Here is a 72,089-nt window from a genome sequence, read left to right as displayed (position 1 = left end):
GCATAAAAAGAAGAGGAAAAAATAGTAGAACAGCAAAACTATAAATCAAACAGCATCCAAAAATAATAATTAAAGTAACTAAAATTTAACTACATTTTAAAAAACAGATTTCTGAAAGTTAACACCTAGATAATTTTATTTTAAAATTAAATAGTTTAAATGAAATCAAGAATGTGCACTATTGAGAATCCAACTAGTAACTTCAAATACTTTATTGCTCATCTACTCTGAAGGTCCTCTAAACATGTAGAGCAGACAGTTATAGCACATTCAGGAATGGAAAGCAGCAAGAAATGAATCTCCTACAGCCTCCAGAGGGAGTATGCCTCTGCCAACACCTTGATTTTGATTCTCTGATGCTGACTTCAGACTTCCTACCTCTGGTATCAAGAGAAAGTAAATTTCCTTTATATAAGCCACCCAGTTTGTGGTAATTTGTTATAGCAACCCCAGGAAGCTAATATGCAACTATAAAGAGAAAATTGCACATTTTCATACAGAAGTAACAAGTTACTGAAAATTGGCAGTAAAGAATGAAAAGATAAAATTCCCCCCCAAAAAACAAATAAAACAGGAGAGAGAGAAAAGCAAACAAGAGATATCAACGAAACATTGCAAAAGATATAAAACACAATCGTAATATAATGTGCTTGCAGTTCAGCAGGCAAAATATTTTAAGTATTGATAGTAAAAACCAAATATAGTGATAAAACTATATTGAGAAGCAGCAGGAAGGGGATGTCTTATGTAAGTAAAACACATACTTAACTAGAGTAACAGAAGGCACGAGATGGCTAAAATGAGTACAGCAAAGCCAGCAATAGAAGCCACTCCTTTAGAACTATGAAGGAAATTACACAAAGATGGATCTAAAGACACGTATGTGACAGGCTCTGTGCTAACAAGGAGGGGGAAAGGCTGGGGTTTGTCATAAGACTTCAAGCTGTTCGACTTTTTACTATGTCCACGTATGGGACTGAATATAAGAGATGAAGAAAATGGAGGTGTCAAAGATTATTTCTAAGTTTCTGTCTTTTACAAGTAGATCGAATATGTGGAAGGAAGGCCATACTCTTCTCTTTCAGACTGTTAAAGAGTTGAGGCCTCTAGTGTTTGCCTGGGTTCTAAAGAGAAATAAGCCAATGGGGCAAGTTTATATAGTCAGCCTTGAGAGACAGGACCTTGTAAGACCCTGATGCTGCTCCAGCAGAGAGAAGTTCCGGAGAAAACACTCTAAAAGGTGAGGCTCTGCTCACCAACAGGGCTGCTACACTTGGTGTTACCCATCCATCACAATGGGCCCTTTCCCAGCCCTGCCAGGACTGGAAAGATGGGAATCCAGGCCACTCAGCCCTGACAGTCCAGGAGGTCACTGCACACTGGAACTGCCTTAGCTCATCTATCCTCAGGGATTAAAGATTTACTGAGCGTTTTCTTCTCTGGAGCCAGGAGTAGGTCAGTCAATCCTGGAAAAGTGTTCATACTTATCTCTTCTCATTGTGTTTGTTTAAGTGTCCAGTGTTAAAGGGGTAATGATTTATTTGAACTAGGCAAGTAGACTAGAGTGAAGTGGAATAAAGTGATGGCTAATCAATAAAGTCAGCTTCAGAAGCCATTCTGCCACACTCCAAGGGAACTCTGTTTGCAGTTCACAGAGTCTCACTTGAAAGTCCTCTTGGCTTCTGACCATCACCTCTTGCCTGGCATCTTCCCAGATCTCTCTTAGAGCAAATAGTTCTTTCAGTCCTCTGAACATGACCGCTCAAGCCCAGCCTGTAGCCCTGATTAAAAACAAGTATCAGACCACTGACTTCACTCCGCTCCATCTCTTTCAAATGCAACACACACACACACACACACACACACACACACACACACACACACACACACGCACACGAAAGCATATCAATTTGAACAAATAAATACTGTATTGGTGAAGGACATTCTCAGCATTATCCCTTTTGGGATTCAACATAATGAATCCAAAATGTATATAGCATGGAGAAATAAAAATTGAAAAGACAAAGAAGTGTGTGGCCAATTTTAATAGCAAATATACCTAATGCTTGCTATGTGCTAGTCACTTTGTACCTATATTTTACCTATATTGACCCATTGTATCCCCACAATTACTTGAGAGAGTGATTTCCATAAATCTTACTTAAGACATATGAAAATGGAAAGATAGGAAAGTTAAGTAACTTTTCCAAGGCTGCACATGTAATAATTAACTGGAAAACTGACTCAGGTAACCTGACCCTAGAGTAGGTTTCTAACCACAATGCAATACTACCTCTCAAGCAATCTATACATCTTTAAAATAAGAGACCATGCTTGGTTTCTGTCTAGCAATTCCTCACACAGTGTGATTATTCCATTGGCTCACAGACGGAAATGTTTAAATGAGAACTACTCAGGGGTGCAGATAACGTCTATAACCTCAAGCTACCTTGAATATTTTCAGTGTGGTATCATTACCAAGAGCAAGATGATTGCTTCTATTAGCTGGTGTTACAGCTTCTCCCATTCTAGAAAAACACAACTAATCTGAGGACCAACAGGCCTTTATCCAGCTTCCCATTGTGATAATACAATTCTGACTCAAGGACATGGAGGTTTTGGTTAGAGAATACAGTTATAGCTTTGTGGGAAAAAAAGAAATGATAACTTTTCTTGATTTGCTGACTACTAAAATGTGAGATGAGAAAAAGGAAAGGTGAATCTGAAATTACATACTCAGCGGAGATGGCATCGTGTTTATGACTAAGGATGACATAAAACTGGGGAAGAGAAGAAAATATGTAAACAATGGCGAGTGAGTCTGCTTTTGCTGTATTGAGACTGTCAACAAAGACATCTGTTAGCTTAGTAGCTGAGTGTCCTGTCAGTCAAGTATTTATCGGCTGCTTCCCAGGAAGATGCTTAGCAGCAAACATTCTATGAAGACAAGCACATTGTTATATAAATGCCATCAAACATGTTGGAGAGATTTCCAACTCCTGCTCACCCAGTCTGAGTAAATCTGAACAGTTCATTAACATCCAGAGAAACACCTAGGTCTGAAACTCCAGTCACTTTAAATCCTTCAAAATTGTGACATTCAATAAAAAATAACCCCGAATAAAATATGTTTTTTACTATTTTGATAAATAAATTGTGTGATTTTTTTCACAAACATATGATTCTAGCCAGGATTTTAATATAGTGGATTTAAACAAACTTGGGAGCAAAAATGTATTTCATTTACTTGAAGATACTCATTGATTTCCTACTTAGAAGTTTCCTAGTTTAATTATTTCTAAGCAATCAGGAATACCTTTTTTTTGGTGTTTAAATAGTACTGTATTATCTGGAATAATAACAAACAGAAGTCTAACATATGTTACAGGCATAACACGCTGTGGATAATTGGATGTATTATAACATTTATAACCCAATAAAGGTCAGATTAGTATCAAAAGATCTAGAATTTTTTTTGAGTAAACAAATTTATTTTAGTGGGATGAACCTAACTATTGATGCACTCAATAACACAGATGAATCTCAAAATAATAATGCTGAGTGAAAGAAGCCAGTCCAAAAGTGGGGGGGGGCAGACTACACACTGTATAATTACATTTATAATTAATTCTTTTTTTCCTCTTCTTTTTTTTTTTTTTTTTAGGAATACCATTTTAACAAGTCTACCTTTCCTCCATATGCCTCTTTGCTTGAGTCATAAGAATTTAATATCTATTAGTAAGGAAATAATTATTTGGATATATATATATATAAACATTTTTAATAAATAATACCTTTCTCAAACGTTATTCATGTGAGATGAGAAAAAGGAAAGGTGAATCTGAAAGGTGAATCTGAACCATCATGGCTGAGTAGCTTGGATTCCCAGCTTTCCAGTCCTGGCAGGGTTGCTATTTATATATAAATATGAACTTACTTTAAGTTATTAGGTATTGATTCTCAAGCTACTATTTAAAGGCTCAGAATTCTGGAATATAAAAGGCTTATTGGGTAAAAGAAAGAGAGAACTAAGAGGCCAAGAGAATTGGGCTCAGGACTGTGATCATCAACTTTTTGTTGCTATGACTAAATACATGAGAAAATTAATTTAGAAAGACAAAAAAGATTCATTTTGTCTCAAGGTTTCAGAAGTTTTGGTCCAATGTCAGTCAGGTTTATTGTTTTGGGGCCTATCTCAATGCAGAACATTGTGGTGAGGAGCTCATCATGGAGCAAAGATGCTTCTCTTATGTCTCTGCAAAGCAAAGAGAAAGAGGGAAAGGGACCGAGATCACAATATCCCCTGAAAGGGCAGGCCCCCAATGACATAATTTCCTTTCACTAGACCACACCTCCTAAAAGGTTCCACCACCTCCCAATAGCCTCAAGGCTGGCAACCAAGTCGTTACGCAGGAGACATTGAGGGACACCTCTGACCCAAGCTATATCAGGGCCCACCAGGACAATTCTAACCAATTTTTAAATGTATTGACAAATTACAACTTTCTTCACAACATTGTTTGGAGAAAAAGTTCCTGGCTAAAAGTATATAAATCGCTACTGGTGTAATTCTGTTCTGCAAAATAAAAGTATTGCAAAATAATTTCGAGTCCTTACCCTTTAAAACAGATCAGTATGTTTAGTGGTTTGCAAAATCATATACTTCTCCTATTGCAAATTACTTGCTTATATAATATAATATTAAACAAAAATCTCAAATGTAATTAGGTGCCACAAAATACTTATCACAATTTAAGATAATACACTCAATCTGGCTATAGTTTAAATATTGAGATGCCTTTTTCTAAAACATGTATATTATCTTTCACAAAAATTAACAAACTGAGATATGTATTTCTTTTCTTTTTTATATATGTCACTTGTCACTTCATTCTTACTTCCTTGCACTTAAATTGAAAATTTGTCCCCAAGTATACTGCTATCTTTACAGGTTTTTAAAAATTTTCCACATGAATACAAATGAAGCATCTGTATTGTACAGCAAAATTAAATTATGCCTTATGCCTGGAGTTCAAGGATAATTTAATTTCACATTTGTTCATTTTTGCTACTTTGAAATTTTGTTTTAAGTGTTATTATTGTAGAGAATTTTTTTCATCATTATAATGAAAACCACTTCAATAATTTTATCAAGATTCTTCAAAATCCACTTGAAGTTATATAGATAAAAAACCGTTAAAACCTCCTAATGCAATCTCCTCATAAATGTCAGCGTGTAACCAAATAGAAAGTATAGAACAGAGGATGGACTAGGGAGAGTCATTTTGTTCAAAATGAATCTATAGGTTCTTTATTGCTCTTCATTGCCCCCTTAAATTAAAAGAATTTAATAATGTCATAATGCCAGACAGAAACTGAGAAATTAATTGTATCTAACACATCTTTTTTTTAAGCATAGTTGGACACAATATCTTTGTTTTATTTATTTATTTTTATGTGGTGCTGAGCATTGAACCCAAACCCTTACATGTGTTAGGTGAGCGCTCTACCGCTGAGCTACAACCCCAGCCTCTCTAACATATCATTTTATGGTTTATTATGAGGAACCTAAAGAACCAGAAAAGAGAAATAGCTTCCTACTTAAGAGTAAAATTGTGTCTAAAACAGTCTTATCTCTAAAGCCCTTTCCAATATATCTTCTTGAAACATAATAAGTAATTATGTGTGCATATAAAATAAGAAAATGTGCTTTTTCTTTTTAAATCTTAATTACCTAGTAATTTTATATGTTTACAAGCTATTGTGTGATATTTTAATATATGTATACAACATAAAATTATTAAATCAGGGTCATTAGCAATTCCATATCCTTAAATATTTATCATTTCTTTGTCTGGGAAACTTTGAACTCTTAATGTTCTTTACAAAATCCATAATAAATTGTTATAAACTATAGTCACCCTCCTATATCATAGTACATTAGAACTATTCCTTTCATATAATTGAATTTTGATGCCAATTACTCAATCTCACTCTATCTCCCCTACTTTCTAATCACTAGTGACCTCTAGTCTAACCTTTATTATATAAAATCAACTTTTTTAGCTTCCACACATGAGCAAGAACATGCCATTTGTCCCTCCAAGTCTGGCTTATTTCACTTAACATAATGCTCTCCAGTTCCATACATTTTGCCCCAAATGATAGGGTTTTATTCTATTTTATGCTGAATAATAATCTACTATGTTAATATACCACATTTTTTTATCCATTCATCTATCGACGGACATTTCAGTCAGTTCCATGTCTTGGCTATCATGAACAGTGCTACAATAAACATGAGAGAATAGGTATCTCTTTGATATACCAGTCTCGTTTCTTTTAGCTATTACCTAGTAAGGGGACAGCTGGATCATATGGAAGCTCTATTTTTCATTTTTTGAGGAACTTACTGTTTTCCTTAAAAGTTATACTAATTCTCATTCCAACCAAACACATATAAGAATTCCTCTTTCTCCACATCCTTCTTTAATATTTAATATTTTTTGTCTTTTTTATTATAGCATTTAATATTTTTGTCTTTTTTATTATAGCTCTTCTAACTGGGGTGAGATTGTAGCAGCATGTAGAGATTACCTTCCTTGAATTCTTGCCTTCTTTTGAAACTATAAAAATAACTAAAAAACACAAGACACATGCAAGATTATTTGAATAAAGGCTCATTTGTATTAAAATCACAGTTGTAAAGTCAGTAAATAGCATATAGAAAGTAAGGTTGCACATGCTGTTTAAAATCCCTCCTCTTTGGACTGTTTCTCAGCTCAGATAAAATGAAGAGAGAGGCAGACGGCTACTTAACACTGTGATGTGATCAGATTCTTCTACATACATCTGGATGTTCCTACTACATATGCTGGATTCTGTCCTAAGAAGGTGAAGAGGAGGACCTGGAAATCTATTCTTTATACCAAATCTACTTCTTTCTTCTACTTCTCCATGTACACAAGTTCAGGAAAGGAGAGAATCTCCCTTGTGCTTCCTCTGCAATGAAGACGTCACCATGATATCTTCTTTCATCCCACGGATATTTAGGCTCATAGGTCCGCCTGGATAGAAGAGGTATTCTCTCCATATTGGAAAATAAGTAGTATAGTTTTAGGTATGATTCATGACTTTTCATATGAAAGCCATAAAATTTCTAAGACAAAATCCACATTGGCTTAGTACTTTGAAAATCATGTTCCTGTAATACTAAGAAATATCACAAGTTTTCAATACTTAAATGAAAAAATGAGTCAAAATTGCTTCTTTTACTATTGATTGGTTTATCACACACTTCTGTACTTCATGGAAATACAGCTAGCTATAATTTATTGAAATTATATCATAAAGAACAATATTAAGTTTTCAAATTTTGAAGCTGATTCTTTTAATATAATCAGTGTCTGAGAGTAGAAACATCTCTTATATTAAAAATCCATGCTTAGCAAATAAAAGATTAAAATAATTTATAATACAGATTCAAAATAATCTTCCAATGAATGTCTTTATATCATTCTTATTATTCCCCAAAACCTCCATAGGTTTACATAGGATTCACTATGACAGTAGATATTTGCTTATTTCTTTTTCCTTGCTACTCATCACCCAATATTCATTTTAAAAGAGGGGTAGATAATTCATATATTGTTGAATGAATTGTCCCCTCATCACAATATTGAGAGCTATAGAGAAACTCCCTCTTTCCATTACCAAATCATATACAAGGTCATAGACAATAATGTCAATACAGAATTGAATAAGAATCAGTGTGTAAAGTGAAATTTCTATAAGGGTTCTGCTTTGGAATTAAAGTGCATATATCTGACTAAACCTTAGTCTATATGTGGTCAATACATTGACTAATTTTCAAAACCTTGTTTAAGGCTCAAAAAGAATTAATTACTACACAAAATAGTGGCAATATATTTATCACACGACAATCATAAAACTTGTCTGCCAATAAAAATTTTTATCAAATAAACTTAATAATGTATGCTTTTGAATACATTCAAAAACAAAAATGAATAACATTTTATTTTCATCTCATTTCATTTGTAGTGTCATGTCAGCCTTATGAAATCCTCGAGGGAAAAATAATTTAAAATTCTTATCTTATAAGTCATTAGAAGACATGGACTCCATATATCTGTCTCACCTTTTTATTTTAAGCATTAGAATCTAACATAGGAGCATTTCTTGAATAAATTAATAAACCTACATCAACTCTCCTATTTCACAGATGAGAAAATTGAGACCCAGAAAGGTTTAATATCTTCTTCTCTCTTTCAGTAAGAAAGAACAACTAAAAAGTTACTAAAATAAATCTGTACTCAGCATAAATGATTCATTAACGCTGTATGGTTTATCAGCTGTATTTACACTTTGAATATTTTCTTTATTAAATTAGTTCAAAATTGACAGGTACACTCAACTCATTTAGGGAACAATGAGATATAAACTGTTATGATGTGGATATGGAACTTCGCCTCAAGGCTCATGAGTTGAAGGCTTGGTTCCTAATGCAACAATGTTCAAGGTGGGGCTTTTCAGAAATGATTGGCTCATGAGGGCTCTAATCCCATTAATCTATCTATGGGTAAATGATCTATTACAAGGCAGTAAAAACTGTAGACAGCAGGACCTCATTGGAGGAAGTAGGTCACGAGAAGCTTGCCCTGGAAAGGTATAACTTGTCTCTGGTCTGTATCCCCAGGCCTGCTCCTTCCTAACTACCATGAGGTCAGCATCTTTAGTCTACCAAACCTTCCATCATGATATACTGCTTCACCACAGGCCCAGAAACAATGGAACCATCTGACCATGTTCTGAGACCTCTGAAATTATAAGCCTAAAGAAATCTTCCTTCCTTTGAGTTGATTTTTATCAAGTATTTTGTCACAGTGACAAAAAGCTCACCAATACATGATCCATATAAAATATTCAATCATTTTTAGACTTATGACCTTGCTGTACCCTAAACTCAAACTTTTCATAGGGGTTATAATAACAAGATACATGGGGGTATAATCATATAATTGAAGTAATTCTACATATTACTGGTCTTTGAATAAAGGATAAATGCTCAAAATTTCTTCATATTGAAAATTAGGTTGTGGAAGTTTACTGTTTATTGAACAAAATATATAAGTAAAGGACGCAATACATTTCTATTGTTTAAATATTCTATTTTCAATCCAGGGTCTCACTAAGTTGCTGTTGCTGGCTTCAAACCTGCTATCCTCCTGCCTCAGCCTCCGAACTATCTGGGATTACATGTATACACCATCACACCTCATGGAAGCAATACATTCAATGATTATTTCTATTTTTTTTTTATTGTTGTATTCTGCTACCTTTCCTATCCCCTGCTATCCCCCCTCCCCTCCCCTCCCATCTTCTCTCTCTACCCCATCTACTGTAATTCATTTCTCTCCTTGATTATTTCTAAACTCTTTTTCTACTAAATCTTTATTTTCGCCTCAATTATCATGTGCCAAGCAAAATTACCTACCTGTATTGGCACTCAAAATCAAAAGGGACAGAGACATATGGAAAAAAATAAGTAAAATTGAAGGGTACTACAATAGATCTCTATATATAATATTTTAAAAGCCAATAGTATAAATGATTAATTCTGCCTAGGAAAATCTTGGAAGTTCTTTGAGAGAGGGAAATTTAGATCCAGGGCTTAAAGTATGTGAGGGATGTCATAAAAGAAGGAAAGTGAGAGAAAGAGATGAGATTCATAGCCAACAGAAAAGATTGGCAATTAATACAGAGAAGTGAAATAATCCGAAGATCATCCCATAATTTCACATATGCCTAAGAGAGGCAACATAGAGAAAGGGAAGTCTATTGATAATGATTCTCAGAAGAAATATTGGGGTCAGTTTGTGAAGGACATTTTGCATCATGATAAAGAGTTTCAAGTTCACTTTATAGGTAGGTAATGGGAAGTAATTTCTAAGCAAGGGAGTAATATAATTTGATTTATACATTAGAAAAGGAATCAGTTGGAGTAATGAAGAAACAGAAGGCAGAGAAGCTGTAATAAGGCTATTTAAATAGGTCAAAGGAGATGACGAGAGCAGTACCAGAAAGAATGAAATGAAGGAAATAGATCCTGGATATCTTTGAAGAGTACATTCTAAAGGACTTGATGCCTGATTAACTATAGACCTTGAAGGAAAGGGATGACTCAGGATTTCTAGGTTGGGTAAATTATTGGAGCCTGATAATTTTAATCAAGTTGGTATAATTGCACTAAAAGAAAGAATCAGGAGGATATCCTGTTTATAAGATGCAGCAGCAATCATTTGAAGTTTGAAATTTTAAAAACTCAACAATTGACTTCTTGATCCAATGGTCTAAATTAATCGGAAGTACTTTCTCATGACTAAGAAAAGTTACACGAGGACTTATTAAAGGCCTGATCATTAATTCTGTTCCTGGAAATGCCATCAAGACATCTTCTGTTATAAACATATTTGAAGCAAAGGAAAGATCAGATATATACTCCACCCATACTTCACCTAATGAAATCATAGAGGATAGCTTATTTACCAATTCTGATGTCATTATCCATCATAAAAGAATATATATTAGCTTCAGACTCTTGGTTTTCTTCTTCTCCTTAGTCCTAGGAAAAATGGACAGAATTACCTAACATTCCGATGAGTCTGAAAATTCTGTTCAGGTCCTCTGAGAAGCAGATGCAAGAGGGACTAGACTTGGCAGAGATTTGTCAGGGTAAATGCCTATGAAGGTTAAAGGGAAGGGAGCCAGAGAAAGGAACAGAAAAGCCCCATAACGTGAGACAGGTCCAACGCTTGTTAAAGGAGGGCTAGGTAAGGAGAGTCTCAGATGGTGGTGCCATTCCAAAAGAAGACTGGCAAAACCAAGAAGGGACCTCAAGCCCAAGTTGCCTGATAGAGGAGTCTGGGTCAGCACCAGTTCTCTAGCAGTGCTGTCACTAACTGGAAGCATCTCACAGGTAACATGACTGTAGATCAGCTGCAGAGTTGGATCCAGAGGAGCAGAAATGAGGCAGTAAGTCAGTTACGCTCCCTACTGCTGATGTAAGCAGTGCTTGCTCATAGCTGCTAAAGAAGGACAAACTAGATGTTACCTATATCCTTCCTCTCCCCTTTCATTTGAAAAAGTGAAAGATTATGGTTTTTACTGCTTCAGGTCAGAACATGAGATTTACCTCGTGGTAGGAAAGGAGGCCGAGTCTATTTTTGAGGGAAGAAATACTTGGGGCATGTCCAGGGTCCTTGTAACAGAAATGAGAATTAAAAGTTGGGAGACTGACAGACATGGGCAGTGACTGAAGCTTCTGAGGCAGCTATGATATCTGGCTTCAGTTTTGATCTTGTCCATGTGTGGAAATTTATAACAGGCTTCCTAGAAATTTGATATTGTGCAATTATTTTTGGTTATTGTTGTTTTCTTCCCTCTGCACCACCTTGACAGGCTTTAAGCTTCATGCTTTTTATATTTTAACTTGATGGTAACCAGAGCTTGTGGCAGTTTTCTTTGTGGACAGTGTCACACACACCGGGACAAAATCAGATACTAGCCATAAGGAATGTAGGGTATGAGTTTCACCAAAGGATTGACTAAGGCAAATTTAGGATACAGGATTCTGGCATCTTGACCTTGGTCCACACAAGTACAGCTTCCTAAACAGGATTGGCTAGGGCAACCGTTCAAGTATAATTAACAAGTCTTTTTATACATAGGCCTATTGGGCATCAAAGGACAGAATAGCATTTGCTGCCGTCATCTTAAGAGGATCAGCATGTGCTGCACCTTAGTTTTTCACATGATATAACTGCAATTGTAAGGTTCTGGTTTTACATTATCAGTGTCAGGCATAGACAAAAACAACTAAAGAAAAATGCAAAAACTAAAAGACTTTCAATATGGGATGGGGAAGAGTCTCCTCAAAGAAGATCTGCTGTCTGAAACCTTCATCTACCACTAAGAATTTCTAAACAGCAGCAATATTTCATATGCCACAATCTGAGAGAAGAGACAACTCACAGGTGAATTCCCCACCCCTCCACCCCTCCCATGCATCATGCCAAAATTACCCTTTTGTAGATTTCTCCCAATTGAGTTTAGGAATTCCAGACGACAGGCACAAACTGACTAGCATTATAGCAATGCTAAACCAAGACAATTTTCTCAGTCTGAACTCCTTCACTCAGATACCATGGAGCCTATTCTGTTGTCTTTGGCAACAATATTTGATTTGACTAGATCTTGGATTCTGGATTCTGGGAACATTATTGTACCGTCTGTAACTGTTCTAGACACTTGATATTGGCTCAATACAAAATTTGCCAGGTGTGGCCTCTAGAGCTGCAGTCATCTGGTGTGTCTTATTTATTATTTGAACTCTTTAAAAGTGTAGCTCACAAATCATCTGGCCTTAGGTTAGTACACCTTCTGAGATCCTGATGGATCTGCACCTGTTTCTGTAAGAGACAGCCCATGCTGCCATTTTCATAAGAAACCCAACTCTACAAAGCACTTACGTCCCCTCTAGCTGAGATTGAGCAGAATATTAAGTTAGAAAGAATGGATTTCTTTAACATTTTACAACACAAGGGCAAGAGAATTTGATTTTGAGCTTTATTCCCTTCATGCTCTCCTTAAACTTGAATTTATGGGCTAGCTCTTCTCTGCCTATTCCTCCAGATCTGCTCTCCCCTTGCTTTGTGTCCTGGATGCTGCTGCACTGGCTTTCCTCTGACCTAACATTGGACTCAGCCAGTGGAAAACAACAATTGGATAGAAGGAAAAATAGGCAGAGCAATTTTCTTCTTGGTTCCTGCTCTGATGGGTTACCATGAGTTGATGGCATCCCTCCATTTAACTCATTTTGACCAAATGTGGAACATCTATAGAAACTCAAATATTGTATATAATATATGATTACATAAAACAATAATTATATCATAATATGATGATAAAATAATATTAATTGGTATAGTAATATATGTAAGCTCTAGATTATAACCTCCACCTTACTTTAATGTACCTGTGTCAATTGCATTGAAATATCCCCAAAATGAGAAATTGTGATTTAATAGGCTAAGTCATACCTCTCCATACAATTTCATTGTTCATACCAGGGACTGTTCCCTCCCCAGGCCACTTCAGAGCTAATATGGTGACAGGCCCCTCTGATGATAACACGAGTACTGTCCATCCTTGTTGGCTTCCTAAACCAAGTCCACACAAGAGTAAACAGTCCTTTTATATAAATCCTTCTCAATTGATCAGTTTGAATATGCCATCTGCTTCCTGCTCAAAAGTGGTGTACACAACTTAAAAGGAAAACTGAGTTTGGAATTTTAATTTCTCTCTGGGAATTTGATAATAGAAAGGGGATTATATCATACAACTTGGTATTTGCTCTTATACAAACTTCTGATAAGCCATTTTAGATGCATGGCTGGACATATTAGGGACATAAAGTAGCACGTAAGTGAACGTCTGGTTGGGTAGAGTTGCCTAGAAGGAGTTAATTGAGTTAATTTAATCGCTTATTTTATGACCTATATTAGAATCTTCTACGTATAAAATCCATTAGATCACCAAGGGTACTAGTGGGTACTCAAAGGGGTAATGATCAGTATTTGCAGAGCAGCCTCACAAAAGTAGAGAAGTGTCATCCTGAAGGTTATACCACTTCCCTAGATGTGTGGCCACATCTCTAGTTGGCCAAAGATTTTACAATTTTGCCCAATGAATTAAGAGAACAAAAGCCAGGAAATTTTAGTGAAGCTGCTTCTTGCCCATTTCTTAATGTTTCCTTTGATGCAGGAGGAACCCCATTGGCAAAGTATCCCTAGCCTGTTTCCACCTCTTTTTCATTGATTTCCTAAATTACTTATGTGGCAAGTGAGCCTAGAAGGAGAAACTGGGTATGCCCTGTAGTCTGTTCTTTTCCTTCTCCTGGGCAAACACTACCTACAGCAAGTAGAAAATCAGCTCAGCCCTAGCTACAGATTCCTTCTCCTTGGGATATGACATAGGGGAGGACAAGGAGCTATAACTTGCTGGGGAAAAAAAAAATCTGCCTACTTCCAGAATTCAGTAGTAAGAAACACATTTGTCTGCAAATGTGGCCATGTTCTTAAATAGCATCTTCATGTTACATAAAGTCTGGACTTCCACCTGCCTTGCTCTTTGGAAAAAAAGAGAACATGTTTATTTAATGATCCCCCCCAAATACTGATTTGAGTCTTTCAAATCAAATTCTATTTTTTCCCAATATAAATAAAGTATAAGATAAGTAATGTTAACCTATTGCCCAAGTTTGTTGTGATTTAATTACTTGTTTCAAAACCAGGAATAAAATATAATGCCCAGCACAAATGCAAAGAACTAAAATTACATAGTAAGAGGGTAAATAATAAAAATAATAGATTGCTATTGTTGTGGAATATTTCAAAATATTTAGCAACAATGGGTGTGGCCATTTTAAAAAGTACTAAATTATAACAAATGATAGGATATTTCTTTATAGTTACCCTTCCTGACTCTCCCATCATTTGTTTCCTCTCTTTTGTCCTCAGTGTGTAAAAGGTCAAAATCTGAGAACGTCTTCTGTGGTTAACGTTAAGTGCTGATGATGATATCTAATAAAATAGCTGCTGACATCAGGCTAGCATGAATGATAGAAACATCACACTCATAAATTGATAAGACCTTCCTTGCTTTGTGTCATGTCTGATATCTAACAGTGGAATTGCACACACAAAAAATAGAACTCTGTGAAATTATTAGAGTTGAAAGAGGAAAATTTATACTTGATAGAAATGTTTTTGTATTAAACCATTAGAGAGTTGCCAGAACAGTCCACCGAAATTGTACTGACAGAAAAATGATGTTGGGATGGGGGAGAGATTCCTAATACACATCACCACAGTGAACCTAGCGCCAGTCTTAGTGCTTTTGTGACACTTATATCTTGTGGATATCACTTTCTGTGTTAGTTGGCTTCTGCATTGCTGTGATCAAAATGCTCAACAAGAATAACTTAGAATAAGAAAAGCTTACTTGGGGTTCATGGTTAAAGAGGCTTAGTCCATGGCTGGCTGACACATTACTCTTGGCTCAAAGTCAGGCAGAAGAACATCATGATGGAAGGGAATGGAAGAGTCAATTGAATGAACTGATAAGATTGTGGCTCTCACAATCCAACCATTTCACCTCCAAATATTCCTACATTAATACAGGAGCCTTTGAGAGACACCTCATATTCAAACTATAACACTTCCCTGTAAATCCTCCTTTCACCAAAGTTTACACTAACCTACACATTAGGCCAAGAATATAAAGCCAACTAGTCCAGGAGGAAAGCTATATAAATAGCTTGGCCAAAAGGAAAAGTATTGAGTAGATCCATAAGCTGAAGGTTTCTGCCAAGGAAACCCAATGATCTATGGCAAGTTCCACAGAGGATTACTGTTTTAAAATGAGGAAATAACACTTGAGGAAGGAATTGGTATTTTGCAAACCCAGAGTATTTGGTATTACCTTACCCTCACACTCATCAAGCACAGAAACTTTTATTAAGCACATTCTCCATATCAGGAAACTTCCTAGGAAAAGAAAGCAGCTGCTCTCAAGGAAAACATGCTCCAATTGTGGATACATGACACAGGTATGAAAAGACAAATAGCATAATGGTGTAGCTGATACGATGCAATAGATGATGCAGAATAAAAATTTAGTTTTATTCTGTGTTAGTTGGCTTCTGCATTGCTGTGATCAAAATGCTCAAGTTTTAGAGAAATGTAATGATGTCCAGGCTCTTGTGATTATGCTGTCAAGGACACAGAAACAGACCCCAGAAATGAGCAGCTTTCCTATTGTCAATTATCATTAAAAAGCTTAAACTGGAAGGTAAGGGTGGGAACTTCAATACTAGGCACACTTGTTTTTTTTTTTTTTTTTTTTTTTTTGTGAGCAAGAGGCATATGATGCATGAAGAGGTCTAAGATTTGTGGAGTGATTCAAATGGTAGGCTTGAGCTGTCTGTGGTGAGAGGAGTTAGACTGAGAGCAAGACAAAGAATGAGCTTACGAGTAACCACAGATTTGGACTGGTTTTAGGTAGTGGTTGTTAAGAATTGTCTGACACAAACCTCTCTCCTTTTAGCCATGATGCTTCAGTAATGCCTGAGCAAGAATTATCATGGCCTTAGCAGTGCTATGGATAATTTTAAAAGGCCTGCCACACGCATTTGGGGGAAAAAAAGAAGTAAATAAAGGCTATTTCTCTTCCTAGAACCCAGAGGAAGATGTGAGTAGAAGGTAATGAGGGGAAAAGTGGAGCCAAGAAAGCTTAACAATGCAGCAACGCCGGGTGGGGTGGCTATCTTATAAGGACCAGTGGTCAGAAAGTCAGACCATGAACAATAAATGAAGAAGCCTGAAAAGAAGAAACTGAGTGGTTTGTGCCTGAATAGATGAGAACGAACACTCAGAGAAAAGCCAGATTTCCTGACAGTTAAGTTGATAGGATATTTGCCATGATAATGTATGTGCTTACAATGTAATTGTGCTTACAATGGAATTTTACTCAGCCTTAAAGAACAATGAAATGATGGCATTTGCCAGTAAATGGATGGAGCTGAACTATATCATGCTAAGTGAAATAAGCCAATCACAAAGACCCAAAAGCTGAATATTTTCTCTGATATGCAGATGCTAACTCACAATAAAGTGGGTGGCTAGGGAAGAATAGAGATACTTTGGTTTATGCAGAGGGGAGTGAAGGGAGGGGAGATGGTTTAGAAGTAGGAAGGATAACAATATGAATTGCACATTATGACCCTATTTGCATATATAATTATACAACCAGTGTAATCCTACATTATGTACAAACAGAAGAATGAGAAGTTATACACCATTTATGTATGATATGTTAAAATGAATTCTGTTGTCATATATAACTAATTAGAACAAATTTTTTAAAATTTTAAAATCTAAAAGGATTTTACAATGACAGATTTGATAACTTCAGGCTCCATTCTACATAGGGTAATTATCTGTCCCCTTAGCCAAGTCAGTCCCAATTTATGCCTCTTGTCCCCTTGCAATTATCAAACGTACTCACTTTTATATCTAACAGTCCCCACTTGAATGATAAATAATGTGGCCGCCCTACCTAAGCACTGTATCAATGACACAGAAAAGAAGCACACAGAAGGGGAGATGCTGTTAAAGATTAGATTTTAAATGTATTTGAGGAAAGGAAAGGTAAAAATAACAAGAGAAAAAAGTGACTCTTTTACAGGAAAAAGGAATGACATATGAAAATAATCTGAATGAGGCATGCCTGCCATTTTTTGCTGACAAATACTCAAATTTTACCATGCAAAATTGCGTTGTGCACAGTTCTCTGTGTCTTTACATGGATTAACTTTTAATTCTCTAAGTATGCAGATAATAATACTAGTCCATTTTTAGTGAGGTGCATTTTTTTAGTTAAATCAGGTCAATTTAATAATTTACCCAAGGTACACAGTAGGAAGTGACAGAGCACAGATTAAACACAGGCAGCTAGGTCCCTTTCCAATGTCCTGCCTATCAGAAAATACTGAGCAGATTAATTGTGTTAAAGTTTTTGATGAGAAAATAGAGGTAGATAAAGTTGGCAAGATGGATTAAAGGGTCTATAATGCCTTGTTATGGCATTTGTACTTTATGTACTTTATTCTTTAATGTGAACTAGTGAAAGGTTTTGAAGAATTGATTCAAGCAGTGCTTTTTTTCTATAAATTATAAATTTGAGAGTATACACAGAAGGAATCAGAATTAGACTGATGAGCTTGTGTTAATCACACTGGTTTATCATCTCAAATTGATTTTGTTACCCCTGCTCCACAGTGGGATGAACATATGTGAAAGCTTTAGAAACTGTTTACAACTGAGACTTTTGAAGAATAAGATTAACAATCAGGATACAGGAGAAAACTGTAACCCGAGAGTGGAGTATATGTGTATATGTGTACAGTTATGCACAGAAATATTTTTGGTTTAGAGCTGTATCTTAAACAAAGCCCCAAAGCAGAAAGTAAAAGCCCATAGGAGAGGATTTAGTTTGAAGATGAAGGAGAAAGAAGAACTAAGGCTCTGAAGGGAGATCGATGTCATAGGAAACTTTAGATCTGCAACTTGTTTGGAGATTGGGGCCCCAAGAAGTAGAATTTGAAGTTTGGGTTGGAAACAAGAACCCCCAAACAATTACAACTATCCAAGGGTATATTTGATGATGTGAAACTATCCAAGTTTAAATTGTTTTAAGTGTTTAATTCCAAATGCTTCTGTACTAAAAGTTCAATCTATTGAATTTTATACAAAAATGGGAAAGAAGCATAACTGATACACATATATACAGAAAGAGTGTGTATTCTGTAGAAGGAAGAGTAGCATGCACAATATATGTGCTATGGGTGGATTGGTGAGAGATGAATGGATAGATTGGCAGAAAAGATAGATAGATAGATACTTTAACTAGATAGATGGATAAACAGGTAGATTCGTATTAGTAAATCATTTCAGAAAATTTTCCAGTTTCCAACCTGTCTAGGTCATGATCAAAATAAAACTGCAAGAGTATTGAATAATGATTTACATAGTCCACTAGCAGTAAATGGGAAAAGAAAAATGAAGTCTTTGGTAATTATTTCTAACATCTGGATTTGGACAATGAGTATTTGTTCTCAAAGTTGAAATTGTGTACTATTTTACTTTATTAGAGTATTAAATCATGTACTATTTTATTATATTAGAGAGTATTAGAATTTGGAGAGATAATTTTGTCTAAAAGTTAAAAAAAAAGTAATTGAAAGTTTTCCTTCTTCCAGATAGCACATCATGGCATGTTCTTCCTTCACAAGAGTCAGTATGTGGAACATCTGCATACAATGTAGTAGTCTTTTTTATTGTCGCTTCTTCATGTACTGGGATTGTGTTTGTATTAATATGTGTGCGTTCATCAGATTTTCATTTCTGTGACCAAAATACCTGACAAAAACAGAATTTTATTTCCACTCATAGTTTTGGAGGTTCACCCACAGTCAGAAAACTTCACTGGTCTGGGCCTGATGTGAGGCAGAACCTCTTGGAGGAAGGACATGGCAGAGGAAAGCTGTTTAGCTCACTGCAACCAGGAAGCAGAGAGAAAGTAAGAAGCCAGGGACAGATGCAGCCCCAAGACACAACAAAGTGACCTACTCCCTCCAGCCACTCCCCACCCATCTACAGTTATCACCCAATCAGCCAATCAAACTGATGGGGTTTCTAATCTTATCATTTCACTTCTCAATGTTCTTGCTTTTCTAACACATGAGATTTCAGGGGACAGTAAAGAATACCATAGCAGCGTGCATAATTTAAAATGCACATATAATATAAAAATGCACATTATATTCCTAAAAATTAAACCATATCATTTTTTTAAGAGAGAGAGAGAGAGAGAGAGAGAGAGAGAGAGAGAGAGAGAGAGAATTTTAATATTTATTTTTTAGTTTTCGGCGGACACAACCTCTTTGTTTGTATGTGGTGCTGAGGATCGAACCAGGAGGCACACATGCCAGGCGAGAGCCTACCGCTTGAGCCACATCCCTAGCCCCATATCATTACCATTTAAAAAATAATTCCTGTGCTTGGGTTGTAGCTCAGTGGTAGAGTGCTGCCCAGCATGTGTGAGGCACTGGGTTTGATTTTAGCACCACATAAAAATAAACAAATAAAATAAAAGTATTTTAAAAAGAAGGGTCACGCTGCCATTTAAATAATAATAATTCCTTAAAATTTCTATGAAAATAAATCAAAATTAAAATAGTAAATATTATATATGTTCATATATATAAAATGTATTATATATATGGTAGCTTCACTTCCCTTGCTCAGATAGTTGATTCTCATGATAGCCTCAAATGATAATTCCAGTAAGAATAAAATATCTTTCTTCTAATGCTTAGATATTATTTTTGAGAAAAAAAATAATACTTGCAGATGAACATTATGTATATTTTCACTTTTATATCATTTATTTCAGCAGAAAGACAATGAAAGGGTTTTTCTAGGTTATATTTTTTAGGTTGTATAATAAGGTCATTATTTCCAGAGAATAATTCCTTTACCAATTGCCTTAAACCACTGCCATAATAATTTGATTTAGATTGGAAAAAAAAACAATCATAGTCTTTTCAATTAAAAGACATATTTCATTTTCCAATACCTCCATTCTCATCATTTCTTCTAAAACTCATTACAAACTAAAAAATTGTATTCATCCCAAGCAACTTCCATAAAAACAATCAAGTTTTAATGTTGTCCACCTTTCTCTCGAGAAAATTTTATATTAATAGGTAGAAACTTCAGCTTTCTGGAGTATTTCTTTAAACAGCATACATTCTATGAAAATAAGAAAACTGTGGCTTGAATCTATGATTAGTAGGATATAGCACTATTAAAACATATTTAAGAACCAAGTATCGAAAAGCATATGATTTTTTTACATGATCAGAGAGTAATCCAAAGAGGATTTTTTAAAAATTACTATAAAGCCTGATGTGTGGATTTTGTCAGAAAAATCAAAATGCATTTTTCCAAATACATACTTTTAAATTCCAACCATTATTTCAGGAGAAAATGTACAAATCAAGCAGGATTTTTTTAAGAAGGTATATAAGGACCCAAATAGGGCTTGTACTTTGAAGTTATAGATTTAAATAAAAATTTGATAAAGGAAAGGAAAAAATAATTTAACTGTAATTCTTTAAGTGTTCCTTCAAGCACTTTACATGTGTAGCTATCTTGTTTATTCTTTTCAACAAATCAGGAAAGTTGTTCCCACTGCCTATATTTTATGAATGAAGAATGTGAGGCAGAGAAATGGATAGAAATTTTTCCCAAGATTACTTCCTTTGTTACAGTCAGAGTAAGAATTTTTAAACCAGATGTGAATCCAAAATCTTTCCTCTATTTACATGAAAACTTTAACCTACCACGTTATAATATCCTCAAGTCAATCACATCAAAGTCAACCTTGACAAGATATGGGGAAATATCAGAAGAAATATAACCATATACCCATTTAGGAGAGTAATTTGCCAATATCTATCAAACTTTTAACCAAGCATATGTTTTTACCCAGTAGGAATTTATTCAATAAAAATTATTGCTTTGTGTAATTATATTGCTATGTGTAATTATTACTATGTGTAATTAAATTTCAGCACTACTTATAATTGCAACAAAAATAAAAGGAACAACCTAATGTTCATATATAGAAATATTTCTATATAATGCAGTGAAGTGACACATTCACTGAATTTTTGTGACATATAATTTTTATATGTTAAATCATATATAGTTATATGGAAAGACATGGAATATATATTTTAAGATTAAAAGCAAACAAGACTAAAAAACATATGATCTTATTTATGTAATTATGTTAAAATTACAAATATATAACAAATGATAGATGATAGAAGATAGACTGAGGAGACCTTCCTATCATCTAACACTACATTTCTTTTGATCTTCTGACCATGATCTATTTTTTGGTTTCTAGAAGGTCAGCTAATGCCACAAGTCAAAACCAAAAATCAAACATCTTCACATCTTCCTCAGAGGTCTACAAAAGCTTCTGGATTAAATTCACCCCTGCCATATATTAATTACAACTCATATTTGACATTTACCATTTTGAAGCACTTCAACTCTAATTATCTAATGTGACCCTTACAGTATCTACAACTTGGGTTACTCAGAGGAGTTCAACAACAGCATAGTTTCCACCATCTCATATCAGTGTAAATTAATGTATTCATCTGACAGGTATTTACTAAAGGTATTCTATAAGCCAGGCTCTCGTAACATCATCGTGGCAGATAAATAAACCAAATTAGACCAAGATCCTTCTCTGAATAAAATAAGCAGACAGAATGTATGTGTTGAGGGTGGTGACTATTAAGATAACATGGTAAATAACATTATCAAAGTAAAAAGTGAAGAGGTGCCATCAGGAAGGTACAAGAAAAAGAGAGAAGTATTCAGTGATCTATAAAATCTTCAACTCTGGGAGTCTTCTGTAATACATAAACTTTAAATTTAGGTTGTTCACATAACTTTGTCCTTGCTTATTTTTATTTACTTATTTATATTTATTTGTTTATCTGCAGTTCTAGGAATCAATCTCCAGGATCTCACACCCCTACTTATTTCTCAGTAGTTCTTTTGAAATTGTATTGATTGTACAACATTCTACTGTGCAGTGCTATCAAGTGCCAAGAGACAAGTAACTCTGATTTCTGCCCAGAGCTACTCCACTTAATATCTCTTTGACTGGGAGAGTCATTTAGCTCTCTGAGACTCTGTTGTAAACTGTAATTTCTAAAAGTGACCACATCTGTGTTCCTCCTCCATCCTTGCCTGTATTTCATGGAGAGATATCAATTTCTCCTCCCCTTGAAATTGGACATTCCTCATAATCATTCAATGAATAGGATGTGGCAGAAGGTACTGCCCCCATGATGTTCAAGGACAGTCCTCAAAATTGATGCCTCTCCCTCTCCCTTCTTCTCTCTCATTCCCTTCTCTTTATCTCCATCAACATTCATTTACTTATTATTTACAGTCCATCTGCTATGCCCTTGGAGAATGCAAACTAACCCATGTGCAAATATCAAAAAGACCCTCAGCATCCAACTGTCAGCAGTGACTGCTAGACTTGTAAGATGAAGAGTTTCAGATGAAGGCTGACCCTGCCTTCAAGTCTTCCAGCCAAGGCATCACAGATTGTGAAGTAGAGAGAGACAAGCCAGGTCTGTCTGAATTTCTGATCCATAAAATTCATGAGCCTTAAAAAAAATGGTACCATTTGTTAAAAAAAAAAAAAGAGTAACTGGAGCACTCATTTTCCTCATCTGTAAAAACAGAATCAAAGCAGTGTTGGGAGGCTTGTTTGAAGGAGTAAATGAGACAATACAAAGTACATAAGCACCATGCAGCTATTAAATTAATAGAAATCATGAGTATCAAATTATCCCTTCACAAAAACTGTCCCCTTTGCTTCATTTTCTCATTATTTAGCTTCCTTTCCACATATCTCTGGTAGTAAAGTGTAGCCCTATTCTAAAACTATACCCCTAGAGACATTCCAACACTAAATCAGCCCTTGTTTTATTAGGAGTTACCTTGGATTTAGCAAGCAATTTGCACAACCCTAACATTTTCCAGTAACCTAATTCTGAAGACAGGAATTAACAGAGATGAAGGGAATAGACAAGAGCCAAGAGTGGACAAAGTAGATAAAAACTCTCCCTTGTGATGAACCTGCTAATTCTTTCTACTGTCACTTGAGCTAATATGTACATGTATAATCATACACACACACACACACACACACACACACACACACACACACACATGCACAGGGACATACATGCACACACACATTCAGCATTTGAGATGAGCACTTGTGTGATAAGAAATAATAATGGTTGGTATTCACAGCATGTGTGTAAGCATGTTCCTCTTCTGTCCATTGATGGATTCATTCATTGGACAGAGTTTACTTAGCACCTTGTGTGTGCCAGGTTCTGTATAAATACTAACAATTAAATTAAATACTACAACAAGAAAAATATAACTGAATATTCTTTTAAATTTTAATTTAAGGCCCAAATTAATAGTTTGAGAATATATGGGAGATACCTAAGGACTTTAAATGAGCATTTTAAATATAAATTCATTACCAAATATATCATCTTTTGCAGGTTTTAATGTGGGGGTTTTTGAATTCTCAATGAATAATTTTGAATAATATTTTTGAATGTTAAAATAAACTCTGTGTATCTCACAAAAAGAATTATGTGATGTTTAGACATTATTAAAATATTCTATTTTGCTATCCAAAGGATTTTTTTTTAAATATATAAGTGTGAAATACTAAGTTCTGCCACAAGGTGGCTCTTTCTAGACTATCATGTGAGTGATTTTTCTATAGAGAAAATACAATCTCTTTATTTTCTAAGTGAATATTATGGAAATTAACCCAGTTTGGGGGGCAAAAGAATAAAATTTAAGATATATATATGTATATATATACATATATGTGCAAATATGTATATTTATTCTCAATGATCTGTTTGTATGTGGACAAGAAAGAGATTTATCCTTTTCAATAAGTCATCTATTTAGATAGTGTCCAAGTTTCCTGAGTAAGGATAGTAGAATATAGTACCAAAGATAGCTCCAAAAGCAGAGCCACCTTGAATAGGTTCTTTCATCACTCACTTGGAAGCCCATGATTGCTCCTTTACTTGTGCAATGACATGTCTTCCATTCAATATGTGATGCATGGTGACACATAATCATTCACCTGAATGATGACTTGACTAGTATTTAAGGGAAACCAAGATACAAAATATTAATTCATGCAACAAATATGTATATATTTGTCCAGCCTGTATTCTAGGCATCACAGTAGACAATATAGTATAGTGATTAGGAACACAGACCCTGGACACAGAAAGTCTGGGCTGCAGTAGTAGTTCTATATCTATTACCATCTGTGTGATCTTTCGTAAAATATTTAACTTATTGGGACTACTTCTCTTCATATGTAAAGTTTGTATAATAATATAACATTGTCATGAGAATTAAATAAGTAAAAGTCATAGAAGAATGTTTGATGTATTTAAGTACTTTATAAGTATTAGCTCTTCTGACTAGTCACTGTTGGGAATTTAAATCATGTCAGCCATTTCCTTGACTTTGCTCCCACCAAGAGTCTCATTCTCTTTTTGTCAGATCTGGGTCCACCTTAGTGAAGCACTCTTTTTTTTTAACATCAGATTATTTATTTTGCTTACACAAAATAAGGACAAGGGAACTTCACTATTTCGCCAGTTGAGAATGCTGTTCTCCCTCCAATCCAGATTTCTCTTGGAGGACCAGATGTGTCAGCTTGGTTTGATTGACTCCATGTTTTGTCCCCCCCCCCCCCCGGAATATTGTCTATATTGAAAAACTGGCTTCACAAAGAAGGTGGCAGCAGGAAAATTTCAGAATCCAAAGCTTAAAAATAAGGGCAGTGTGGGGTTATTTTCTGTCTCTAGGGGGGATCATCCAGTGTCTAAGGCCTGGAGACAGAGGCAAAGTCCCAGCCACCCATCCAGGAGATGTCACTCTCAGTAGCATCTGGTGTCCTAACCTGTGCTCGCCCAGGATGACAGTGGGTAAGGAGCAGCAGGTCACAGGGGCCCCCTGATCCTCTGGGAGACAGAGCTCTCCCTGGGCAGACCCCATGACTGAGGGTCAGTGGCCAGGGGAGAATCAACAACTGTCCCCACCTGTGGTCCCTGAGGTCCTGGGGCAGGGATGCAGGAGGCAGCCAGTGTCACAAGACGTCCCTGTCCCCAGCCAGGCCGGGCGCCTGGCTAAGCGAGGAGAAAAACGGTGTCCCTCCTCAGGGCCTGAGCCCTGCGCCTGGTCTCACTTCCTCCCCAGCACCGCCTGGAAGGGGAGGAAGTGACACACAGGGGAAGGCCGGGAAGTGAGGCCACCATAACATTCAAGTTCAGGGTGTGACAGCTCAGTCTGCCCCCCAACAGGCCCCATACTCCGCTCCCCTTCATGGGTCATGTCCCTTCTGAGAGTCACGCCTTGCCCTTTATAGGCACAAGGACCCAGAAGTTCCAGAGACACGTCCATGTTTACGCCCTCGGATCTGGAAGTGCCTCAAGCATCCATGTTTAGTCCCCCGGATCCGGAAGTTCCCCAGAGATCCATGTTTAGGCCCCCCGGATCCGGAAGTTCCAAAGGTACACGTCCATGTTTAGGTGCCCGGATCCAGAAGTTCCTCAGGCGCACATCCATATTTGGGCCATAGCATCTGGAAGTTCCTCAGGCGCATGTCCATGTTTAGGCTCTAGGACTGGAAGTTCCTCAGGCATCCATATTTAGGCCTTAGCACACGTCCATGTTTAGGCTCTAGGATCTGGAAGTTTCTTTGGTGCACGTCCATTGAGACTCTAGGATCCAGAAGTTCCTCGAGCATCCATGTTTAGGCCCCTGGATGCGGAAGTTCCTCAGGTGCACGTCCATCTTTGGGCCCTCGGATCTGGAAGTGCCTCAGGCATCCATGTTTAGACCGTAGCATCCAGAAGTTCATCAGGCGCACATCCATGTTTAGGCCCCCGGAACCAGAAGTTCATCAGGCGCACATCCATGTTTAGGCTCTGGGATCCGGAAGTTCCTTTGATGCATGTCCATGTTGAGACTCTAGGATCCGGAAGTGCCTTAGGCATCCATGTTTGGCTCTAGAATCCAGAAACACCTCAGGCATCCATGTTTAGGCCCCAGGATCCAGAATGCCTTAGGCATCCATGTTTAGGCCCTCTGATCTGGAAGTTCCTCAGGCCCACATCCATCGTGAAGCACTCTTAAAGGACAGAGTGCAGTGATTTCTCAGGCCAATTTTAAAAAGTAATATAAATTTAGCATGCTATTTTTTAAAACTCTTTCTTAAGTTGCTCACCCTGGGAACCCAGCTATCATGTTATAAGGAAACAAGAGACAAGATGCAAGGAAAAGCTATTTGAAGGTGTTCTGGCCAGAAGTCTGAGCAAAGGTTGCAAGCAATATGAGCATCAACTGGCAAACATGCCTGTAAATGCCCCTAGGTGATCCCAGTCCCTATCCTCCAAACTGAGGAGAACCTGGCTGAACTATGCCTGCCCAGCCCTGCTCACGTGGCAGACACAGGGGCAAAATCACTGTTCTTATTGGTTTAAGTCAGTAACTTTTGTCATGATTATTTATGCATCAATGGATAACCAGAACAAAAATAGAAAGACCTGGCTTCTACCTTTAAAGAATAATTCGGCATAGTCCAAAAGAAGCATTAACTACTAAGAAAATGATGGACTTTGGAACTAGATAGTCCAGGGTCCTAATCCTCTTTGTTTATTGCCAAACACACCACTGAGCTTTTGCTTCTGAACGTGGAAAATCAGCATACAGTTATCCTTCAGTATTTGTGAGGAACAAGTTCCAGGAGCACTCAACTGATACCCATACCCATGCATGCATGCTCAAGTCCCTCATGTAAAATGGCATAGTAGTGCTGGGAGTATCGCTTAGTAGTAAAGCATTTGCCTAGCATGCACAAGGCCCTGGGCTCCATCCCCAGTACCATAAAAAAAAATTGTACATTTGCTTATAACCTACACAATTCTCCCACAGACTAAATCATTTCTAAATTACTTAACACAACTTAACTGCTGTATAAATAGTTGTTATGCTGTATTTTTAGGGCATAATGACAAGGGGGAAAGTCTGTTCATGTTCAGTATAGAAGCATTTTTTTTCAAATATGAATTTGCAGATATAAAACATAAATATAGAAAAATACAACCTACAGATACAAAGGGCCAACTATAATAATACTTGATGTCAATGACTGCTACATAACCTCACAAGTCATCTCTCTGCCTTCAGACTTGCCTCCCTCCTATTTGTTTTGGACACCAGAGACAGAATAATCCATTAAAACATCAGTCTGATGCTGGGTTCCTTTCCTCGTGTTCCCATTGCTCATCCCACCAGTTAATTTCTAAGCTCTTCATCCTTGTTTTCAAAGACTTTGATTACCTGCCCTCCTTTACCTCTCATCCATCCTGAAACTCCCCACTCTATACTCTGTGAAGTGAGCTCTGTAAACTCTATTTCTCTGCTTACATTTTCTTTCAAAATACAAATAATTCCCAGGGCCCCCTGATCTCTACGTGGCATTCCAGTCACAAACACAGGAGCCTTCCCTCTGAAAATTTGAAGGATAGGGCAGATCTTAACAACAGAATTCTTAGAAGGGTTATACAGGAATTATGTACAAAGCCCATAGAAAGCTACCTAAATACTTCCTTTACCTAACTCCTTTTCCTAAAGGTTTCCCATTCTGAAAAGCCAGAAAAAAAAAATCTTTTCCTCCCTGTCTTGATAGAAGTAGTTCCTTCTTCATGCTACCACTTCTCATCATGCATGACACCTGGTCCTCAGACTTCCACTCAAGCCCAACAACCAAATTAACCCACTCTGAAGTGGTCTAGAAGAGACAGAACCAGCAGCTGCAAGCCCTAGAATTTCCTGATTTTCTCAGAAGAATGGCACATATGAACTTCCTGGAAAAGACAGTCTTTACTCTCTCTATTGTTTCTCTTGTTTAAAATAAAATGAGCCCATTACTAGGTTGTATAAAATACTTAATAAATAAAATTAACCTTCTACCTTAAAGGACAAGGTTATATATAAAATTACATATGTTCATATATAGATAATTGTTTGTCATAATACATTTTATTGACCGTGCTATTTATTCATGTTCAGACTTTGAGAAATACTATCCTGAACAGAACAACTTAACCTACACACACACACACACACACACACACACACACACACTAGCCCCTTCACCTGCCTAACTTCTCTTTATCCTTCAGGTAGAGCTTTAATATTATTTCCTCCTGGAAATTTTCACTGCCTTCTCACCCCACAGCCTAGGTTGACATAACACTTTGTATGAGCCCCTTCCTCTTTACCCAGTTGTGGTGCTTGCTCTGTCTCCTCCAAGCTGTACTATAAATGCCAAGAGGATGATAACTAATTCTGTTTCGGTCACTACTTGGTATGTAGTAGCCACAAATGTTCAATAAATATATGTTGATCACAAAAATAATGAATGCAACAACATGTGTAGTGATTAATATTAAACCTGATGTGTAATCCCCAACTCCAACTAAAATTGCCCTTCTCTTGCTTATGCTTATTGGGTAGCTTTTTTTTTTTTTTTTGGTACAGGGGATTGAACCCAGGGCACTTAACCACTGAGTCACATTTCCACATATGTGTGTATGTGTGTATGTTGTATGTATATTATATGTTTATATATTATATATGTGTGTATATTTATATATTATATATATGTATATATATTTTTTTTTTTTTAAATTTTGAGACAGGGTCTCACCAAGTTGCTGAGGCTGGCTTTGAACTCATGATCCTCCTGACTCTAGGCCTCCTGAGTTGCTTGGATTACAGGCATTCCCCACCATGCCCAACTTAAATACCTTCTTGAGAGACCTATTTAGTCAAAATACTTTTGTGTGTATTGATCTCAATGCCTATCTCTACTTAACTTCAGACTGAAATCAGTAAACAAGTATTTACTTTAATATGACCAGAACCTGGGATTATTCTTCACCCATACAAGATGCTCAAGAACTGGGAGATGACTAAATGAATGGAGAGACAAATGCCGAAACAATTTTGATAAAATGTGATAAAGGTCAAAAGCTACACAAAGGACAAACAGAAGCTACACAAAGGACAAATAGAAGCATTGAAGGAGAAATGCCAAATAAACTTGAGATATTTATGAAAAAAAATGTATGGGGAATTTAAATTGTGAGCTTTATGAATGAGGTTTTTTCAGGAGAAGGAAGAAGCAACATGACCAAGAAAAGGATCTAGAACAAGGGATTCACCCAGGACCTGAATTAAGAGGAAAGAAAAAGAAAATTAGGAGCCAGGAGGCTAGATTAGTAAGCAGGACCACTTCATAAATGTCCCTGGATACCTGATACCTGCAACCTTATCTCAAAAGTTACTGAAATGATAAATAATTTGGACCATTGGATGCATGTAGCTTCGTGTTTCAGAATTTTTGCTAAAAGTGGATAATGCATGTCCAGTGTGAAGGAGAGCAATCTGACAGTGTGGATGCCTAAGGAATGTATTCACTGTGATGATAGAAGAGAGAGCAGTTTCAGAAAATATTTAGAAAACAACAGACAGGGATTGCTTCTGCCAAGGAGTGCCAGGAAAGAGGGAAAATTTGGGACAAATGGGGCCTGAGGTGACCTGATAGGTAGCAATATCATCACCAACCAAAGCAGAGAGGGAAAAGAATATCTAGGTAGAGAGGAAGGAGATACTAGGAAATGATGACTTCAAAGTGCTAATGGTGCGTGAAGCAGAGACATCCAAGCAGCTTTTGGAATCTGAAGTAGGACAAGTGCTTCTCTTTTTCTGTTTCACAGAATGTACCTCTTCACTTGTAGGAAAGGGAAAATGAGAGTGGTGTTAATGTTATCGTTTTCCAACTAGCCACAGGCTCCTCACTAAGCAGCCATGATGAAGCCAACAGCCTCTCTACCAATGGATCACAGAGGGAGGTACCCTTCCTCAACCTGCTCTAGACACCATCTAACCTAACTTTCTACAAAGGAATACAGATCCCAAAGTATAAGCGGGTCTTTATGGAGAGCAAATTCTTCAAAGCCATTGAAGCTCTAAAATCTGCACATCCTTACCTATCAACTGGGACACTGTCCAAGTTCTTCTGCCTCTTCTCTAGGATTCAAATATATCCCTATTATTGATCATCTCTCATCAGGTCATTAACTCTCCTTGGGGAGAACATTATTGATTGTTTCTCAGCATCCATGCTGCTTTTCCTTCCTAATGGCTTTCATATTTTAATTCAGATGTTCATCTCCATGCCCCAGGCAACCTTAGGTAAAGCTGATTCAAAGTCCCCAAACTCAGGAGTAGACATTGGTTGACCTAAAAAAAGCAAACATATTCTATCTCCTTGACTATAGTCATTAGTGTATTTGAACTTAAACACTTAAATCAGGATAAATATCAGGACTCTTGGTTGGAACATTCATACAGAAGTTCTCTCTAGAATAAACAGAGAAAAATTGGAGTACTACTAGAAGTCATCCTACAGCTATGAGGCTAATTTAACTTAATGGCACAGAAATCAGAACAGAACCATTAAGTCTAGCAATCACCCAAACCTAAAATCTGTCCTGCTTCTGCATTTTCAGGTAATTAATGCAATAAATTTTCTTATATTTCGGCAAGTATGAGCCAAAATTTCTATTACCTATGCCCCAAAGCATATTTATTCTGATTCAGAGTTGATATTAAGATATGAAATGGACTGAGTGAGAGAAGCATGGTACCAAGCAACATTTCAAGCTAGGTTATTGGCAATCCTGATTATGAGGTCAAAAAATGTAGTTAAGCCAGGTGCAGTGGCACAAGCCTGTAATCCCAGTGGCTTGGGAGGCTGAGGCAGAGGATTGTGAATTCAAAGCCAGACTCAGCAACTTAGTGAGGCCCTCAACACCTCAGCCAGATTCTGTCTCTAAATAAAATGTAAAAAAGCTAGAGATGGGGCTCACTATTCAATTAGTTGTGATGGGGGAAAAATAGTCTCTTTTCACAGACATGGCATTCTCCAAAAGGGCATGCCACCCTCTCTCAGGCATCTTCTAATAATACCTGGTGAAACTGATGATTGGGCCAGTTCTCTGAACTAGCACCCTTCAAATAAGAATTTTAGAGAATATCAAGGTCTCCAGCTACTTATGCACTATTCCCACTAAGACATGTAGCATTTACCAATTTATAGCCTCAGCTTTGAGTTTTAGCTGCCATTTTCAGAGCATATAAATCTCATTTATCACCTAGATGCACATCTTTATGTCTATATCTATACCAATAGCCTTAATTATAACTACACCAGTACCTACATCTATATCCATTTACATGCCCATATCTGTTTAGATGTATGTCTATATCTAAGTATATATCTATGTATAAGTGCATATATCCAGCAGCACAATAAAGTATTATTACTTTATTGCCAAAATGAGTATCATTAAAATGATTAAATGATTTAATATATGTAGGTGCTCAATATTTTGAATGAATAAAAAGTTCTTGCAACATTGAAAGTAAGTTCTGAATAAAGGCTAGGCACTATTATTCGTATTTATTGTGGTAAAGCCAGTATCAACAGAAAATCTCAACTTAAGCTTGCTTATTGATAGGAAATTGATTTTCTCAGGGGATTTCACATCCAGAGGCAGAGTAGACTTGAAAGACTCGATAGCATCATCCAGCTGTTGTACCCCTCCCTCTTCACCCTGCTAGCCTCCTATTGGCTTTGGTACAAAGTGACTCACGTGACTGCCAATGGCAATAAGAACTCTTTACCATGTTTATATGCAATTGAAGAGAATACTTCCCCTCAAATACAAGAAATAAGATCTTCCCTTCTCTTGGTCTTTCTCTTGACATTTCTCTTCACATATATGTATGTTAAGTTGTGTCCAATTTAAAAAGAATGATATTTTTTTTAAGATATTAACAAACTCACAGAAATCCTAGGAAGCCTGGGGACAATGCAACCAAGAACAAAGCTTAAAATCAAACCACAAAACTTGTCTTATGAGGATACTGCCATGATCCAGCATTATACCCTGTTTCTGAGACATCAGTGTGCATGTGTTGGAAATGGTTCGTCAGATTAGCAACACCTTGAGCATTTATCCATATGTTAGCTGCAAGGGAGGCTGATAAAGCAAATATATGGCACTCTAAAATTTTAGTAGGAAGTGGGCTCTGACCTCTTATCAAGATTCATACTAGGTAGGAATGCCCTAGACACACAAAGATTCAGAATTGACAGCCAATAAGATCTACTACAGAGTTGTGATAGGAGTTTCTATCAAATGAGCCACCCACGTGGCGAAGAGTTCCCTGGGGAAAAGAAGACTGCGAACAAAAGTGAAAGGGTTGGCTCACCAAACTGTGTAATACTCCAGAATTCAAGCAAAAGTGAAAGCTTTTTCATTTCAGCCAGCAGCAGACCACTGTGGGTCTCCGGTTCAGCAGAGTCAGGTAGCATTACTGGAAGATCTCCAGCCTGCAGCAGTGGTTGTCAGGGTTTAAGTCAAGAGGCACTGCACGTGTAATCTAGATTAGGGCAAAGGCTAGTGTAGAGCTGTCAAGGCAAGCATGACTCAGCCAGCAGCAAAGGCAATGACAGCAGCTCATCCAGCAACTCAGAGAGCAATAACCAGAACAGGTTCCCTGGAGCATTGAACGTACCCTTGGGGACATCAAGAATACTTAGGGAAAATTTATAAAAGACTAGAATCCTTTAACAAAGAAGTTGGAATTTGAAACCAGCAGGACTTGAGTATTAATGTTAAAAATCCAAAGTCTCAGGGACATATGTACCACATCTGTGATTAGGGAAACATCTGGCATCTTATTTCCTGAAATTGGAGCTGTTAGAGAAGGGAAGGGAGCACTTTTACTAACTCATCTTTTTCCTTTTTTTCTCCTATGGTCTATGTGAAGTAGCTTTCCTGCAAAGCTTAGCCATCAGGTTTTTGCAAACTTTTTTTTTTTTTTTGGTAGATGTAAAAATCTCAACAATTGAAAACATATGCTGAGAGACCCTTGATTTCATGCCCCAATCTATAATTGCTTCATTTCTTCCTGCCCCAGCCACTCTTATTACATTACTCTATTTTATAATAAATATTTAGAATATAGAGAATGTAAAATTGCCTAAATTCTTAAAACATGTGTTATGTTCACTGATTATTTCTGCAAAAACATTTACCAGAATGTGAATTCCATGATAATAGTGACCTTGCATATCTTGTTACGAGTAAATTCCTGTAAGCTTAGAACAATAACTGGCACATATGGTAGGCACTCAACGAATGTTTGCTGAATGAGGATTAAGATCTGATTCTTCAAAGTGCTGAAGCCATTTGATACAATTATATAATAATTCAAATTCTATGTCTACAAGGTTTATTTCAATTCAGACAACATTATCTCACATTTTAAGGAATTTCTCCATAATATCTTTTACACCCTTCTGCCTGAGATATTCTTCTATCCAACTACATCCCTATTTCTGTTTTGGAAACATGCTTCACCTGGTCAACTCCTTCCCAATCTTTCCAGTTCATCCAGTCTTTCAACAAGGAAAATTTAAAAGGTAACATCAGATCCAATACCAGAGAGCAAGTCAGGATAACAATAGTAAAGCCGGGGACAGAATAGGCACATGATAAGATTAGCTCATCAAAACAATTTTAGAAACCATTGCTAAAATGCCTATATAGAACTAGCTAATAATCCATGAAAAAGAAAAACAAAATTAAATCATTTGGCCTAGATATTATGTTTATTAAATGATTTGAAGAACCTCAAAATTCCTGGAACTAAATCCTGCGAGAGTTTGTTTTCAACAAATGTCTTGCCTGTGTGGCTCTTTGAAGAACCAGTCTCCACCTGCTACAGAGACGGAGAAAGTAAAATGGAGTGGGAATATGAACACAAGTTTTAAATGAGGTGTGAGTTCCAACCATGAAAACAAGATAATCTTGTAGAATAACTTTCCATTTAAAAAAAGAACAAGAGATTCAATATGTAAAATATCAGTTATAATAATATAATTATAACATCAATTATAATAATCCCATGATATTATTATAATTGATGTTATAATTATATTATTATAACTGATGTTTATTATATTATTATTATGAGGATTCAGTAAATAAATGTAATGTAATGTGTTGATAATCATTTCACAATACATATGAATATATAATCATTGCATTGTATACCTTAAATTCATATAATTTTACTTACCAATTGTTTCTCAATAAATCAGGAAAAATAAATATGTAAATAAAAGTCAGTAGGAAAAAAACTCACAGAAATATAGGTCCAAAATACTGGTTGATTAATTCACATGTAGTCAATACAGCAATTCTCTGTACGGTTAATTACTATTCATTCATTTAGCATATATCTAAGTACATTATTATTAATGTCATTCATGTCTTTTTAAAGCAGCTGAGCTGACTAGTTGACTCAGGAGATAATGACAATAGCTATTGTTCCTTTTACCAGTCACCATAATAAACACTTAACAAGCATCCTTTTCCTTTTTATAACAATCCCATGGGAAAGGACTATTGTTACCCCATACAGATGAAAAAAATTAGAGGTAACCCAAACAAAAGACTTAGGTGTAGAACAATGTTTTAAGTCCCCCTTGAGAAGGTATCAGGCTTGCCTAGGACAAGCAGGAATCATGGTGTTGACTGAAGATTTATTGTCCCTCAAGGCTCTGCTTTTACCTTGAAACTTTCTTGCATCTTTGCAAAGGTCTCTTGCAAATCCAGATGCTGTAAAACCTGGCACTAGGAATTCAGATGACAGATTTCATTCTTTATTCACATACCAGGAGTTCAGCATGTCTCAAACTTATTTAAGACAAAGACTTAAATACACAATAATGTCTGATTCACTGGTTTGTATAATTTCAGGAGTTTAGCTCTTTGTTGTTTTAATTTTGTTTTTGCTTTGCCTAATGCCTTTTATGGATTTTTGTGCTGCTAACTAGACTATGGTATTTGTTTTGGTTTCTACTTCAGGTCTCAAGTAATAGATATAAACTCATAAAGTGTTACATTTGAACTGGACATTAGAAATAATTTATTTAGTCCAATGGTTTACAAATCACTCAGTAATTAAAGAAATCCTTTCTTCCCAACCACAGCTGCTTCACTTTCATTTGTTTTATACAGTAAGCTTCCATTTAACATTTCTTCAAAGCATACCTCCACAAAGAATGTGTGTGTTTATATTTACTTGTAGTAAACCACCATGTTGAACAAATGAAAAAATTTTATTTATTCATTTACTCATGCAATTTAGCCACACTCTGTGCCAGAGACTCTTTCAGCCAGCATAGAAAAAGAAAAAGAACCTGTCTCAGCCCCAAGAAGCTCTTGTTCTTGTCAAGGAAGCAGACATGGAAGTGATGATATACAATGGGAGTAAGTTGGTAGCAGAGGCTTGCGGAGAGGTCTCTGAGGACATGGTGGAGGGAGAGAGGACACTGTTTTGGAAAGCACATCGCCTACACCTAAGCCTGTTAAGTAGAATGAGGGAGAATTACAGGCAAAAGTATCAAATGCTGGAAAGAGGGAAAAAAGACTCAGAATGAGAAATAACTGGTACAGCTGGACTTTGACATTTATTGCATACGGCACGTCCTTAATAAACGGCTAGTTAATTGATTAACTAGCTGACTAATTATTCTGAAGAGAATAAGGCCATAGAAGTCAGTTCATGAAGGAGCATACAGGCCTACTCAAAGCATTTGGATTTTATTCTCTAAACTAGGAGTTGAAAATGCAATGCCTAAGGGATCTTGCAGTGAACGTGAATAAGTACAGGGAGCTATTTGTAAAACAATAATAATTGTGGGGACTATACCTCATTCAGATAGCAAAACAAGTTACTATCAGCATATAGATGTCTAATACATGATCTTGCCCCTTAGGTTGTACAGATAAATAAGTACTTATTATATAAAGTAATAATTTTCTCCATTCATGAATTAAGTACAGTAGTGTCATAGAGAACAGGTTTATTTAATACCATCTGAGAGAAACAGAAAGGTACTGCTGAGGTGATTATATTTGAGATGGACTTTTGACATAAGGAGAAGCTCATGTTTATTTCTAGCAATTTCCTAACATCCCTTTTTTCTGTACAATCAGACTGTCTCTTAATGGTCCCACAACACCCCACCTCTACTGTTTTTTCTCTCTCAAGTCTTCAACTTTGACTGATGTGCTCCACCTTCCTTCTTTACTTATCCAATTCATACTGACCTCCAAAGGCCTAGTGCAGGCATTTTCTCATACATAAAATCCAGGAAGATTTCCCAGGTAGCAAACACCAACTGAAAATATACCAGAAGCTATATATTGGAAAGTTGAAAGACACATAGGACTTGACAGAGTATAAAAGTGCTTAGGGAATGGTGTCTTACTGTGTATGCTAAGAGGGTAACTAGTTTACTAACAAGGATTCACTGGCTCTATGACCTCAGGCAGATGCCCTAGCCTCCGTTTTCCTCAGTATCCTTAGCTATAAAATGGAGGCTTATCCTTATGGTCATGACACTTCCTTTCAGTTCTGAGATTATGACTGTGATCTCCAGGAATAATTCTGATCACATTTTTTATGTATCCAGGATTTCCAAACATGCTGTCAAAACTTTCTTTATGTAATATATGAGTCAAAGATCACTAATCAATGGCAGCAGTATTGAAGAGTGTCATTTCTGTACCATTACAAATGCCATATATTCCTACCCTAGATTTTGGAAATATATAGGTCACAGGTTCATTGACATAAATTCAGCTGTCATGTTATCATGTTACTACTTTGGTTACCTCCCTTAACTCTAAAAATAGATCATTAGTGGGTCTTTCTCTGCACTCTTACTTTCATGGCAGTGAGGAATTAGAGGGAAGGTGGAATACAGATACTAAATATTAAGATTAAAGAAACACTACCTATGGGAAACAAAATGCATGAATTAGGGAATATATAAAGTGAAACCAAAATAATCAATGAAGTTATACCTACATCATTGTAGTTGTAATCATTGAGGAATTTTTAAAAGGTATAAACAGACATCAGATTATGAAACGCCATACTTTATTTTAAAACCTTAGACTACAAATTGTTGACAGCTATTTGCAAAAGCCAGAAAGGCTTTTTGTAGATATCTACTATTCATTTTCAGTTTCCTTATTGTGTATTAGTTGTATTTTTGGTTTCAGTCAAAAGAACCAACTCTGGCTACATTGAAGCAAAAAGCTAATATATTGAAAGAACACTAGTTTATCTCATAGAGTCCAAGGAATGTAAAGCATGCAGAGAGACCAGATTAATTCCAGAGAATTTAGCAGTAGAACTCCATGTACCTTCTCATCACAAAATTTCCTTTATTCTGACTTTACTTCCTGTGCCTTCCAACTTCCCTCCTGAACCGCCCAATTTTCACTCCTAGGAAACAGCACCTATTGGACACAACTTGGGTCAAATGTTCCACTTTGGCACAATGAACTATAATGAAAAACTTTTTTCCAAGAGTGACATATTATGAACATAGCAACCAGAGGCCCAGCCTTACAAAATAAATACCAATTCCTGAGAAGGGGAAATGTTTGGATCTAGGAAGTCACTTCATCTACTGCATATGATTTTTTTCCTGCTGTAATTTTTACCTCTTCCTTCCTGTAACCCCATTTCAGTTATCAAAAACTACATATCATTGTATAAAATGATATCTTGGGTGAGCTCAAAATGGCTTTCCAGGGATATATAATTTATGTAAAATTAAACAGTGAAGGCAGAAAAATAATCTTTTGTTATTCCATAAGTCAAAATATAAGCAATTCAATTTGATTGTGGATACTATGTAGAAGTATCCATAAGCTTAACTAAAAAATTTCAAATATAGGGAGTAGCCATCAATATGGTCTGTGATAATGCAGGAACTTTCACTTTGACCAACCACAGGATATTCTTCATTGATTACTACAGCTACTTAGTTATTTCTTGAAAGTAAAATGTAGACATTTGTCAATAACAGATATTCTAGAAGATAAAGCATGTAGTATGATAGTCTGTTATGCTTCACTCAATAATCTGTGAAGAAAGTTCTTCTTGATGAATGAAGTGGCCCATGCCAGTAATCCTAGCAGTTCCAGGGGCTGAAGCAGGAGGATCACAATTTTGAGTCCAGCCTTAGCAACTTAGCAAGGCCCTAAGCCTGTCTTAAGATAAAAAATAAAAATGGCTAGGGATGTAGTTTGGTGGTTAAGTCCTTTTGGGTGCAATCCCCAGTACTAAAAAATAAAAGTTCTTCTTGAACAATTTCAATGATCTTTTCCAGATCTTTATACTACTTTTAACTGTGGTATCTATATGCTCTTACTTCCAAGAAGTTTAATTTTCCTTGGCTTCCTACATACTGAACTATATCTCATTACAGGAATTTTTTTGCTACCACCTGCAGCCCCATCCATAACTAAGAAAAATATTACAAGGTTTTTTCCTTCCTTTGTTTTTCTCTTACCTTACTAACTTAAGTAAGTGAAAGATATAATTGCCATCTGAGGTCAAGACTGCCAAGTGTATCCTGAAAACTACAAAAACTTAGTACCCTGTTTCTATAGAATTCTATTTTTATGTTTCTTCATACTGAAAGTAAAATATCTCTCAAACCAAAACCATCATTATGCTATAGGTTATCCTTCTACATTCATTTTGAAGTTACCACTATCAATTTTTCCCACTCTTGGTACTACTCCAAAGACCGAGAAATCATGGAATAATCTTTAAATCCAATTGTACATCTCTAGTGATGAACAGTCCTGTACAGCCGTCTGAATCTTGCGATTTAATTATCAAAGAATGGCTTTCCTGATAACCTTAGTTTTCACATTAACAATTCTAGCAGGCCTAATATATTGTATCATTTGTGATAAACTGTTCCCAGATGGGGGAAAAACACGTTAAAGAATTTAGGGGTTTCTACCATCAAGGATTTCTGAATTAAGTAGGACAGATAGATAAAAGTTCAGTGTTCTATCTTTCCACTCTTCAAATCAATTGTCATCCCTTAAAGCTCTGCTAATTCTGGAAACAATCAATAACCCATTAGAACTAGCCCAAGCTGGTGAGGACTACATGTCCCATGATGCAAAGCAGTAGTGCGGTGCTACGTTGTCCATAGTTCCTCCTGGGTCTTGAAATCTAATCACCTGCGGGGCAAACTAGGTATCGTAGCTCCTTTTCTCAGAAGTTTACTTCGGAAAATTAAAGATAGGGTTGAGAGTGTGGATGTACTGTCACAAGATTAGATTTAACCCATCTACTAGAGAACCAGCAGCAGACAGCTCCACCCGCGCCTCCGGGGGCGGTGCCTGTGGTGACGTCACTTCCGGGATCGGCGTCCCAGGCCAACCCCTCCCTCCACCTCTCCTGGGTCCTGGGCCCAGTGGCCCGGCCGAGGCTGGAGCGGCTAGGAGCCACTACTTTCAGAGCGGACGGTCACGTGAGGCAGCTCAGTGCTGTGGGAGGAGGCGAGAAGCTGAAGTTAGGAAGAGTCCAGTTTAACCGTCACCGGGAAGCACGCTCGAGCAAGATCACTGAGTGCGCTGAGGTAGGGAGTGGGCGGCGGGCGCTGTCCTGGTCTCTCTTGCGAGTGACACCTGCACCCTGGATGACTGGCGGGTGGCGCCCGAGGGTGGAGAGACGCCTTAGAACCCCCTTCCCCCGCGCTCCAACCCCTTATTGGTCAGTACAACCCTGACTCCTCGGCGTCCCTGGGAGGCTCTGGTCGCGCGCGCACCAGGCGGCAGAGGCGGGAGGGTCTGGTGTCGCCAGGTACCTCCAAGAGCTGCAAGTCTTCCTACCCACGGAGCCAAAAGCCCTAAGACCCGCGCACACCCGGTGCTAGAGTAGATCGTCCCCAGGTTCTTCCCTCCGCCCACTCCTCTCACATACCAGGTTGCCCCGACCACCTCACCTGCCCGAGGTGAGACTGAGATGAACCTTCTAGGGAGCATCTCCAAGCAAGAACAAAAGTGAAGACGCTCTTAATGAGCACAAGAAGTCTTCCTAACGCTTGGGCAGTTCTCAGTTCTTTAGACATCAGTGATTGTGTTGATATCTTTCTTTTCCCCAGCCTGGTGGCCTCAGGTAGCTCCCGCAAAAGGCAGGGCGATCCCACAGGCCTTGAGAAGGTTGAGATATCACACTTATTTACTTCTTTTTGGGTAGGTCATCAAGCGGAACCAAGGACCTGTGAATCAGCAGCTCAAATTTCGAAATTCTTATAGTAGGGATGGTTGCCCAGAACCACGTGCTGAGTTAAAAAAATCTTGTTTCAGCATCTTTACAAGTCTAGGGGACTCTTCCTACCTTTTTCACTAGTGGATTTGCTTAGATGAAGTTGGGCAGGCAGATCCATTGTTGTTACGCATAGTCATTTTGTTGGTCTATAGTTATTAAATTTCTTATGAGTTTGTTATTTAATAATGATAAAGCATTAAGTAGTGTTAGGATATTATTCTGATAAAAGAAATACTGGTTCTTTGGATGAAACACATTACAGAGTATGAGTTTTAAAGATTTGTTAAGTACTCTAATTTTATTACAAAGCAAGATTATAGGTGACCTGAAAAAATGTGAAACAAACTTTAATCTTGTTGAATATAAGTTTAATATTCTTTGGGTTTTATTAAATTTATTTGATCGAGTTTATTCTTAAAATACATTATATCCTGGGTTTTATAAAATATTATTTTAAGAGTTGTAGTTACGACACAGCATCTAAGCTTCTGACTCAGTATTATTACTCTGTAAGTTCTTAGGATTTCACTAATTAAATCAAAAGGTAATGTGTCTAAACACCCCCCTTCTTTCCTTTTTTCCTATACTATATAAAGTACTTAAAGTATTATTAGGATGAAAAGCCTACAATACAGCTTCAGGAAGGTCTTTACTGTTCTTTCTCCTTTAATTCTTATTGGGGTGGGGGGTGCTGGGGATCAAGTCAGAGTAAAATGAACATTATAGAAATACTTCACCAGAAAATAAATAAGAAAAATGGATGAAATGTAGCTGAGGGTTAAGAAAGGGGATATGGAGTGGTTTTGCTCTCTTTACCTTGAGAACAAGAGTCCTTAGAGAATTGAGATCAAAGGAAATGTTTTGAGGTGTGCTTTCAATTCAGTTAAAATGAAAGTGTCACAAAATTGAAAAGAACATTTTGCTTTCTTTGGGATTATGCTCCAGTTAAGACTAAACTATCAATATTTCCTTCTCATTTTTTAGATAGTGAATTCCTAAGAAGAAAATAATGGATTGCATATTAGTTGTTCTCTGAGTGTTTGGACTCAACAGTGTACAAGTTTATTGCAAAGGCCAAAAGAGGATGGCAACTCCTTATGTCCCAGTTCCTATGCCCATAGGAACCTCTGCTTCCAGTTTTACAACCAACAGAAATCAAAGGAGTTCTTCATTTGGCAGTATCTCAACAAGCTCAAACTCTTCCAAAGGCCAATTAGAAGATTCAAATATGGGTAATTGTAAACAGACAAGTGTGCCTGATCATATGGATAGTACTTCGTCTGTCTGTAACAGTCCTCTCGTTAGGACTAAATTTACAGGTACAGATTCATCCATTGAGTATTCTACTAGACCAAGAGAAATTGAAGAACAAAGTCGTGAAACAGTGAATTGGGAAGATAGACCATCTACACCTACTATACTGGGTTATGAAGTAATGGAAGAAAGAGCCAAATTTACTGTAAGTATTGATCTCTACTACACACCAGTAGAAAGTAAAAAATTGATTAATCTGTGTATTTAAACTACTGTTAATTAGTCTAAATTATTATACTTATAATTTCTTGAATATAAAATTTTTTATGATTTTTATACCACTAAGTTTTATCATGTTATAGTAAACTTTTGTTTTACTCTAATGAATTTTCACAAACCTGACACACCTGTGTAACTGGCATATCAATCAAGAAATAGAACATTATTAGCATCTGAAAAGCCTCTCATGGTCTCTGTTAGTAACCATAGGCCCAACACTTTTCTGGTAGCCTAGATTAACTTTGCCTGTTTTTGAACTTTACGTAAATGGAATTGTTGAGTATGTACCCTGTTGGGTCTGGTCTCTTCAGCATTATGTTTGTGATTTTTGTCCTTGATCTTGCAACAAATGTTGGTAGCTCCTTTTTATTACACATAGTGTTCCTTTATGTGAATATGCCACAATTTTTTTTTTTTTTAGGTTCTTTCAAACACTTCCGATGTAAACAGTTTAGTACTGTTTTACATGTCACTTGATAAGAGCATACATTTTTGTTTAACATCTATCTAGGACTAAATTGCTTGTTCATGTGCCCAACTTTAGAAGATATTAATGGACAGTGTTGTAGAGTAGTTGTACATATCTGTACTATAAGCAGTGTATCTGATTTCTAATTGTTCTACACCTTCCCACATGTGCTTTTCCCATCATTTTCTTTTTACCTATTCTGGTTTGTGTAGAATAAAACATTGTAGTTTGAATGTTTTTAATGACTAATTTAAAGATTGTTAAAAATTTTCTTGGCCATTTGAATATTATTTTATTCCTTTTTCTCTGGGGAAGTCTTCTCCATTTTTATAACTGAAAGATCTTAATTTGAGTCTAATTTATTAATATTTTCTTTTATGGCTAGCACTTTTTGAAACTTTACCTACTGCAAAGTTATAAGTATATTGTTGCATGTATTTTTCTGTAAGCTGTTTTTACTGGGCCTTTAACATTTAGGTTTGCAAACTGTTTGGAATTGATTTTTGTCTGGTCATTTTTGTTTTTTCCTATATAGAATCAATTAATCAGGCTTATGTTAAGAAGACCACTCTTGCTCTCTGCCTCTACAGTTTTGCTTGCATCATAAATCACGTGACCATGAATGTACGGGTTGGCTTCCGTATTCTGTTTTCCTATTTTTACTAATTCCACAAATTAGTGATTCTTTATAATAGTTCTTGATACTCAATAGTTTTAAGTACTCTAGTTTTATTATTATCATCATTATGGATCACCTTGGACATTCTTGGCTCTTTGCATTGAGATTTTGTTAAGTCTATAAATAAACCTGGGGGATAACAGACAACTTTACAATAGGGAGTCCTCAGATCTATGAACATATCCATTGACTTTCATTTCTTCTAATAACATTTTGTAGATTCAGTGCAGAAGTGTTTCTTCTTTTGGTTAGATTCAGTGCAGAAGTGTTTCTTCTTTTGGTTAGATTGATGCTCTTGTAAGAGATATTTTTTTTATTTGTTCATTACTGATTTGTATATTTTGACCTTTTATGTTTATGTATTTGAACCTATATATGTTTATGTATATCCATCAACCTTGCTAAACTCACTTATGAGGTCAAAATTTGTTTCTTTGGATTTTCTTGCAGTAAAATTTTATGTAAATTTATGCCAGGATAAGAGGGCATCTAGGAAAATGTATTGACATTATTTACAAAGAGAGAGCTTTAGAATTATAAAACTGGTGATATGATGGGGAATCTGCCTGGAACTATCTCTTTTGGAAGGCAGTTTTAGAAATTATAATAAACTGATGGCTCATTTCTTTACATTGTCTTCCCTTCCTTATGAAACAATGAGCATTCATTGAGGTGATGCTGTGGTGTAAATGTTTGTGTCCCCAAAATTTTGTTGAAAACCTAACCTCTAAGATGACAGCAGTAAGAAGCAGGGCCTTTGTGATTAGATCATGGGGGCAGAGCCCTCATGAATAGGATTAGTCCCCTTACAAAAGAGAGAGCTGCCTTGTGTGTCCTCTGAAGATACAACTATAAGACACCATCTCTGAACCAGAGAGTAGGTCCTCGCCAGACACCAAATTTGATAGCTTCTGGAAGTTGGACTTCCTAGTCTCTAAAACTATGAGAGACAATTTATATTATTCATAAGCCATCCAGTTTTGATGTGTTGTTGGGTTTTTTTTTTGTGGTTAATGTTTTTTTTTTAATATTCTTTTTTTTTTATTGGTTGTTCACAACATTACAAAGCTCTTGACATATCATATTTCATACATTAGATTGAAGTGGGTTATGAACTCCCAATTTTACCCCAAATGCAGATTGCAGAATCACGTCGGTTACACATCCACATTTTTAGTACAGCATCCCTTTATGTTCAAAACATTAGAAAAACTAGGGATAACAGGAATTTACCTTGACATTGTAAAAGCTATCTATGCTAAGCCTCAGGCTAGTACCATTCTGAATGGACAAAAGTTGAAGGCATTCCCTCTAAAATCTGGAACAAGACAGGGATGCCCTCTCTCACCACTTCTATTTAATTTAGTCCTTGAAATACTAGCCAGAGCAATTAGACAGACAAAAGAAATTAAAGGCATAAAAATAGGAAAAGAAGAACTTAAATTATCACTATTTGCGGATGACATGATTCTATACCTAGAAGACCCAAAAGGATCTACAAAGAAACTACTAGAACTAATCAATGAATTCAGCAAAGTGGCAGGATATAAAATCAACACGCATAAATCAAAGGCATTTCTGTATATCAGCAACAAAACTTCTGAAACGGAAATGAGGAAAAACACTCCATTCACAATATCCTCAAAAAAAATAAAATACTTGGGAATCAACCTAACAAAAGAGGTGAAAGATTTATACAATGAAAACTATAGAACCCTAAAGAGAGAAGTAGAAGAAGATCTTAGAAGATGGAAAAATATACCCTGTTCATGGATAGGCAGAACTAACATTATCAAAATGGCGATATTACCAAAAGTTCTCTATAGGTTTAATGCAATACCAATCAAAATCCCAACGGCATTTCTTGTAGAAATAGATAAAGCAATCATGAAATTCATATGGAAAAACAAAAGACCCAAAATAGCAAAAGCAATTCTAAGCAGGAAGTGTGAATCAGGCGGTATAGCGATACCAGATTTCAAACTATATTACAGAGCAATAGTGACAAAAACAGCATGGTACTGGTACCAAAACAGGCGGGTGGACCAATGGTATAGAATAGAGGACACAGAGACTAATCCACAAAGTTACAACTATGTTATATTTGATAAAGGGGCTAAAAGCATGCAATGGAGGAAGGATAGCATCTTCAACAAATGGTGTTGGGAAAACTGGAAATCCATATGCAACAAAATGAAACTGAATCCCTTTCTCTCGCCATGCACAAAAGTTAACTCAAAATGGATCAAGGAGCTTGATATCAAATCAGAGACGCTGCGTCTGATAGAAGAAAAAGTTGGCTCCGATCTACATATTGTGGGGTCGGGCTCCAAATTCCTAAATAGGACACCCATAGCACAAGAGTTAATAACAAGAATCAACAAATGGGACTTACTTAAACTAAAAAGTTTTTTCTCAGCAAGAGAAACAATAAGAGAGGTAAATAGAGAGCCTACATCCTGGGAACAAATTTTTACTCCTCACACTTCAGATAGAGCCCTAATATCCAGAGTATACAAAGAACTCAAAAAATTAGACAATAAGATAACAACCCAATCAACAAATGGGCCAAGGACCTGAACAGACACTTCTCAGAGGAGGATATACAATCAATCAACAAGTACATGAAAAAATGCTCACCATCTCTAGCAGTCAGAGAAATGCAAATCAAAACCACCCTAAGATACCATCTCACTCCAGTAAGATTGGCAGCCACTATGAAGTCAAACAACAACAAGTGCTGGCAAGGATGTGGAGAAAAGGGTACACTTGTACATTGTTGGTGGGACTGCAAATTGGTGAGGCCAATTTGGAAAGCAGTATGGAGATTCCTGGGAAAGCTGGGAATGGAACCACCATTTGACCCTGCTATTACCCTTCTTGGACTATTCCCTGAAGACCTTAAAAGAGCATGCTACAGGGATACTGCCACATCGATGTTCATAGCAGCACAATTCACAATAGCTAGACTGTGGAACCAACCCAGATGCCCTTCAATAGATGAATGGATAAAAAAAAAATGTGGCATCTATACACAGTGGAGTACTACGCAGCAATAAAAAATGACAAAATCATAGAATTTGCAGGGAAATGGATGGCACTAGAGCAGATTATGCTTAGTGAAGCTAGCCAATCCCTAAAAAACAAATACCAAATGTCTTCTTTGATATAATGAGAGCAACTATGAACAGAGCAGGGAGGAAGAGCAGGAAGAAAAGATTAACTTTAAACAGAGACATGAGATGGGAGGGAAAGAGAGAAAAGGGAAATTGCATGGAAAGGAAGGGAGACCCTCATTGCTATACAACAGTCACTAATATGGCAGGATGTGTTGTTAATAGCAGCCCAAATGGACTAAACAGGTGACATGTGTGAAAATGCAAATTTGCAGTCTTATTTAAAGCAGTGATATATAAAGGCTTTTTTATACTATAGAGGAAGACAGATTAGTCATGTTCATTCATTCGCTAACTCACCATTGTTTGATTACCTGTTATGTGCCAGATACTGTTCCTGGTAATCGTGGTATAGCAACATGAAAGAATAATTAAAAAGTAAATAAAAAGACTGCTGGTATGTCACTTGGTGATAAGTGATGAGAAACAGAAGAGGAATGACAAGGAATTTCCCTGAAGCTGGGGTTAGGATTTAAATAGGGTTGTCACTCTTGGCCTCATAGAAAAGATGTTACTATTAAAAGGGAGTGAGAAATGAAACTATCTGGGGAAAGAGCTTTCCATACAGATGAGAGGTCTACAGAGACCCTTATGGCTGACAGCAGAGTAAACAACAGAGGAGAGATGAAGGAAATGAGATAACTGGGAAAGGCAGGGGAGTGTGACAAGGATTAGTTACATTGTATAGGCTGTTGTAAGGACTTTGGATTTCATTGTACATAAAATGAAGGTGTTTTGAAAAGGTGTTTTTGTTTGAGGAGATGGGGTTATGTGTTTATTTATGTGTTTATTTTTTGGTTTTGTGATGCTGGGGACTGAACCTAGCATGCTGTGCTCTACCACTGAGCCACATCCCCAGTTTTTTGTGTGTATATGTGTAAATTGTGTTTAGGGGAGAAGTCTGGGTTGCAGATACCAAGCTTGGGAGGGAGCCTTAGATTTACAAAATAATTTTTTCCAAGAACTTTATTTTTTTTTTAATTAGGAGTTGAACCCAGGAGTGCTTACAACTGAGCTTCATCCCTAGTCCTTTTAATTATGTTTGTCTTGCTTATTTTGAGAGAGGGTCTTGCTAAATTGCTGAGGCTGGCCTGGAATTTGCTGTCCTCCTACTTCAGCCTCTCAAATTGCTGGGATTATAAGCGGGCACATGACTACAACTGTACCAAAGTGATCTTTTAACTGAAGACAGTATAGGACTGACTATTGAGATCTGACAATACATAGTATAAAGTGTTTCCAGAGATGTTTAAAAACAAAGTAATTAGGATGAGTGATGATTATGATTAGAAAAAAGGCCTTAAGGGCTTCTTCAGTTGGTAATGTTTTTTGCTCTTGGTACTAGTTACATGGGTGTGTTCACTTATGAAAATACATCAAATTGTATTCTTAAGGTTTATGTACTTTTCTATATATATTTTGTAATTTACTATGTGCTTCTGTATGTTATAATTCACTTAAAAGACCAAATAAGGACTACATAAAAGATAGTACAAAGTTGTATACGCTGTTTTGAATAGCATAGTGGTAACTACTTTTAGAACGCAAAGTTTGAGTACATAAAGTTTTCATTGAAAGCATTACTTAAACAAGTAGAAAGGTAGAAAGAATGCTTTCTAGAAAAGAAAACACAAAGGTCTATGTCTTTCTAAAAGAAGAGCAGTATTCAGGAGTCAGAGTAAGGAATAGCTTAGTTAAGGGACAGGGCAGTAGTTTCTAAAATAGGAAAATAAAGTCATGTGGATTTGTAGACATGAAGTTGATTTTTAGCATTCGTTAGTTATTCATACTAACTGAATTGGGACTGGGGATATGGCTCAGTGATAATAGTGCTTGCCTAGGGTATTTGAAAGGCCCTAGTACTGCAAAGGGGAAAAAATCAAATTAATTTATCTTTTTTTTTTTTGTCTTAATGAGTGAAAATAATGTTTCTTTTGTATCTCCATTGTGACTAGCTTAGGTCAGGACTTTTTGCAGACTTTAAAAGGGTATCTATTTAGGGATTTTTATTTTCTACTCTTATATTTTAGGAAGATAATTATTTCAAAGCAAAAGATGTATCCTTAACTCTTGCTACTTTTTCCATTTAAAATCTGAAAATACAGTCTGTATGGGAGGGGAGGAAATCAAATAGTAAAAACAGTCTGCAGTCCTTAAATAAGGACTTATCTCTAGAGGAGAACTGGCTAGTCGATGTGTGATGTGAACCTCACTTGTGACTCACATTTGTAATTTTAGATTTTCTAGTAACTGAGTTAAAGAAAACACTGAAAAGAAACAGGTAAAATTGTTTTAATAAGATATTCTATGCAACTTAATATGTCCCAAAATATTATCACCTCAATATGTAATCAATATAAAAGAATTTCAATAAAGATGTTTACATCTTTTTTCCCATTAAGTCTTTGAAATCAGGTGAGTATTTGCACTCAGAGTACATGCCAGTTTGGACTAGTCACATTTCAAATACTGAGTAGACACATGTGACTAAAGCATAACTCTAGAGAATTATTGCATAACAGATTTCAATAAAAGAATTACTCTTATTAAGAGTTCACTCATTCAACAAATACCTAAGTACTTATTTGTTACCTTAATACAGCCTATAGCACCAAAAACTACTAGATGTTTCTCTGTAATTTTCTTACATACTTCTTTATAATAAATTATAAAATTATACTTTTTAAAAAAATAGAATATATTTTTCTTGTTATATTCTTTTAAAAAATATGTTGACTTGATTTAATTATGTTTTTCTATGAAATATTCATTGTGCATAATTGTTATTATGTGCAATTTTGTAAACCTTTGATATGGGTTTTTAATATTTCAAGCTTTTATTTCAGCCTTGAAAATTAAAGCAATATAGAACTTATTTGAATAATTAGCTATATAGATTATTGGGTTTAGAAATTAAATTAGTTCAGAATACTTCTTTTTAAGCATTATTTATTATCATTTTTAGAATGCGTATGTTGGCATAAAACATTTTAGAGGCTGGTGAGTTCATTGTTATTAATGTGCACAGAGGAAGCCTTTGTCTCAAGTTTATCATCTTTATTTTCTTAAGGAAAAACTTTGGCTTTGGTATCTCTATTGATGATTATTATGTATTTTTGACTATCTAAATGGTTTCTCATATTTTTTGGATAATAATTGTTACAGTTTTTTTTCTCAAGTTCAAGTTTTTAATATATTAGGTTTGAATACTTTCACTTTTTTTATCTAATTCTTTCTAACTTTCTGTAGGTGTATAAAATACTTGTAAAGAAAACCCCAGAAGAGAGTTGGGTAGTTTTCAGAAGATACACTGACTTCTCTAGGCTTAATGACAAAGTAAGTACTTTAATAAATCCCAACCTGCCTTTTCAATGGAGTTATCTGTTCCTTGCACTTCTATTATATTTTTATGTTTTTTCCTTGTTAATTATGTGATTCAAGTAAATCTTTACTAATTAATAAGAAAATTGTTTCATTTTACTATAATAGCCTTAAATTCTATCTGTAATATATAAAAGTATTTATGTAATCATGTAAGTTTGACAAAGATCTATATAATAAGATCACAATTTATAAAATCATTACTATAAGAGTAAACCAAAAAAATATTTTAACATATTGCATTAGTGCTATTCCTGTCTCCTGTTGTTATAAACCTTGTTACTTAAAATCACACTTATTTATTATTTAGTAATTTAGGTGGGTTCAGCTTGATTTGCTTTTTAGTTTTAAGCAAACTCAAAGTCAAACTTTTGACTGGGCTAGGCTCTTATCTAGAGTCCCTGAGGAAGACTCAGCTTCCAGTTTTATTGAAGTTGTGGGCAGAATTTAGTTTCTTGAAGATATTGGATTAAAGTCCCTGTTTCCTTGCTGGCTGACAGCCAAAGGTAATTCTTACCTCATAGAGACTACTTTCCATTCCTTGTGTGTCTTCAAAGCCAGCAACAGTAACACAAGTCCTTATGATTTGAATCTCTCCAACTTTTTCTTCTGCCACAAGCCAGAGAAGACACTGTATAAGTCTCAAGTTATGAAATTAGACTCAACCAGATAATCTGCCTGTCTTAAGGTCAACTGATTAGTAACCTTAATTACGGCTGCAAAACACCTTTAGCTCTATAACATAACAAAATCACAAGATCAATACCAGAGGCAAAGGTCATAAAGCCATCTAGAATTCTGCCTACTACACATATGAAACAGGATAATAATGAATCTTGATATATTAAGAACCCTTAAAAATAAAAAGTGAGCCCAAAAGAAAAAATATAAAAATGATATGAACAAGGTAATTCATAGAAGAAATATGAGTGACCAATAAATTCTGAAAAATTTACAACTACTTCAAGAAAAGAAAAATACAAAACTATTTCCCCTGTCAAATTGAAAGATGTTTAAATGGTATCATTCAGCATTGAAAATGCAAATCTTCCTAAAGGACTCCATTAACTTTTGCATAATTTTGATGCAGTAATCAGATTTCTAGGAATCCTGTGTAACCAGTCATGAATATGGGAAAGGCTTAGTTCTAAGTATATACAATATGCTAATATACTTAGCATATTGTTTATGGTGATTTTGTTTGTGTTCTATTTGTTTTTGATAACTAAAACTTAGAACCATCCTAAATTTCTCACAGTGAGGAATTAAGTAAATTGAAGTTAGAATGTAATAAAGAGCAGAGCTATCCACAAAGCTTGAAGGAAACCAGATGGGGTAGGTGGTGGGGTAATTGATATTTTGGAAGCCAAGAAAAAAATCATTTTTTTACAAGAAGCAAGTGATTTATGATGCTTTTAAGAGGCCAAATAAGATAACCTTAGAACATCTGGAAATCATTCCCCAATTTTGACTGGTATGTAGTAGAGGAAGCTCTATTGGTCTTATTCTCTCTCATTTTCCATCCTCTCTTTACTCTTTTCAAGAACTACTAAAAACTTCAAAAGTTAATATATTCTTATAATGCTTTGTGCTGAGAATGTCGATTTATATGAGTTAGCAACTGCCTGCTAGAAAATTTCTGCTGCTGTGAAAACCTCGGTTTAAATGAAAAAGTAAAATATAGAATGCTAAACTATTTTATCTTTTATTAATTGTGCTTAGGATGCCCTTTTTTAGTACAGATTCAACATCTCTACTCTGAAAATCCAAATTGCAAAATGCTCCAAAAATTCTAAACTTTTATTGATATGTCACTACAAGCAAAAAAATTCCACACCTGACTTCATGTGGCAGGTCATAATCAAAGTGCAAAGTGCACTAAAAATATTATATAAAATTATCTTTAGGCTATATTTATATAAGATATAAATACATATTTATATATGTATGTGAGACATAAATGAATTTTATATTTATACATATAATTTCATATTTATACAAGATATCTCATTGTATATATGCAAGTATTCCAAAATATGAAAAAGTCTGAAGTCTGAACTACTTTTGGTCACAAACATTTTGATGTTTAACCTATGTGACAGAATTAAAGTTTATCTCTAATGTATTTCTACCATTTATCTGAATTTTCTTATTCCTGAGCTTCATATATTATGCAAATGAATTAAGATCCTATAATTCTGTGCTTCTATTGCTTCTTTAATAACTAAATAAAAAGAAGATAAAAGCAGTTCATCAGTTATCAGATTCTTAAATGGAATTCTTAGGGTTCTTACAAAATTGTCATTTTGTCACTCAAACTGATTTCAAACATTTTCAGCTCAGAGCTATTTAATCCTTTATAACATTATTTTTCTTTTCAGGACTCAACTATTATTTAGTGTTTACTTCTCTTTCTCTCTCTAGATTGACCTGTTTTGCTCAAAGGCTTGTCTTAGGGAAGCTGAGATTTTGGTAAATTAAACCATTAATAAATGTCTGTATCAGTCTTAGTAGCAACCCTTATCCTCTGAGGATACACTCCAGGACTCCAGCAGATGCCTGTTACTACAGATAGTACCAAACCCTATAAATATTGTTTTTCCTATTATAGACGTAGCTATGATAAAGTTTTATAAATAAAGCATGGTAAAAACTTAATAAAAACTAATATAAAATAGCACAATTATGATTGTATACTATAATAAAGTTACATGGATATGATCTCTTTCTCTCAAAATATCTTACTGTATTATACTCACTCTTCTGATGATTATGTGAGATGATATTATGCTGACATGAGATGAAAATAAAATGAAGTAAATGAGATAGACATGGTTAGGTAGCATTAATCCACGATATGAGAATTTCTTAAAAGTATTGTAATACCACAACAGTTGATACCATGAGGAGTAACAAATGACTTAACAGGCAGGCAGGTGGCATATAAAGGATGGATATGTTGGACAAAGAGTAGATTCGCACCTCGCTGGAGCAGGATGGTGCAAGATTTCATCATGCTACTCAGAATAGCACATAATGTATATAATCTCATCTTGACTTTTCTCTCTTAAAATTTATAAATTTGTATTCATGGAATTTCCCACTTAATATTTTTGGATCACAGTTGACTGTGGGGAATTGAAACCACAAAAAGGAAAACTGCAGATAGGGGAGGACTATTACAGATACCAGAAAGACCTCTATCCATCACCTACTTTTATTGGCAGGATTCAAAAATGCCAGTCTTTTATAAGATCAATCATGAAATGTTTATGAAACGAGTAGCTTGAGCTCAGCATTGTCCTAGAAATATTAGATAACATAGAAACTGTATAAATATGCTCCTGACTTTAAGGAGCCTACATTTCTCATTTATAGTTGTGAAGAAAAAAGTAGCTAATTGAAGTTATGAAAATTTCTGAGCATAATTCAAATAACACTGGTTAGAAAGAAAAATTTCCTATAGAAAATTGAGAGGGCTCTTTTATTTCCCTTTCTGCTTATTTATTTATTTTTTAATTTCCTGAGTTATAGTCTTGCTTAGCTTCTCTGCTAAGTAAGTCAGAAGGCAAATTCCCAAACAAGTTCTAATGTGTATCTTTACCTGAATTGAGGTGACCAGGCAGAGTTATAGAGTAGGCTGGTGATTAATTGGTTACAGACATATAGCCATGAGAAGTGGGTGTTTCAGAAGTCGGTATTTTTTTACTTACAAATCACAGCAGCATGTCAAAGCTGAACACTTCTGTATGTAAAATGAGTATTTTCAGCCCAGTCCACAGAGCAAAGTGAAGGAAGGAGCAAAACCATCTTCAGTTCATTGTTAAAATGAACCAAGTTTATATAGAATATCAGGGCCAGACTTGGATATTATCCACATGTAACTAAACATACTTGTATAAATATAAAATGTTATATTTTACATTTTTACTTAACGTTTTATCCTGTGTGGACTTTTTCCCTTTTATAGTTGTAATATTTAGCTTTAAATATAAAAATGTGAATGTTTATAGATTTATTTCATCCATTTATTGAACATATAGTATTGACTACTTTTTTTATAGCAGGCATGATGGTGGACATTGAGGATGCAGCTATATTAATTATAGTGTAGTAATGGTTCTGAATCTTAATGACACTTTGGACTTCCTGAGAAAGCTTTTTAAAATCATGGTGCCCAGGTCACACTCCAGCTGTCAGAAGCAGAACACAATCATTTATACTTTTTTAAAACTCCTTGAAAGATTCCAGTGTGGAGGCAACATTTACTAAGAGAATCCCAAATTAAATAAGTATTATTTACATGTGATAAATACCATTAAAAAACATATTAATGACTTGACAATGTGTGGCAGAATGTCTTTCCAAAAAAATGGCCACAGCAATGTCCTCAGTTCATATGCTTTTCCAGAATCTTGCCAAGGTCTGTTAAGAAATATAATCTACTTCCCCCTTCATTTGAACCTGAATGAAACAATAGAAGACAGCAGAAATTATGCTCTATGACTTTAAAGGTTGGATCATATGAAGTATATAATTTCATCTTGACTTTCTCTCTTGAGATGCTCCCCTTTGAAGCCTAACCTTCATGCTGTGAAAAAGTCCAGGCCATCCAAAGAGGCCATTGCTAGGATTATGGCTGATAGCCCTAGCTAAGGTTTCAACCAACAACCAGTATCATACATGTGTATGACAATTCCAGCTTCCAGCTTTTAAATCTCCCAGGTGTGGCCCCAATTCATTGTAGAACAGAGATAAGTCATCCTCACTGTACCTTGTATGAATGAATTACAGGCACACTGATTCCATGAGTTTAATAAATAATTTTTTTAACCACTAAGTTTTGAGATTATGTGCTACACAGTTAAAGTAACTTGAACAGAGTATATAAAAATAGATAACCTGGTTGTGTAAATCTTCCCTAAGGAAGTAAATTTTAAGCTAAATTTTTAGAAAAATAGACCATAAACCAAAATATAAAAGTTAAAGCTATAAACTTTTAAGAAGAAGATCTTTGCAGCCTTGGAATGAGCAAAAATTTCCCATGATCTAAAAGCATAAGCCATAAAGAAAAAATGGGGGAGAGTCGGGATGTATGTGGGTATGGTTTGTTTGTTTGTTTTTGTGGTAGGGATGCAACCCAGGACCTGAAACATGCTAGGTAAGCACTCTACCACTGAGCTACATCCCCAACCCTAAAAGGAAAAATAGACAAATTAGATAACATTAAAATGTAAAACATCAGCCCTGGTAAGACTGTCAAAATGAAAAATCAGGCCACAGTCTGAGGGAAAATATTTGTAATACAAGTACTTGTATGTGGATTATATATAAAGAACTCCTGGCACTTACTAAAAAGACAACCCAATATTTTAAAAGGGGGATGTGCTAGAAAGATTTTAATAGATAATTTACCAGGAAAATATATGCATATAAATAAGAAAATGAGAAGATATTCCACATTGCTATCAATAAAGAGGGGCAAATAAAGAAATGTAATAAAGAAATACCACATTGAAATACTGCACACCCACTGGAATGGCTGATATTAAACAGATGGACAGTGCCAGGTTCAAGCAAGAATGTGGAGCAACTGGAACACATTTGTACACAGGACTGGTAAAAATCAAGAAGAGAAATAAGGCACAAAAAACTTAGCTGAATTTCATTATTTTAAGCTTTCTTCATGAATAATTTCATATAATGAGCAAAATATACTTTCTAGAATTAATATAATTCAACTAAACATTGTATTTTCTCTTTCTCTTTCAGCTAAAAGAGATGTTTCCAGGCTTTCGATTAGCACTTCCACCAAAACGCTGGTTTAAAGATAACTACAATGTCGACTTTTTAGAAGATAGACAATTAGGATTACAAGCATTTCTTCAAAATTTAGTAGCTCACAAGGACATTGCTAACTGGTATGTAACAAATTAAAATAAGAAATTATGAAAGCATTTCAACAACTGACTTAAACTAAAGAATAAAAATAGGACCTACTTAGTTTAAGCACATAATATAGAGAAGGAATATAATTACTTGTCTTATAAAATAAAGTTCTACATGGGATTTTCTTTCAATTAAGGATTTTATTTGGCATTTCATTTTTATTAAAGCTTTTGCAAAGTCAGTGAGGTAAAAAATTTAGTTTACTATATAATCACACCAAGCTACCCAACTATCAACTTAATTTTAATATTTAGCATTTTTGTGATCATTAAATAAAATTATATTAGTCAATTCTGAATATATTTGTAAGAAAATTTCTTACTGCTTTAATATCAGCTAGGTCGCTCCTTTGGGGACTTCAGATAAATTAGAATTAAATTTTAGAAAAATGTAGAGAATATTTATAATAGCGTATCTTATATGTCTGTGACTCTCTAGCAGTTTTTCTCAGAAAGATGAAACTCTTTTTCTACCCTGTTTTCTCAGTTTGTCTTTATGTATATTGCTTTGTGTTGTACATAAGACACAAACCCTGTACATAAGAAGCTTGCTTTTCAATGTGAGCTGCCTAAGCTTAATAGCTCTTTTTCCTTTTAATAATAAATTACAAGCCAGACCCCCTTCTCTCTGCTCCAGATATATATATATGCAGCAATCTCTGTGACATCTTCCTCAGATTTCTCAAAATTTACCTCAAACCTAAAATAAACTTAAAAGCAGTCTCCAGACTGTTTTCCCCCAATTTTCAGCATCACCTACCAGATCTGCAGGATCTACTTATATCCCTTCCTTTATGTTTTAGGTCCCACTCAAACATGTCTACTTTTCTCCATTGATGCCATTAACACCCAATCCAAGCAAGTATTTTTGCCTTAATTACTGTAGAAATCTTCCCACTGGTCTTCCTCACCCCCTCTCAGAAATCTTTTATGATACAGTTATAAAACACTTCTGGTCCCTACCTACCTGTCTTTCCAACTTCAAATGTTATTATTCCTCCCCATTCCTCATTCTCTTTCTCTGTGCCATATTAATCATCTTTTTCTTTCTCCAAAATCACCTTGCTCCTTTGTCCTTCAAATTTGCTATTCCCTGGAAAGTCAATATTTCACACTACCTACCCCTGGCCTAAGTAACTCTAATACATCCTTCAGATTTCACCACAACCTTTATGACTTAGGTAACTGGCCTTCCTGACTGACCTCTAACCCATCACCACCAAAGACTAGGTCATTTTCTGTCTTTTTTTCACTGCCTGTACCAGCCCTTCTTCACTAGCTTGGGAGTCACCTCCTTGAGACACTCATTGTATGTAATGAGTTAATTAATTTCTCTTACACTCCTGGGATATTACTAGCTATGTGCCAGTCTTAAAAATTGAGAAAATAATAACTTAAGTAGGGTTTAATTCTCTTCATGGAATACCAGTTGAAAGGCTGGTTGGTATATGACTCTCAAAAACTTTAGTTTGTAATTACATCTGTGATTATTTGGTTGTGTTTATCGTACCAGGTCATGTGACTATTTTATTCTCCAGTGTCTCACTTAGCACAGGGCTAACATGCCAGTTCTCAATAAGTAGTTTTCCAATGAGAGAACTGTTGATATTCACTATTGTACTATTTATTAGAAAAAAAAATTGAAACAAGTATGGCATACTTAGCAGTTGTGTGATCTAGGTGGTGGGAACTAAGTAATACCTATTTTTTATATATTTTGTAAATATTCTCAAAATAAAAAAAATATTTTTAATTCAGGCACACAATATAGTAATAAAAGTTAACAAGCATTAAAATCATAGAGAATGTCTTTGAAAAAGAGATACTTTATACTGTACCATAAAAGAAAACTTTTACAAAGAAGTCAGTGCATCCTATCCCTTTTCTCCTTTATTCAGTAAACCTTTATATCTTTGTGCTGAAAATACTTATTCTATGAATGACTGAACTCTATTTTTACTAATCAAATTTTAAATGATATGAATCACATTAAGTAGCTCACTTATTGATTGCTTCATTTTTTAAGTAGCAAAAATGTATCTTTCTTAAATATTCAGATGCACTTTTTTAATGATTAAGAGTAGAGTTCAATTATGTTAGACATTGATGGCAACATTAAAGATCATGATGTTTGTAAAACTGTGTACTTCAGAACATTGGTAGTGGTCATGTTGAATTCATAAATTAGCATTTCAGGAAAAGAAAGTTTTCTTGACCAAAACAGCTGGGGAAAGGTTTTATTTAATAAACTTAGTGTATTAAAGATTCTAAAAAGTCTCACATAAAAGAACCTAGTGGGCCTCCCATTTATTGGCTTACCTATTTTTGTCATATATCACCAGACATTTAGGAAATCTAGTAAGAAAACTTAAATTGAATTCAAAATAAAATTCTTATTATACTTATGCCTTGATTGTGGTAGTTTATCCACTTTCTTTCTTATGAGTAATAGGTTGCATTTTTTTTTCTCATTATAAGAAGTTTCTTTTTAAAGTGATTTAGCACTGAAAAGAGGGAGGAGAGGAAGCATTAATCACCTGTGTGTTAAGCATTTGCTCTGTATCATGCCCAATATAAAATCAGAGAGGATATACTCATTGGTCTTAAAATTCATTTAGAAATATTAGGCTTCTTTTCAAACAGAAGGGAGTTTATGAATTGCTGCTTTTTATTATATGGAATATAAAAATGGTAGAAACTCAGAGAACGGAGAGATTACTGCTATTTGTGATTATCAAGCAATACCCATAGTAGGAGTAGGATTTGAGATCCTAAAAGATTGGATTGAGATTATGGGTAGGAAGATAGATATGAGTCTGAAACAATCAACACATAGAACTAGAAATGACAGTGAGGGGCTAGGAGAAGGGCACCGTCAGCTCAAATACGACAGAAAGGACTGTCATTTCAAGCTGTCCAATGTAAGCATGTCCTGCCTTTTTAAAAACTGAGTCCCTACTTACCTGAAGTATTTGAAGAGGGTAGATAACTCTCAGTGGTATTAAAGAGAGAATGATTAAATGGGATTCATTTGATTAGATGACAACTTAATCTCTTCTAGCTTAAAAAAATTAATAATTCTATATTTCATGAACAAGAAAACTTAACTACTTATACATTTCAGTCCAAATTACCTACTCACAAGAAGTTTTATTGTTTGTGTCTCTGAATTGTTTTGGATATAAATATATTACCAAGAAAAATTGGGTAGATCTTAATATTTTTATAAAATGAAAGAAAAGTTCAGTTGTATAATGCCATCTCATAAGAATCAACACATTATTGTTAAGGTTGGTTGAATGATTTTTGCCACAATATGTTAGTTTGGTAGAAAGAAAATTATAGACAATAATTAGACTATAAACTAATGAAATGGGACCTCAGAGACCTTATACAAAATTGTTTTCTGGGTTTAGTAGCAAAATAATTTAAGGCAGATTGCTTAATTGATTTTAATTAGTGTTTTCATTTGTAAAATCAGACATTTTGGCTAGGTGTGCTCTAAAAAAAACTCCTTTCAACTCCAGATTTCTTACATCCTATTCATTTTGTTGTGCTTCCTCATGAATATTTGTGTATCTTGAAATCAAAGCATCAGCAGCAATCAGATTCTAATCTTTAATACTTAAGACTTAGATCTTTCACAAAAAGTAGGAGTTTCTCTTGAAAACTAAATTTATCTCCTGTTTGATAATTGTCTGTAGTGCTTATACTATTGGATAGAGATTTGTTCTGATATTTTTAATAGATTCATTTTAATGAATTTATTGTTTGGTGAATGCTTATTTTGTGCTCTACTATTGATTTGGATATAATCTGTGCAGTCCAGGAACCTGTCATCTACCTCTAAGTGGAACAGATTTCTTGGTAAACACAGAATACTAGTAGTACAGCATAAGTCTTATGAAGGTGCTTTGGTAGTACATACAAGAAGCAGAGAAAAGGGATTTAGCCAGCAAGGCTTTCTTGAATAGGTATTAGATAAGCTGAATCTTGAAGAGTAAGAATACCAGGTAGAGGGAGGAAGAATGGGCCAGGATGATAGACAGCATGGTAACAGCATGGAAGCATGGACAGCACTACAAATGTGAGGATGTACTCTTGCTGATATGTCAAATCAGAAAGTTAAATATGAATGTAAGCAGGTGCTTTATGCCAACTCTAATAAGAGTTTGGCTTTGTTCCTTCTTACTAGAGTAGCTACCCTATCTGTTACCAATCATGATCCTTGATCCTTAATCTTCAAGGTTGTACTTCATATTTTTTTTTGCTATTTTCTTAAAACTGAAGACAAGTATTAACTGATAGAACATTTTCTATCTGAAATCCCTCTGTAATGTTTTTATGCAGTGACTTTTTGTGCCTAATTTGCTTTTGGCAGAATTGACATCTAGTATTTTTAGTACATTTTTTACTTATTTCTTAACTGAACTTTTAATGAATTGTAGGTCTTAGTTTTGGGAGCTTCTTTATATTACAACCTTTGAGATAAAAAAAACACATGAAGCTGTTAACACTTCAAAAAGAATTATTTGAAGTGTAAACAGATACATACCTATGAAAGGAAAAAATAGATATAAAGTGAATGTTCAATAGATAGAGCTAGTTTATTAGGAGCATAATTTGAAAATACAGTGAAACTTTTTCAAAGAATACTTTTTAAAGAGAATCAAAGAGCTGTAGTAAAGATTTGCTCTAAAAATAAAAATGATGCTGAAGGATACCACCTGTGGTCTCCATTATCTTCAGGCAGTTTAAGTTAACAACTGGTCTTAGTTTTATTAAAATAGTTTTCCCAGATATACTATCCAGGTAATAAGAGGAATTCAGTGATATAATGATTCTTCCTTGCCTTTTTTAAAAAAATGTTTATCTTTTAGTTGTAGTTGGACACAGTACTTTTATTTATTTTTATGTGGTGCTGAGGATCGAACCCAGGGCCTCGCACATGCTAGGCGAACACTCTACCACTGAGCCACAACCCCAACCCCTCTTCCTTGCCTTTTAATTCAAGATTGTTGGATTTCCCCTTAACCAGATAGGTTTCACTCTTATCGTGGTATTTTTATCATCTATTCATTGTCATGATCAGATAGAAGAAGCAAGGATAGAATAGAATAGAAATTAGGGGGCTGTATTCAACTTATCAGTGAACAGTTTTTTAAAAAGAGTAAGGTTCTTATAAAATGATTCCATTTAATCCATCAGTTATTTAATATAGATGTTTTGGTGTTTCTGTATTATTAGAATTCATTTGAGTTGTTTATAAATCATGTGTTAATACTGTATAGAAAATCACTAAGTAGACCCATGACACTTGTAAACAACCAGTAGATATTATTGAATCTAAATAAAGTTCCCAAGTCAATGATTCTCAAGCAACAGTGACAGCTTCTCTCCTAAGAAAATAAGAGTGTATTGCAGTTTCAGTCTTTTCTCAGATTCTACTTTCCTCAGAGATTTTTGTTTGTCCTCTTCTTGGACAGGAATACTGTGAGGATGTTAACTTCTGAGTCCTGTTGAAGCAGAAGAAATACAGTGAACCACTGAAAAAGTGGACTGGAAATTAAAGTTGTAGTCAGTTTCAAATTATGTTCTTATGCTTCAGATTTAAAGTAGGGTGTGGAATATAACCTTGGAACTTATGGAAGAAAACTCAGGGAATCCAGTGAATTTCATTTAAGTAGAACTCTCATGAGCCAGAAATCATAAAAATGTTTGGGGGAGGAGAATGAAATAAAACAGCCACTCCAAAAAAAGATTCCTCCAGCAGGAGCACTGTCATCATCACTGTTGATATTGGCCAAATTTCTAGTGTAAATTAAAGATAGAAAAAAAGGTACATTACTGCTTTACTCACTTTTCCTTTTCTGTCAGCAGTCCAATAATTGTATGATTAATGAACATAACAACATTATTAAAATATGAGGATATCTGAATATAAACCTATATGAAAATGGCTCATATTGGATTGTCATATACTGATGTATTAAACGAGACTCTCCCATATTCTTCTTGGCATATTTTTCTTTCAATACCAAATGCTGTTTTCTCAGTGCTTCGTCCACATTTTTGTTCTCTCAAGCCCAAGATCAACTTATTTCATTTTTATCTAATAGTGGGTACTCCCATATAAATATTGGGTGGATGAAATTACTATCTATACCAGAAGACTGTGCTAGTCCCATTTCTACTTTACTCTGTGCTCTTAAACCAGTTAAAAGATTCTAAAGGCCATAGTTAAAAAGGTATACAGACAAGTTGTGTATGTTTGAGAGAAGTGACGTGTTAGGAGAAAAAATGAAGTTAAACCAAAACATCACTTATAAGAACTTAAAGCTAGAAAAGGACACATATTTACAATTAGAAGACAGATTTAAGATTCGTTTCTGTCATTTGCATTGTGTGACATTGGGCAAGTCATTTTACCTCTCTGAACTTTTATTTGTAAATTGTAGATACAGTGTGTATACTAATCTCACATAATTGATGTGAAAATTAAAATAGGGCATGTGAAAGTTCTGTGTGTGCAGTATACTGTGAAAACATTACTGATTCTTGGAGATGGAAGGTTAGAGGAAATGGGATGACATTCTTGACATATGTTCAGTCTTCCCAAGTGAAAGAGGACTTAGGTTTGCTCTGAATGCCCAACTGCCCCTCCTGAAAAAAGCAGAACTAACATACAATAAATAAAAGCTACAGGGAGAAAAGACATTGTATTTTATATATATATATATATATATATATATATATATATATATATATATATATATATATATATAGACATACAGGGAGTGAAATAATTGTCAGCATTATTCACTCACTCATGGGATGGTTTATGAAAAAACCAAAGAGGTTGAGTATCCATTATCTCTGTCAATATTTCAGTATACTCTTGGCTGAGCCTGTCAAAGGGACAAAAACTATGGATGATTGAACTAGATCACATTTAAGATCACTTCCATTATTATGAAGCCACAAATCCTTTGTTTCCCTGAATGTGTATCCTTTTTTATCAAGCTATTAAGATTTATAATCTAAAATATGCTTTTCTGAATGCCACATCTTCTGATGTATTAAATAAGACCCTCCCATATTATTCTTTGTTCTGTCTTTGGGATTTTCTGGATTATTTTTCTTAACACTACTTCTCTATATTCTCATGCTGGTTTTTCTTTCGGAAAGATTTCACTAAGAATCCCATCCATCTCTTTTTGAGCTTCCCATCATCATCAACCTATCTTGACAATCTGAACTCAAAAGTCCCATTCTCTTTTCAGCATAGGTTGTCATCTCCTTTATGTAGCCCATCAAGCAATCATAATCTTATCTTTTATAAATAAAAAAATAAAGACTGCACATTTATGCTTTGACATGCACATAGTCGTTTATTACTCCAAAAATTGCTTGGTAGAAGGGGGATCTATTTTTTTTATAAAGAAATTTAGTAAAAAGAAAAAATGTTTTGGTTATCTGCCTTCTTAACCTACTTCTGATAAATACAAAGTATAAACAATAACATTGTTTTAAAACTAAGTAAATTAACATAATAAACAACCTCAGGACAATCTTTCAGTTGTTTCAGAGTAAATGCTTTTTAGTTATTTAGAAGCATCCACCAAAGGAAAACAAGTGAAGTATAAATTAGAAACTATATTTTTCATAACTGGATAATGACTTTGTTACTAGTTGAGAATAATAATCATTACTTAGATTGGTCTCTTATACCATTATTCTAATTATATTTTATGTCCTATAGTTGGTATGTAGCAATAAAGTTGTGATTCTTATTATAAGATCTTAGAAAATGGCTTTAGATTTTGTATCCTTCATAGATTGTTATGTGTATTTTGTTACTTAATATTAAGACACATGACCAACTGCTTATTTTGGTGTATCAGTGAAACCTACTTGGTTAGAATACTATATAGCTTCAAAGTAACTTCTGCTTCTTGCTATCTTTTGTAAACTTATTTATACCCCAGCTAATTTTTTTTACCTTTGAAAAGCCTTGCAGTGAGAGAATTTCTTTGTCTGGATGATCCACCAGGTCCATTTGATAGCCTAGAAGAAAGCAGGGTAAGTGCTGTATTATATATCACGTGGAAGAGGAACAAATAATACAGTACAATAACTACATTGTTTCTTGAATTAGATTTGCAAGCAGCAAAATATTATCATTTCAGACCATGAGAGTTTTTCACAGAACGCTCTTAATGTTTGAGTCGAAGGTTTCTTTCTTTGAAATGCATGGACCTAGTTCAGTGAAAAAATAAAAATTCGTAAGCATCATGTAGTCAATGAAGATCTAAAATAAATCCTGTCTTCTTTAACTGTTTCAAAAACAGTAACTTAGAAATTTTGTTTTACTACATTTAATAGAATTATTTGCATACTGAGTTTTTTCTAGTCACATATCCAAGTAAAGAACCTACAGCTAAAATCAAATTTAAAACTTATCTTCAGAAGTACAAGTAATTGTCTTGTTATCAGTTCAGTTCATGCTTGATGCTACTCAAATTACATTAATTGACGTGTTAAAGTGGCCTATTTCTTCAAGGAGTAGGCTAGATTCACAGAAATATTTGGTAATAATAGATTAGCTTGCATTTTATGCAAGTTTTTTCCCCAAATGTTTAATGGTATTTAAATGGAACAGATTTAATTGATAGGTTAGCAGTGTTGTATTCAATTAAACTGAGACGGTTCTTTGTGTTTTAGTGTGAATACTGTAGCTTTTAAAAAGCAGCATCAATGAAGTAAAATCTTTATCCAAAAACTTCCTTCATATGCTCCTTGTCCATTATAAATGTAAAATTTAATAGTATTTTATAAATTTATAGAGCTATGCCACCATCACCATGATCTGGTTTTAGCATATTCCCATCACCTCAAACAAAAATTCTTATAAGCTCTTTTGCAATCAGCCCAAGGCAACCTTTACCCTGCTTTTAGTCTCTCCAAAGTTATATTTCCTGGATATTTCATATATAGAATCATACAGAATGTGTGGATGTGGATGTGTGTATGTAATTATCATACAGTATGTATAGTCTTTTGCATCTGGCTATCATTACTTCATTCCTTTTTATTATTGAATGGTTTTTCATTGTATTCATTACTATATTTTGTTTATACAGTTACTGGTTGAGGGACATTGATGTTTCCAGTTTTACTATGACTAATGCTGTGAACAATTTCATAGAATCTTTTGTGGGGAAATAGTTTTGTTTCTCTTGACTTGATCCCTGGAAGGAGGATTGTTTTTTCATATGGCAATCTTATGTTTACCTTTTTAAAGAAACTCAAAGACTGTTTTCTAAAGTTGCTCTACTATGTTGCATTCCCACTAATAACATAGGAGAGTTTTCTGCCCTCAAATATTGATACCTTCTTTATTCATTTTTGAGTGATAGTTTTACAGATAAGTCCTCTTCCAGTACTTTGAATGTGTCATTCTACCTCCTTTGGGTTTCTGTTTGTTCTAAATGAAAAGTCCACCTTTAATTATATTGTTTCCATATACTTGCTGAGTCATTTTGCCCTTGCTGCTTTCAATATCTATCAGCAGTTGATGTGTTAAAGTGGCCTATTTCTTCAAGAAGTAGGCTAGATTCACAGAAGGATTTGGTAATGATGTATCAAGGTGTGACACTCTGCGTTTATGACACTTTGGCTTTAATAAGCCTCTTAGTTTTGATAGGTTAGTGCTATACAACAGACTTGGGAATTTGTTAGCCATTATTTCTTCAAGTATTTTTTTCAATCCATTTTTTCCTTGGTATACTTCATGATATGCTTCATGTCTTACCACATATTCCTGAAGTCCTATTCATTTCTTCAATCATTTTTCATTTATTTTCTTCTCCCTTCTTAAGATTAGGTAATTTCTGTTGATCTACAAGTTTTGGGGATTCATATTTCTGTCCTGTTAAATCTGCTGTTGAGCCCTTCCTATTAACTTTTCATTCTAGTTACTGGATTTTTCAACTCCAGAATTTTCATTTGCTTATTTTATATTATATTCTTTCTCTTTATTCAGATTTGATATTTAGTAAGTAATAAATACCTTTAATTCTATTGCTTTTAGTTCATTTAAGATATGTAATAGCCACCTTACAAACCATTGTCTAATATACCCAGTGCTTGAAGTTATTTAAATACAGCTTCTATGGACTGCTTGGATTCTGTTGAATATGTTTAGTTTTACATTGTTTATTATCATGTCACATAATTTTTTGTTAAATACCAGACATTTTAGGTAATATATTTTAACAATTATTGATTCTGATTCCTGCCTCCTAGAGTGCTTATTATTTTTCTTATTATGTGGGTTTGTTTAGTAACTTGCCTGAATTAAGTCTGTGATATTTGTCTCCCCAGAAATATGTGGTCACTTTTGTTCCAGTTCATATTGTTAATCTAGAATTTGTTTGGAAAGTCAGATTTCTAAGTGTACATTAGGCTAAAGAAGATTATTGTTTATCATTTCTTTTCTAGCTTACAGATTTATTTGCATTATAAATTTAAAGAAATTCTGTGTTCTTTTCTTTCAAAATAAAATATTTAGTGATCTTAATGAGATATATTTCTTTAGTCTGTGTATTTCCTTAAGCAGCCTCTCATTTTAAGAAAAAATTCAAAATGATTTATTAATCTACATCCCTTAGAGTGGGATTATTGAGCTTATTTGAAGAATAAGGAATCCTCAATCCAGTAAACCTTGTCTCTAACCTACTTCTTCTACTCCCTATTGAAGGCTGTCATTTCTATCCTCTCATGTACCCGAACAGAGAAGATTAAGGATAAGGACCTAAATTTATTCTGTCTTCCTTTGGAAAAATTGAAATCTATTATTTGTATGGAGATAATATGATTGGACAAAATGAAGTCTTAGTATACTAGCTTTAATGAATAGCTTATAATTAGAAATGAATTATAAAAAAATCATCTTAAAGAAACATGTTATAAATACAGATAATTAAAGCTAAAATCATTAAAGCTTCTATTCTTTTCCTCAAATTCTAATTTTCAGTTATTCTAAAGGTTGAGAGCTGAATTTTCTTGTTCCTAATTTTGAGAAATTTAGAAAGGCAAAGAATACAGTCTGAATTAGGATAATTAATGTAATCAATTGTTAGGATCATTTGCTAGGTGATTTTTCCAGTTCTGAGGCACAGTTTCTCTCTGCCACGGAAGAAAATTATATACATCATAGATTCACCTTTAATTAGCATTATAATTAATTAGATTTATATATATATCTTTTATTTTTTGCTTTCTAGGAATATAAGCCATTTTTATAGTCTCATTAACAGAGCAAAATAGTTCTATCAGCACATTTTTCTAATAACTATTCTAAAATAGTTTCTTCCTCTTACATACATCTTCCCTATGAAATACCCCCTTACTAAATGGTTTTTAATATTGGAGGAAACCCAAGAATTTATGTAAGGACTATTTAAAAATACCTTACAACTTAATAAATAGTCGCTAAATAATTCAACTCAGGAGTGTAATCATTTGGTTGTTGTATATGTATAAACATATGCCATGACATGTTTAAATTACTTCCCAAATTTGTTATACTTTCACTCACAATATATTTTCCTCTTGTCCCATGTTTTCATTAATACTGAATATTGTCAGCCTTTTATTTTGTGATTACCAGCTGGCTTACAAAACTTTTCTATCTTGTAACTCTTTGGGACTTCTGTGAATTTCCTGTTCCATCCTTTGTCATATTTTCTGTGATTTTTTTCCTTCCCTAAACCCATGATGTAAAGATACTCTTCTAATTTTTTTTTTCTAATAGGTTTAAACTTCTACTTTTCACACTTGGGTCCTTTAATTGACTTTGCTTTTTCTGTATGGATGACCATTCATCCCTATATCATTTAGGGAAATGTTCCTCTTTCCTTAACTAGTTAGGAATTCTTCCTTAATCATAAAACATTCATTGTGACTATTTTTGGCCAATAGATAGTCTCTTATCCCTAGATTGTATTAATTACTATAGCTTCATATATAATCTTGGTATCAAGCAGATCAAGGGGTTTCTTCCTTACTCTTCAAAGTTTACTCTTCTATATGACTTTTAGAATCAACTTAAAAACTCCTGTTGGCATTTTGTTTGGAATTACAATATAGTTATTAATTTTGAAAGGTTTTGTCTTCATAGTATTAAATCTTCCTATCAGTAGATCTTTGCTTATTTAAGTCTTCTTTTAAAGTTCTTCAATAAAGGTTTAATATTTTTCTTAAACTTCTAAGAAAAGCCATAGGATTTATTCTTAGCATTTTTTATATCATAATTGGTGTTTTATTATATTCTAAATTATTACTGTTACATTATTGATTTTATATATTTATTTTGTATGACATATCCTTGCTGAAATATTTTCTTAGTTTATAGATCCTTTAGGATTTTCTGTATAGTTAGTCATATCACCTCCAATATTAACAGTTATGTTTTTATCTTTTGTAGTCCTTAATATTTTTCATTTCATTGTATTAGCACGGATCCATGGAGTTAAGTTGAAGCCATTATCATTTTCTCCCTTCCTAATTTTAAAGGAAATGATCCTACATTTTACCATTAGCATATGGTGTTTACTGTAAGCCATTGATGGTTGTAAATTGTTTATTCTCTTTGTTTTTATGTTAAGGAAGTTATTTTCTGTTTCTCCTTTGCTAAGTTATAGGGGTTGTGTTGGTGGGGAGGTGGTTAATGCTTTTGTTTGCATGTGTAAAGATGGCATAAGAAGACTTAAATAAGCAAAGATCTATTGATAGGAAGATTCAATAGTATGAAGCTAATACTTTCCAAATTTATCAGTAAATGTATTATAATTCCAAACAAAACAGCAGAATTTTCTAAAGAACATACTAATGAACTGAATTATTGACAATTGATTCAGTTAGTCGGTTTTGATAATTTATGTGTTTCTAGAAACTGAAAATTTCATGTGTATTTGCATAAGTCTATTCGTAATAGTCTAACATGATTTTTAAAAATCTGTTAATATATTTGTAAATATATAGCTACTTTCAGTCTAACTGGCTTACTACTATAATAATTCTAAAGAAAAGGGAGTTATACTTAGGGACTAAGAGAGCCAAGATAATAGAGACCTAAAAAGATGAGTATAGAGAGTAAATTTCAAGAGAGTAAATATACTTGTGATTTTGATCTGTTTTCTTGACTCTTCAGTAATGCACTTAAGAAAAATACTGCATCAGTAATTAATTTTATTCTCTTTCTGCATTTTTTAAGGCTTTCTGTGAAACTTTAGAAGAGACTAATTACCATTTACAGAGGGAACTACTTGAAAAACAAAAAGAGGTGGAATCATTGAAGAAACTGCTCAGTGAGAAACAACTTCACATAAATGCTTTAGAGAGCAGAATCAGGTGTGTTGTGATACTTTCCTTTGTAGTATAATTCTACTCCTAATACTCTGGGCTACATACCCTAATGATCTCAGAAGTTTCTGATTCTTAAAGTTACAGAATCTTGGCCTCCTTTGTAAATTGGATAAATTGTCTTTTGATTTAATTTAGAAGGCTGAACATTTGTAGGATGGGGGACATCAGGAAAATCAACCTCTAGTGGTTCAACAAAGATAAACATTATTTGTTGTAACTTAAGTGGTATCTTTATTTCTGGGCATATATGCCAACTTTTCACATATGAAAACCTTCTTGGGTTATTTACATATTTACCTTCTCATCAGCATATATCAAATTGAGGCTTAAAATCCTTTTAATTTTAACTACTAATTTCTCTGTTGATTCTCACGGTGAGCAATTTATTGACAAAGTAACTGCATTAGATGCAACAACTGAAGACTACTAAAGCTACATGTATTCACAGGAATAAACATATTACTATTTTATACCTATTTTATTCATATAAAATAACTTTTTGCTGTAACATACTTTAGAACATTATCTTTAGAAGCTGAAGAATCATTGTATGTATCAGGAGTAGAAGGTGGACAGATCCTACGAGTGGAGTCCTGTGGAGTTGAAGTTGATCAAGATATCGTGGATGAAGAATCTAGGTATATAATATTTAGTTTATTATAGCCTAATCATTTAAGTAATAATTCTAATATTCTGAAGAGCATTCTTTATACACTCAGTGTTATTGTGTTCTGCATCTTTTGAACAAACAGACCATAGGTGTTCCAGGTTCTCCCTAAAATTGTCTTTGGCATCAGCCTGTGTGTTTTCTCGTTGCTTTTTTTCAAAGCTATGCCTGAAATATCTGGCTTCTGACAGAGGGAATTAGTTTTGTAAATCTTTTCAATCCAAAAATAGAATACTATAATATCTACCACCCTGCCTCCTTAATAGAATGATGAAAAGATAATATATTTGAAAGTACATAGAATTTTTATTACATATATATCTAAGGTAATCATCAGTACTTTAGTGGTAATTGTTGAACTATAATTATGAGAGCAAATTTTGTTATGGTAACAACAAAGTAAATTTTTATTGTTAATGGCAGTTGGGAGAACTGAGTTTAAAATACATTTATTTATGTATTTACTTCAATTTACATTTCCAAAGGTGTTGCCTGATAATTACAACTTAAAAATACTAATTTCTATATTTTTTAATGGAGTATTTTATTACTTTTACATTGAATGTTTAGTATTTCCTCAAGGTAAATAATTTTTTAAAGATAATAAAAAAAGAGAAATAAAGGTTGGGGAATGTGGCAAAGTGGTGGAGTTACTTCGTAGCATGCATGAGGGCCTAGTTTTGATCCCCAGCACTGGGGGAAGAAAAGGGAGGTGTTAATAAAGTGGAATGGCAATCCCTTCATTGATCTGTTTCTCTTTTTTTACAGAGCTGATACTAAGCCACACCTAAGCTTCTGTGAACCTGAAAATGCCACCCCAGAGATAGAAGTAGCAGAATTGGCATATAACGCTGAAGAAGACTAATACAAAACACAAGCAGCTCTCCATTTCAACATTTCAGCAAATTTAGAATAGAGTGGCAAATACCATTTAAAAAGAAAAAAAGGACTATGAAACATTGACAAAAAGAACAAGAATGTATATATATATATAAAGTTTACATAAAAGTTTTTTTAAGTTATTGGGATAGGAAATATATTCATTGCTGCTTTTAATTGTCTTTTATTCAGCTTTGTATTTAATACACTGAAAAAATCTAGTTAGAATTCTGTTATCAAGGTCTACATTCTAAAATACTGTACATAAATTATTATGGTGTTTTGCCTGTATAATGCTCCAGACATATGTGTCTGTGTGTGTGTGTGTGTGTGTGTGTGTGTGTTTGTGTAAACAACAGTTACATTAGTCAAATGGAAATTAGTTGCATGTTACTATCTGGGTGATGTATACTTCTTTGTATCTCTGAAATGACATATTTTCATTAATGGCTTAAATCAGTGAACATCACAGTAAGGGTAAAGATGAGTTGAATTTTAAATGTTGACATGTTTGCCATCTCCAAATAAAAATTTCTTATTTGAAATGTTAATACTATTTAAAAGAGGAGAATGACTTTCTAGTACCAAAGGAAAACTTTTAAAGAGCTATAATCATATAATAGCTAATGTGACAAAATAGCCTTGATTTTAAAAGTGAATTCATTGGTAAAGATTTTATAAATGTTCCAGTTTATTGATATGTTAGACTAGTTTATTTGCCACATCATCATCTTAAATCTCTATCAGTAGACTGAGTGAGTTTTCCTTTTTCAGAACACTACCTCTCTTTGCTAATCAAGGTATATTCTTTTGAAAATACACTACATATTCGAAATTGGGAGTTGTACAAAAAAAGAAAGCAGAAATCCATAGACACTGCAGATTTCCTAAATGGCTTGAACCCATGGCATTGTGGTTTTATTTCTGTGTCTGTGAAGGTGTTGTTATGCTGTGTTATGGCTGATTTTCTTTTTAATGTATTTAGCCAAGTGATGCACTTTATGAAAATTAAACTCATTTGTGCCAAGTTTAATTGGTGAATTTCTTTAGTAAGTGGAGTTAGCAGAATTATGTAGTGCCTTCATATTACAAAAGTCTCCTAGGTTTTGTGAGTCAGCCTTTTGAAAAATGTTTATGCTTATTTCAGCTTTGTGTACAGTTATTTAAAATGCCTTGTTTCATTGTTATAGTCTGAAGTTAGTCATTTATTTTTGTTTCTACTGGTTTGCATGTTGCTGTTAATATGCATTGTAATCATG

The 72,089-nt window shown here is 34.8% G+C and overlaps 1 protein-coding gene across 1 annotated transcript; it reads left to right on the top strand.

Annotated features, from left to right (window-relative positions):
• Positions 1–39,774: 39,774 nt before the first annotated feature.
• Positions 39,775–71,696, top strand: SNX16 (sorting nexin 16). Its single transcript, XM_081265803.1, has 8 exons — positions 39,775–39,975; positions 41,652–42,126; positions 49,774–49,860; positions 55,678–55,826; positions 63,866–63,935; positions 69,133–69,269; positions 69,803–69,922; positions 70,720–71,696. Exons 2-8 carry the CDS (start codon positions 41,752–41,754, stop codon positions 70,814–70,816), a joined length of 1,035 nt encoding a protein of 344 aa, XP_081121929.1. The 5' UTR covers positions 39,775–39,975; positions 41,652–41,751; the 3' UTR covers positions 70,817–71,696.
• The last annotated feature ends 393 nt before the right edge of the window (positions 71,697–72,089 follow it).

The sequence above is a fragment of the Spermophilus citellus genome, assembly GCF_964194105.1.
Source record: "Spermophilus citellus genome assembly, chromosome: 14".
NCBI lineage: Eukaryota > Metazoa > Chordata > Mammalia > Rodentia > Sciuridae > Spermophilus > Spermophilus citellus.
Note: the sequence above shows the minus strand (reverse complement) of the source record. Positions and strands in the feature narration are given on the sequence as shown.

Coding starts and splice junctions, on each gene's coding strand:
- SNX16 (XM_081265803.1), top strand. CDS start 41,752: ATGGCAACTCCTTATGTCCCAGTTCCTATGCCCATAGGAACCTCTGCT. Junction 49,861..55,677: donor TCTCTAGGCTTAATGACAAA/GTAAGTACTTTA, acceptor TTTCTCTTTCAG/CTAAAAGAGATGTTTCCAGG. Junction 69,923..70,719: donor ATCGTGGATGAAGAATCTAG/GTATATAATATT, acceptor CTTTTTTTACAG/AGCTGATACTAAGCCACACC.